We start from the raw sequence: 72,089 nt of genomic DNA, 5'->3' as shown, positions 1-72,089 counted from the left end.
TTTAACATCAGCAAAATGAAAAGAACATTTAATATGTATATCACAAGGATTCTTATTTCCCATTTATGTGCAAATACTTAACATCGAATGACACAATAGCTACCTGTATAAAATAATCATTTCAGAATATGGACTGTTAGTAATACTGTGAGTCAGTTATTTTAAGTGCAAATATATTTTATAACATTTCTGTATTCACATCTTTTATAAAAGATTAGAATGCCATTAGATAATTATGATATTGAAGTTGCATCTAATGAAATCAGTTTTATGAGGAACTTTTTGGAAACACCAACAAAAAAATTATGGCATATTTTCACGAGTCTGTGTTCTTTACTCTATGACTACAACTCCAAATGATGACATAGATGTGTGAAACAGTCATTACACACCAAATGCAAAAGGGAGAATGTTTTAATCATCTCAAAAGACAATGTGTTTAATCTGAAGTGGGTGGTGACTTGCTTGTGAAGGAGAGACTTATATTTTTATTCATCTGATCATCACATCACATGTGATTAGTGCCACTCTTGCCAGATAGGGTGGTTCACAAAGTGGTGGGGATGATTTAGAAGATCAAGACATTACGGTCTTCGTATTCTGTATATTACAGGGATGTCCACATTATAGAGCAACCATGTGTGAGAAGAGCAAGGCTGAATGGCATCCCATAATGATTGTGAAGCACAGCCAATCTTACTATTAGGTTGGGGGTGGGCAAAGTGGCACCTTCAGGAGCTGTGGTACTTGGAATGATCCTTGATGATGCCCAATGACTCCCAAGTAACTATAACATATTAAGAGCTGATGTTTTACAAGAAAAGCAGATATTACAAGTTTTATGAGTTTTTGCCTGTGTTCTTATGGCTCAACCATTTTGATTTTTCTTTGTTTATACTTTAACATTAAACAAAATATTTACTATTGGACATGTTCATGCAATAGCGCCTGATGTCACAGTAGTGGCATCCACTCAGCCATTATCCTGAAGCTTCCGATTATTCTGATAGTTCTGAAACTAGTTAGATACTCATAGAAATAATGGAAGACTGCATCCTGTGTGAGTGTTAAAATACAATTGAACTCTGTCAATGGAATGGAATAGGCCCCCATCTTATCTTTTGCAACAGGCCACAGAGTGTCTTAGGCCAGGCATACTGTGAGGCAGTGCGAACCCCATTGGGGTTCAGACATGTTCTAACTTGCCCATCATATGTGCAACCATGGGGTTTGATTTCTTTATACTGCAATTCTACATGGAGATAAGTGCCATTGAATGTCATTGGCATCTGCCAAGGTAATTGTGTATAAGGTTGCAGCTTTACAGAACCTTATTACCTCCCCAGTCCTGCTAGCATGAACTTTGCAAGGTGGGAGAGAGAGAGGGGAATGCCATTTCCTCAGTTTTTGTCCCTAGGGCTGGTCTGGTTTATTTTATACATTCCTTTGCAGTGAAAGCAATGGAAGGATTTATTAGTCTCAGTGGATAGCTGGCATATCTGGAGTCCAGGAAGGCAGTAGTCACTGTGGATTCACATACTTCTGTGGTACCTCTTGTCACTAGGAGGGCTGTGAGCTGGTATCTCCCAATGTCAAAAAAGTAATGGTTGCAAGAGGTGTGTGGACACTCTTCCAAGAATAAACTTCTCTGTCTGTCCTCAGAACTGAGAGAACAGACAAATCCTCTGGCCTTTGGAGAACAGCTTTCATGCATTTGCAGCTACATGTAGTTTTGATGACATACATAGTGTTCAAAAGCAAATATTATATTTGGATAATATTTATCAGTTGTCTCTCAGTCTGAAGGCATCCTAGGACAATGTACAAAATTATAAATTGACAAGAAAAAATATATAATTCTGAAAGTTAGGACAGTATATTACACTCTAAAAAAGAAGGGAATAAGAAAAAATCAGAGAAGTGTTTTAGTTGAACACCCATTCAAACTGTAATATAAGCTTATCTCTGTCTGTCTGTCTGTCTGTCTGTCTATCTATCACCTATCTTTATCATCTCTCTCTCTCTCTCTGGATGGTGGATATCAGGGCATTCCAGGGCTGCACCCTAGACTGAGGAGTCAGGAGAACATCTTAGAAAAAGTCAAGGGCAAACAACATCCAAGTTAGCAAGAAAACTGCATAAACATGTTCATGAGATCACCAGGAATTGAACCCTTCTTGAAGGAAACATTGCTTTATATTACATATATTTCCCATATAAATTCAGGGGAGTTCTTAAATCATTCTTCCCCTAGGCTGGTGTCTTCCAGGTGTGTTACAACTACCATGTTGACTGGGAATTCTGGGAGCTGCGCTTCAAAATATCTGACGGGTATCCAGTTCTGGAAAGTTGCTCTAAGCAAATGCAAACCAAACACTACAGCTTTGCCTCAGTGCAAATTTTCTTCTTTTAATTTAAGCCACTTTCCAACGAGTGCATAGAAACATGTGCTTTTTCTTCATTGAGGGACTTCTTTTTTTCCATCATGTTCTTTGAGCATTTTTAATCTTTTTTCCAGCATTGCTGTCCATTCATTTCTGAGTCTGGAAGAAAGGCACTTGGTTAGCATAGACATTGCTTAACCAGCAGGAGCCTTGCTTTGGCTAGATTGTTTCTAAATCTCTGCTAAAACCTTTCTAGTCCTGTATTTTTCCATGCAATTCTTGCTTCTCCCAATAGGGTATGATCACCTTAGATAGAATATAAGGGTTGGGCATTATATATCTGAGCTGGTTTGGTGAAGTGGTTAAGGGACCAGGCTAGAAACTGGGAGACCATGAGTTCTAGTCCCACCTTAGGCACGAAGCCAGCTGGGTGACCTTGGGCCAGTCACTCTCTCTCAGCCCTAGGAAGCAGGCAATGGCAAACCACCTCTGAAATCTTGCCAAGAAAACTGCAGGGATTTGTCCAGGTAGTTGCCAGAAGCTAAAAACTGATGGGGGAAAGGAAGGAAGGAAGGAAGGAAGGAAGGAAGGAAGGAAGGAAGGAAGGAAGGAAGGAAGGAAGGAAGGAAGGCAGGCAGGCAGGCAGGCAGGCAGGCAGGCAGGCAGGCAGGCAGGCAGGCAGGCAGGCAGGCAAGCCTGCTAATAATAATCGTTTAATTGCTATAATTCCAAAGTAAATAAATATGAGAAGAATGTTGTGGCCCTGTCAGGACAGCCAGTCAGTTGGACATTTCACAGACTTTAAATTACTTTAAAGTCTTTGAAGACTTTAAGGACTTAAAATTATCCATTTCTTTCTCCATTGCCTTTGGTAGCCTTGTATTCCCTCCTTCCCCACAGGAGCCTTAGGATACAATTTCCTTAGGCCTTATAGTTGACCTATCCTTTGTCAAAGCCTGAGATGTCCTCCAGTTGTTTTCCCTGCTGGCAATTGTGGCTCCAACACTTCTGAAAGACTCTAGAAGGCTGCTCCAGTTAAATGGAAGTTACACAGCTGCCTCTTCCTAGGAAAAGAGAGGCATTTCAGGCAGCAGATGCTGGGAGACAATAAAGAGAACCTCTTGGTTTTTCTTTGTTAACTGTCCAGATCTTCCTCTCCACTGGAGAACACTGCTGTGCCTGAAACGTCCTGCCACATTGCCAGCTTCTGGGGAATGGGGTGCCATCTTTTCTTTCTCCTGAGTCAGCAAATGTCCTGGGTCAGCCTTGTGTGGTCTCATTCTCATATATCCCCTGTATATATTATTTATGAGGTTAACAAACGAACAAAATCAAAAATAAATTGTCAACTACATACTCACTCACTTGGTTAATGCACTTCTCCGTAGACGGTCTTTCTCAGCTTTGGAATGCTGAGTTTGCTTCTCAATGGTCTTTTCCCAGAAGATTTTCAGCTCACCAGTCTCACAGGCAAGGACTTCATAGCGAAAATATTGACTGTTCATTTTCTGTAAAGGGAAAAGAGAAAAATCTCCCCCATCCCAAATTAGAAGTTAAAAAACTGTTTCATTCTTCCATAATGTCCCTGTTATGGCCTATTGTGCAAGGCACTCATAATTTTCAGACAAATATATTATGTTATTTTTCATTCCTAAAGCTCTTAAGAATTGTGATCAATTGTTCATTTAGTAGAGGCTGTGATTAAAAATACAAAACAAAACAAAACCCTCCATCTTTTGCTTCCATATAACTGAAAGCACAAGAAGGATGTGCCATCAAGTCCTGCCATCATCCAATTACATTTTAACACTTTCTGAGAAGAAACTAGATTACATAATTAGGATTCCATATCATTTGGCCCAATTATAACTAGATGGTAGCAGAGATCTAAATATTCAAAATCTATGATTCTGGAGAATAGTCTTCCATTTTTGTGCCCCAGCAATGGTCAGTTAAGAGAAGAAAGGAGGGAACAACAAGTTAGAAGCTTTCTTTTTTGTTTTTAAAGGAAGTTTAAATTCCCATGAGAAACTGACACTCTGGGACAACCGTAGAGAAATTGAGAATCACAAGTAAATCTTTTCTGGACAAATTAATGGGCAAAAAATGATGCTAATACTTTAGGTCATCTTATTTATAATCAGTCTTCCAAACATTTGCAGTCCTGCAATAAAAATGTGGATTATCTAAAACTGCTGAATGACAGTATATTCAGCTAAACATCTTTTGACAATAGAATTTGGACCAGATGCATTAGCAGTATCTGGAACTCCTACTGTACATTGTTACTTTGATTGGAAAAAACTTTGGATGATTCTAAACCTTCAGAGTTTTATGATGGTAGACATGGTAATTTATGATGGTAGACATGGTAATTTACAAGAAAACTAAAATAAAGAGTTGAAATATGCTGTTTTACAAATCAATGGGGATAGCATGTCAAAGAATGCTAAATATGTATCATTTGATCATAAAATGCATTTCATCAAGCAAAAGATTCTGTGTTGAGTGTATTGCATTGTATTGAGTGTTTTGGCATCATTCTTGCATGTGGGAGGGACATTAGTCTGATGTATGAACCCAGTCAATGAACTGAGATGGTTCTGCTGAATCAGACAGTCAGGTGATGGTCAGATATCAACTTCATTAATAAAGGGTGTTTGAAACTTTTGGTAGGACACTGATAATCTCCTGGTAGAGATGACATCTTAAAAACTGGCCTTGGATTTAATGACTTTCTACTTTTTCCAGTCTTTAATGTTTTAGGTCTTAAGGACAAACTACATGTTACAACAAAAAGGTAGTATACTCCTCTTCCTTGTAATTACTGATAAGATTTATGATCTAAGTTAGGACCACAGCATGTAACAAGGGAAGTTTCAACTTCCCATATGTAAATGTTTAAAAAAGAAAAAGAAAAAGAAAATATTGCCAATTGGAAGTTTATGTTTCCTTTTTTAAATGTTTGCATATGGATATTTACATGAGTGTCTGTGGTGGTCAATATCATGAAGGAAGCAGAACCTGATTCTAATCCAGATCAGGAGTCCGGCATTTCTAAATAAATATAAAGGTAAAAGCTGTACATAGTGGACTTGAGAAAATAAAAACATCTTTAACAAACTACTATCCTGTTATAATTGTCACAAATATTTTTAGGTGATTAGTTTCTTTTTAAATCAGGAATATAATTTTCTTGTTTATTTCTTTATATATTTGATCTATCAAAACCATTTTTATGAAAAAATAGTGCTGGAATAATAAAAGTATTAAACCTAGTTCTATTACACTGTAGTCTGAAGGAGATAAAGAGGCCACTTGGGGACCAACGGTCATGAAATTGGGATCTTAGGAGGCAGATTGTTCTATTAGGAAGTAACTATTACTGAATGCTCATTAGGGTTGTTTTGTATGACAAAATGTATTGATTTTTCAGTTAATCTTTGCTGTATTTAGCTTAATTTCAAATTAGAGAGAAGAAGGTTACCATTTACTCATGACACAGAACTGCAGAATCATGTTCCCTTAAAAAGCTATAATTCCCTTGGAAATGATAAGTCAGTAGGTTGCCTACTGTAATGGTATGTGGGAAAGACCTTGGGAGACTGGGCAAAGAGCCGCTGCCAGGGGAACAGTCAGATAAGAAACAGCATAGCCCACAGCTAGACAGTGGGTGGGGCAAGAGGCTCAGAAAAGACCCTCCCTAGTTTCTTGGATTGTAAAGAAGACAGGGTGGGGGGCAGAACTGTATTTTCAGACTTGCAAGATTGATCAGCCTCATGGGATAAACCAGATAGGAATCACAACCAGATGAGCTAATTCTACTTTATGTAAAGCTATATTGACAGAATCTTGCAAGTCTGAAAGTACATTTCCCTCCTCCCTCCGCCCCCGCCCCCCCGGTCTTCTTTACAGCCCAAGAAACTAGGGAGGTTCTCTTCTGAGCCTCTTGCCCCACCCACTATCTAGCTGTGAGCTATGCTCTCATCTGATTGTTCCCTCGGCAGCATCTCTTAGCCCAGTCTCCCAAGGTCTTTCCCACATACCATTACATCTACTTTTTAATGTTGTTTCCTTTGGCAATCATGTCTAGGCAAATTATATTTTATATATCAGGACAAAAAGAATGCATGGGAGTGTACATCATTATCCCATCTCTCATTCTCTCTCTCTCTCTCTCTCTCTCTCTGTCTCTCCCCCTCCCTGCTGATTAGTTAATGGGTCTGCAACCAAAGTAATAAAGCTGAGAAACTGTCCCGAGGTTTGTTATAAGGAAGCTTGTTTGCTGCACAATTGTTCCCAGCTTATTTGTGTGTATATAGAACAGCCTTCCTCAAAATGAATTGGATTGCAGCTCCCATATTTTCTAGTAAGCATGCAGTTGACAAAATTGGATAGAGTAACTAATACTTTCAAAGTTAGGAATGAAATTCAAAATTATTTTGTTAGGCAAAATCCAAAAGGCATTTTAAAGAGGATTCAGAGAAATTGGAACATGTTCAGAGAAGGGCAATGAGGATGATCAGAGGACTAGAAATTAAGCCCTCTAAAGAGAGACTGACACAGCCTGGGATGCTGTGCCTTGAGAAAAGGCAACTGAAATGGGGGAATATGATAGTGCTCCTCAAGTACCTCAAAGGATGTAACAGAGAAGAAGTATCAAGACCTGTTCTCACTTATACCAGACTCAGGACATGAAACAATGGGTTTAAATTGCAGGAAGGTAGATTCTGATTCAAAGTTAGAAAAAACTACCCTACAATAAGCAGTTCAACAGAGGAACCAGTCATCCAGAGCTGTGATGGTTTTACTTTCAGTGGATACGTTCAAGGGAGGAGAAATGAACACATTCTTGGTCTGGGAAACTTTAATTTTGATTTCCGCAGTGAGCAGGAGGTAAATGCCTTAGATTTCCCCTTCCTATTGAGCACTGGGGATTAAATTCAAAGGACTGAATCATAAAATCATAATGATTTTGACTTCAACCCCCTGTGCTGATCAGGAATCCATTAAAGCACCCCCAACAGAAGGTCTCCAGCCTCAGCTTAAATGCATCCAAGAAAAAGGGAATTCACCATCTCCCTTGGCAATTAGTGTGATTCCTGATCCTTCTTTAGCAATGCTAAGATACATGATATATAGTAAAATGCTGGTATTTCCTAAGAAATATAGAGATGAAATTGTATTTTCTAATCTGTCTATAGCAGATGACTGAACAAGGTTGGCGAGAAAATAAAATGTATCAGCATTTCAGGTGAATGTTGCTTTATTTGCACCCCAGATCGTTCCCATGAATCAAGCACTGCTTGCTTCCTCTCCCTTCACTGTCTTCTAAATTTATTTTCCTACAGCAAAAAAGAAGGCAACTTTTATAGTTCAACCACCCATAGTCTCTCATTCACCCAAATTTCATTAGTTTTATTTTCCCTCTAAAAGCTGGGAACCACTAATCTTCCTATAAATTAAATCACTGCGCTGGAAATTCAAAGATCTGGTATGTCAAGAACAGAAATAAACTCTTTGAAGTGGGCAGTTGTTTTCAAAGCAACTGCTTGTGTGTGTGTCCTGCAGTGTTTTGGCGTTCCCTCTTTGAAGAACAAACCCCTGTGCCATGTTGTAGATTGCCTGTCAGGCTGTGTTTGGTTCTGAAAAGTAAAATGGATTACAGCGAGGCAGGACGCAAGTGCTAGAGATGAAACACTGTAGTCCCAGTCCCTCAACTCCTCTGCGATTGTGGGGACTGGGTCTTTTATTGTGAGTTCCTCTTGAGCATTTCTATATTACTGTGTGTGCATTATCTCTAATCCTTGAAGTCTGAGGGAAGATTTGTTTTTGTATTAGTGACCTGCTTCCTGGGGTTTTGCTGCAAAATTCTGAAGTGCTATTATCAGATTTCTCAGTGGTCACCATGATGAAGCCTAAGGGTACTTCAACTCCAGCACAGTTCTTGCTCCCCAAACTCTCAAAAGCAACGTGAAGACAATCTGTGATTGTCTTCTACTATCTTGAACAGCTGAGAACAAGGAGAGAAAAATGTCCTTCCCTGAGCTACTGCAGGTTTTTCAGGAAAAAAAAAACCCAAACAAAATACCCAAATTAATTGCTACCAATAGTCTTAATGCTTTGCACATCACTGTCCAAGCTTAAGCAACAGGGGAGAGCAACAAAACTTATTAATTTTGTGTCTGTTTGCTTTGCCTGGAGCCGCACAGCAATTTAGCATTTTCTGTACAGGACCTGAACTTCGGAAGGAAGGAAGGAAAGGCAAGAATTCTCTCCAATGGGGAAATGGAGACACTATGTCTGAAAAGAGAACAAAACTTATCCTTGGAGTAGTTTCATCTACACTAGCTGAGCCAAAAATCTTTGTGTGTCCCAAATTGAAGGTTGGTGGATGTGGCAGGATTTCTTTAAATATTTTTAATTTTTAGCAGCTACATGTATAATCAGCCAGATTTCCTCAGAGATGGGACAGGGATGGGGAGTGGAGAAGGGAAAGAAACAAAGCAAAAGAAAGAGAATGAAATTTTGGAAGAAAAATCTGACACATGGTTCAGCATGCCTGGTGGATGTTTCTCGGAAGCCAGTAAAAAGTACAACTATTTGAAGTATTCCAGATCGGTGGGAGAAAATAATCCTTCCCCGATTCCAGCCAGGGATATTTTAATTCATACCAGTATGAGAATTACAGTTATAGGAATTTCCTTTTAAGGACAGAAGGGAGAAGACAGAGCTTTGCTTTCCTTGAACATACAGGTGTGGGCTTGTAGATTTACTTGGAGTGCTGAGTTATCACCACCAATGATCAAGTGATCCTGATCCAATGAAACCAAACTCACATAGGTGCTGCCTTCTAAATAACTTATGCCTCCATTTGTGTGTATTCTGCTGTTAACAGAAGGCAAATCACTTTGGGGAAGAAAGGCAGAATTAATTATAGGAGATCCGGTGCAAGACTGCTGTAGATGAAGACCATGTTTGAGACTGGAATTCCATGGCTGCTTTTTCTTTAAGGTAAAAGTAGCTATTTTGCTGGTGAAATGCAAAATTCCAAATAACATTTGGCAGTCACATGCAGTGGTCACAACACAGATTGGTACCCCCCATGCTTCCTGAAGTATAAATAATAATAATAATAATAATAATAATAATAATAATAATAATAAGAAGAAGAAGAAGAAGAAGAAGAAGAAGAAGAAGAAGAAGAAGAAGAAGAAGAAGAAGAAGAAGAAGAAGAAGAAGAAGAAGAAGAAACCAGAGAGTTGCCTTCACATTCCTTGATTGATATGCTACACAGGCTCTTTCTACATTCATCATTATTGAGCTTAGAAAGCAGATATGATTGCTTTGGTTTTTCTGAACCAATGAGGGCAGATGAAATTCAACTTCATCAAATAGAAGATTCACCCTTCTAAAAGGGAGGAGCATTTGGAAATATTTGGACTATTGAAGGATCCTGAAATAGATTATTTTAGAAGAAGCTGAATATTTTCTAGTACAGAAAAAAACTGGGATAGGGAAGGATCTATCAGAACCTAACGATGGAGGTTATGGGAATGTTGGGAGCTGTTTCATAAGGATGGCATAGAAATTTATCAAAGAACTTCAGGCTGCTATAACTCACTCGTGCAACAGGTCCATAGTTTGACTCTTAGTGTAGTATGCAAATGGTTATAGTCACACATCATGTTAAGCTGTAAGTGGTTTGTCATTTGTTAGTCTGGCAATTGTGCATTAATGTTGTACAAACTTAGCCACTGTGATGATTTAAATCATGATTTACATGTATGATGTGAATCTAGCAAGTAGAACGTTAGTGCTAATTGTAGACAATCAATAGCTTGGTCATATATTATATACTATATTATATACTAATAGAAGAAAAAATCTGTAGCTCAAGGTTGAACTGTGAACATATTATATACTAATTAATTATACTAATTAACTGAACATATTATATACTAATTAATCTCTTGTCAATGTTCATCATCTACATTAGGGGTGCAAAAAAATATGGCTTGGAAGCTGCACACAGCCCAACAGCAAAACATAACCCACCATAGCCCACCCACTCTTGGGTCATCAAAAGTGTGAATGGAGCCAAAAGGTTGTTGTTTTTTGATTGGGGAGTTAAGGGGAAAAATGGACACCTTCAATTAATGCACCAATTTCACTCCTTAAACAGGTCATGGCCCTGCCTACTTTTGTAATACCTGCTTCATAATTGCCCTACCTCAATTATTCCCATAATACAAATGTCTAGTATTACTATCAGTATACTACCAATCTTTCCTGGTATGGATATTAAAATGAACAAATAAATAAATAAATTGTCCAAAACTTGTGAGATTGTTAATTCTTACAAAATGTTGATGTTCTCATTCAATATCTCATGAGACTTCAGAATAAGACTCTAACCTCTTGTGAGATTTGGTGACTTCAAAAGAATTCAGTTTTTTAAAAAAAATAATAATAAAAAGGGAATTTTTGTTTAATTTTGGGATTTTGCAGATGCTATGGGAGAAAGGGATTTTTTTGTGTGATGTGCTGCCCACAGGCACTCTATTACCTACCCTTGGCCTAGGCCATGGTCCTCAAAGTCTTTCAGTGAGAATAGTATGGGTCTATGCAAATGAAAGGATTGGGAACTGCTTTTTTACATGACAAGGGTAATGATGGGGAACAAGTTCAAAAATTAAGAATGTAGCTTTAGCCACTACCCATTGCCTACTTAAATGCTGAATGTCTAAACCTTTGAAGATGTGCAAATAGTAATGTTTTGAAAACTATGCAAACTGTTTCAAGTAGTCTTTCTGTAAATCTCTGGAGTTAGTCCTGACCTGAGCTAGCCTGTTACTGCTGCAGAAGTTCTGACTGAATGAGATTTAATTTAAGCCTGTGGTGACAAGCTTGCTAAAAGACAACAATGAGAAACCTGCTCCCGGGCAATCATTTCTGACACTGGACTGGTTGTAAACAGGCTGAATACATGCATTGGCTGCCAGATGAAAGAAATAATCAGACAAGCTTCAGAAAACATTTTTACTACACAAGATACCATAGGAAAGCTTATTTTTAGATTTAATCATATTAGATTGCACTGATTATTTTTAGATTGAATTTGCAAAGGTAGGCCTCACAGGGATTGGAAAACTACGTTACCAAAGAGGTAAATGGAAATTTGGAAATAGTACTAATGCTGTTATTTGGAAAGCAAGATAGATGAAGCATATTTCAGTAGCTACAAGACAGAGGAAAAGATGAGAACTTAGGAGGTTCCATCTAGCATTTATAGCTAAGTCCAGTTTATAAGCGTTATGGCAGGATAGTTTTGAATTTCCCAGAAGCAGTTGACTCAGGTAATTTCCCCACTAGTCACTTATAGCAGCTTCTAGAGTCACGCAGATAATGTTGATATAAAACTTATATATATATATTGGCATAATGATGGTTGGATAATGCTAGAAGATGCTATATAAGTTATATATATACAGTAATTTAATATACCAGCATATTAAAACTGGCTATTATTTTAAAGACTGATGGGGTGTAGCATGAGTATTTCCAATCCCCATAACTCATATGCATAAAGTACTTCAGTCAGTAATAAGCTGACTGGGCCTAATGGCTAACCAGGACAGATAACTGACTGGGTTCACATGCTGGACTAAGTAGCTGCTTACTTAACTACCATTATTGAACAAATGAAAATTGCCCGGGTTCACAAAATTCTAAACCAAACTAAACCTACCATAGTCTGACTTAGCAAGGTATGTGAATCTAAGACATTATGATGAACCTCAGAATATCCCCAAGCAGCCTTCCTTAGGCTGGTTCTCTCCAGAATTATTGTTGACTATTAATATGGTAAAAGAATGTGCCAGCAGGGAATGATGGGAACTGAAGTACAGCACATTTAGAGATCACAGGTTAGAGAGGAAAAGAATGGAGAGAACATACCTTTATATTGGTCATTTCAAAGTTGTTAATTGTGTGTTGCAGCCTATTAAAGTCTAGAGAAAGTAGGAAGAAAGTACCCAATTTTGGAAGTCATCCCTTAATGTAAAAGTATTATTGTCTAGAATATATGAGCTTCTTTCTAGGGTCAAATGACTGTTTCGTTTTTTTGTACTATAAATCCAAAAGAATTTTGCTGTTTTTAGATGGAGACAATGGCAAATGCCAGGCCACCCCCACTGTTTCTGTTCCCCAATCCTCACAAATCAGTTTGAAGCCAACCAGTAACCATCTTCACTTTTGTTGACCTTGAAACACAGATAACATTCTGGAAGTGCTACAAGCCACCTAGTGTTCACTACCAGCAGACCAATAGGAGAATTCAGGAAAGAAAATCCAATCCAGTATCCTGCTCCACTGGATCTGACATGATAAAAATCTCCCCAATCCCATTCCAGACAAAAGGGAAATAACATAAATTGCTGATACATCCATTTACGTTTCTTGGTACACGTTGTGTGTGTGTGTGTGTGTGTGTGTGTGTTTCTTGTTTCTGTCTCTGTCTCTCTCCATCCATCCAGTTACTACGTATGAGATGACAGTCTGTCAGCAATTTTGTAAACAGCCATTTTTTTCTAACAGGTTGTAGTCATGATTGCTATTACAGCCAGTGGGAGTGCAGGAGTGTGTGAGAGAAGTTCTAAATTCCTACCAACAAACTCCAGGAACTCTAGAATGCTGAGTCCTTTTGGGATGGTGATAGTAGATGCCTCCCTTGAATCCAGGAGCTGGGAGGTGGGGTGTTATGAATGAAGAGGAGATAAACTGTAGTAGCAGAATACTTTTTCCATGGGTTCCCCCATAAAAGATAATGAGGCTGCTACTAGTCAGGCAGAATTTCCTATTCTGCCTATAGGAGGAATTCTTACCTCTTCCACCAATTATGAAACACCAAGACTATTGGTGGAACCATGTATGTATGAAAGATTTTAATAAGTATTTCCCTTTTTTAAACTAGGAAGGCTAAATCTCTAGCTATAAAAAAGGAAGGTGTTGGGAAAGGGGGAATACAAAGAAAAACAAAGCAAGGCAATAATCACATATGTAGAATTCCAAATAACATCAATACAGTCACCTAATTGAATTAGGTATTTACTAGCTGCTTGTATATGATCTTGGGTTTCAGCACACATTCAGAATTTGTTGTGGAGGTCATGTTGTAAAGAGAGCATCTGGGATTCTTGAATACATGTTGATTTCTCTTCTCCTAAGTACTATCCTGAGTTATAATAGAATGTAGGAGTTAGTTGAAAAATAGACTTTTTAGGAAGATTGACTGTTGTTTGCCTAGTCAAGAAAAATGTCCTTCCCTGATGACAAGGGTCTAGCCAGCAAATTTATCCAGTGGCTGAACCCACCTTCTTAATAAACTTTGGTTGAACAATATAGGCGCTAACTAGTTTTTACCAGTTAGAGAAGCAAGGCTTTAAGGGACACTATTGTCTCATGAGAGTCAGTCTGATGAAGTGGTTAAGGCACCAAGCTAGAAACCAGGAGATTGTGAGTTCTAGTCCCACCGTAGGTCCAAAGCCAGGTGAGTGTCTTTGAGCCAGTTGCTTTCTCTCTCAGCCTTAGAAAGGAGGCCATGGCAAACCAATTCAGAAAAACTTGCCAAGAAAACATCAGGGTCTAGTCCAGACAGTTGCCAGGAGTTGAGACTGAACCAAAGGCACCAAAAAAAAAAAAAAAGAAGTGTGATACATAAAATTAGGGGTTTGTTACATTGGTTGAAGATTACCCACCATGTAGAACCATAGTTTGCTGAAGAAAAATATTAGCTTTGCTGCAATTTCAAATATATTGGAGCAGAGCCTGAATGAGCTTCTCAAGCTGCTAACAGATCAGATAGGTTCAGAGCTCATCACCAAGTGATCCAAGGTCCTTGTTGAAGGGCCATTGTTTATGTAACTCATATGAGAACCATGGTTATTTTCTATCCAAAAAGATGTACACCGTTAACCTCCCTGATTCAGGTTTTGCTATGTGGTTCCTCATGCATTCAACAAGCATCTGCAGAAAATTCATGGTCAAAATTCAGGACAGGGCAAGGTGGCCTAAAAACGTATTTGAATAAGGTGTACTTACACTGCTGGATTATAATCATTAGATGAATCACTTGCACTCTAAAGATGGTGATTTATATTAATTTATTAGAGAAGGTTGCCATTTGACTTTAAATCAACTAGTATTCTTTGTAGAAGACAAAAAATATGAATAATGGTGCTTGTAATTTTCCTCATTGGCAGCTTAATCTAACTCTAGGGTTTTCGTGATAAAAAAAAATAATTGGGGGGAAGGATACATGGCATTTTCAGCTCCTTGGAAGAAATGTGGGGTATAAATAAACATTTAAAATAAACAAAAAGGCTGAATTGAATTCATTACAGGGAGAGAGAATTTCTTACTAGAATGACTTGAAACTAGGAGTTGGGTCAAAAGAACAATGTAGAAGATTTCTGAAATTTCTCCAACCCAAAGTGTAAGGAAAAGGAATCTGTTGTGAAGGACAAAAGAGGAGCTATGTTTGAAAATGAGTAAACAAAATCCATTAGTGCATTTTATTCTGGTGGGTGGATGATCTTATTACTTTAATTATTATAACAAAGTGTTTCATATTTGTGCTGGCATGCATGATCAGGAAAGCAGACTTCAAAGACCAATAGATTCTAGTGCTTTAAAAATGCATCACAAAATATTTTGTGCTGCAAAATTTATTAGCACTACATTGTTAAGCTTTCCTGTGGGAGGCATAATTATGATTGATATTGCATCAGAGCACAATGCAAAGCTTCTCCAAAGACACAGTATAGCATTGCAAGCCCCAACATGTGAGGATTTGACATCCTGTCATGGAAAAGGCCCTTCTATGACATAACAGAAGTCTTACACAAGAAAGGAAAGTGCTTCTGACAGCTGCATTGTGCTCAGTGAGGTTCAGCAGTACTGTTATGGTTAATCCTGATATTCAAGTCAGCAGCATCACATTGATAACATCTTGTTGGAAGGTTTGCTCCAATGTTTCTTCACCCCCAGTATTTTTCAAGAGGAACTGACAATTCAGCTTTCTTCCATTCTGTCCTTCAAACAAATAATGGCAAGCAATCGTGGGGGTGATTCTGCAAATATGTTTATGCATGAAATGCTGACTGAAATATTTCATGGCAGACCCACAGTATTAATGGAGCTCCCCATCTTATTTTAGACATGTTCCTGTGGAAGTCAAATGCTGGATTAGATCTTATTTTTTACTTCTCCCTCATGCTTTGGCTATTTTTTGGTTTATCTGCTTTTTAAGTGGCAAATGGGAAATCTGTTTACACACATAAGAAACTGTCATGGCATGCTGGCTACAGAGGCTGAGTTACAGTAAGAAGTCCTGATTTGAATTTTGCCTGTGATATAAATTCAAGGCCAAAACAAGGTGGTACGTCTCTCCTTACTCCCAGTTCTCTGACCAGATGGGCAAAACTTAAACCATCACTGGTGATGGGCCAGTGCCTTGAATTACATGTGAAGACAACAGATTGGTATGGGGGCTTAAATAGGCACTTCCAGCTTTATCCTCCAATATGTTTGCATTGCTCCTGCTTCCCAATATAGGTAGACCTCACTTAGCAACCACAATTGGGACTGGCAACTCAATCGCTAAGCACCATGGTCTCTAAGTGGAAAATCACATGACCACGACAGGCCTATGACCTCACTTCCCATTTAGTCATTAAGCAAATCACCATGGTTTTTAAGTGAAGCATCATGTGACCATAACTTGCAGTTTATTTCCGCATTCTTCATTAACTCTGCTTGTCGCAAGCTGGTTGGGAAGCATGCAAATGGAGATCATGTACCTACAGGACATTGCAACAGTCATAAACGCGAGAAGTGGTCACAAAGCTGATTTTTTTACACCGACATAACTTCAAGCAGTCACTAAACAAGGCAGTTGATAAGCAAGGACTACCTGTATATGTTATTACAACTGGGTTGATCTGCCTGTTCTGAACTCACATTGGGTTGACACTATATGCTAAACCTTAAAATATGGTTTACAAAGCACAATGGCTGGATTCACCAAACTCCCAACCCCAAGCTAAACCAGACATATTCAAACTTAATGGGATGGGTGAGCCTATTCACTAAATATAATCTTCCTTCTTAAACTTGCTCTTTCCTTCTGGGTTTATTCATGTTTTAATAGCAGTTGCCAAGTGGCAAAAGAAAGAGAAACTGGAGACATCTTTAGTTCTAGCCCAAAGGCATCCATTGTGGCTGGATTTTCTGCACAAGCAGGGAAGGGAGGATGTTTTCAAATCACCTCCATCAAATCTAATTGTGGACCTTCTTCCCTTTCAGATTACATATTAATTTTACTGAGGATACTTACATTGACAATTGCTCTTCTCCAACTGTGTTTTTACCATTAGAAAAAAATTCATTGCCTCAGTCAATTCAAAAGTGACATTTCCATGTTTTTTCATATTCTATTGTTTTGCATTTTCCATAATTCAAATAGCTGGCATTTGATTGATGAGTGGTAATTTTTATAAAGATTAGGCAAGAGATCATCTGCAAAATCAGGATTCTGTTCCAATCTTCACATGGACTATTTATATATCAATACTTTAAATGTATTGTCCTAGAAAGGAGTTTGTATTTTTGCTTTCATGAAATATATTCTGCAAATGTACCATTTCCATATCTTCCTATATGTAGCTACATGCTTCCACTGGTGCAGTAGCTCTTTTTATAAGCATGACAACTATCCTCTCTGGTGCTACAACAGTGTCTAAAATTGAACCAATATCAACATTAACTAGTACAAGAAGCTTTCGGTGACTGATGTGTGTTTGTGTGTGTGTATAAGTGTTTAGATATAATAAGCATGGAAGGCTCAAGGACAAACCTATTAGGAAGCACTGACTTTCACTGAAGAAGAAAAAAGTTTGAAGAAGAAAAAAGAGACCTCCAATGCAAGAGTCTCTAAAACGTTTAGATTTAACTAGCATTGTACATTTGATGTCTAGTTCTTAGACAGATTAAGTATATTTTTAAAACCCTGGATTAATTAATCAACTAATAAGGATCACTTTATTCTGTCCCCAGCATCAATGTGGGATCCATACTGTGATGTTAGTTATTAACTGACATTTATGCAACATGTGGTTAATTTTCTTAATTGAGCTCCCCAATTATTGGAAAGACACTTCGATGGAGAAATAGAAGTGTTAATTAATTATGGAAAGTAATTTCAGTAACAATTCTCTATGAAATGTTGCTTTTCAGGAATTCAAGGAAAACAATCTTATTCCTGCGAGGATATGGAAATCAGAAGTACTTTTATGTTCTAGCTGAGATGTTTTGTGGCTGCTAATTACATCTCCTTTTCTCCTTGAGTTTAAGATGATGCATATGACTTTCCCATCTCATTTTTTTATCTTATAATAATCTTGTCAGATACATTAGGCTAAGAGATATGGTTTTTAATTTTTTTAAACACAGAACTTTATTGATGCACTATTTTATTGGTTTTATTTATGATTTATATATTAAACTTTGAAGAGTTTAAGCCATGTTAGTAGCATACAGGTAGTCCCCGGGTTAAGAATGCCCAGTTTACAGATGACCCATAGTTAAGAATGGAGCCTACTGTAGCAAAATTAGAGTTAAAAACACAATGATTTGAGTTAAATGCACAATGATTCGAGTTCATTGCACAATACTCTTTATACAGTATTATACAATAATACTGTTCCGGCTTACATACAAATTCGACTTAAGGACAGACCTTGGGAACGGAACTTGTTCTTAAACTGGAACTACCTGTATTTATTTTAAAGTAAACACAAAATTATATATAAAAATAATAATCACAAAGGTATCATGAAGGGGATTCTGCAGTTAGAAGATCATGTATGTTCTCAGTGCAGTTATAGTGTGTTCATAAATTGCATAATAAGTAATGTGTTACAGTATTTAGGCTGTAGACTAATACAAGCAATTTTCACAAATACGTGAACTAGACTTTGAAATATTAACTAGCTTTAATAACAAATTTGGGATGCCATATTTTTACAAAGATTATAATCAGGAGCCTATGTTCATATGTAAGACTATACATTTTTACTGATTTCAAGGCCAAAAAAAAAAGACTTACAATAAACACACACACATTTCAATTAAAAAAAAAATTCATGCTAACTACAAGAAGCCTGGATCTTTTAAGAAGCTTGTTAGCTGCAATCTGTTTTGGAGCAAGCTTAACTGATCCCAATAAAATTATTTTCCAAGTAAACATAGTTCATTTGTGCTGGAAGATTAAGATAGTACCAAGTGAAGCTCTAATGAAATGCATGAGACTTTGTTCTAGTTCATATGTCTATATCTATCTTCATAATTTGAAGATTGCAACAATGTGAGTGAATAAGTGATTCCAGTTTCACAATAGGTGTTCATCTGTACTGAGCCATAAAATATTGGTTTGTATGTATGAAACAGCTTTTTACAGATGTTTTCTGTGTCCAACCTCCAGGCTAATCACACCATCAGCTACAAATGAATGAGTAATATAGCATGAAGTGCACAGATCACTGGCTCACTCTTCGTTTAAAGAAAGCATGCTTTCAGCTGACCTGGTTATTGATAGACAATTAGAATTAAATAACATCCTAACCTAGAAGGTTCAGAAATCTTTGGTCCATCTATATCAAAATCATGAACTGTTTAAGAAATAAAGTGAAAAACTCCATGTATGTTAATATTGTGTCTCACTTAAGAATGTGGCTCAATTAATATTGCCCAGAAGCATTCAGAAATGTATTGTTCATTGGATGTGGTAAGGGACATAATATTAAAATATCTCATCTGCATCAACAGCGCTAAGTTTTTCAGAATGGTGTTAAGCTGAGCATTTTTCCCTGGCTTTCCCTTATGTTCTTAAATTTATTTACAAGATTCATATCAATGATTTTATTCTAAGGCGGCCAGCAGCATCTCACCTTTGGCTGCCATATATTAATGCCACATGAGGTTCACAGGGCAATCAAAAATGTCTTACTTACTTTTAAGATGGATTCTGTGTGACCCCAACCGATGACAATTATTACAAAAATGGTCCTTGCTTCAGTGCAAGAGGTGTGAGAACAGCAGTGAAATGCATACCTCTGTACTTTTTATTTGAGGTCAGGATGGGGGAGGGCGACATAAATCCTTCATCATCGGAAGGCTATTTTAGCATAGCTAGGAGACCAAACTCATTTCCTGAACATTGCAGCCCCCTGCCTGAGATAACCAGGAAACACAGCCTTCCTGAATCGTGCTGTCCCTCCTACATTATTTGACTCCACAGAGAGAGGAGGGTGACCTTAGCAGAGCCAGGAAATCAAAGGGACAATCTGAACAATGCTCCTCTTGAAAACATTGCAAAGTATCCCGAAGGAAGGAAGGAAGGAAGGAAGGAAGGAAGGAAGGAAGGAAGGAAGGAAGGAAGGAAGGAAGGAAGGAAGGGAGGGAGGGAGGGAGGGAGGGAGGGTAAATAAATACATTCAGAATGAATTTGAACATCTCATTCTGGGTTTTTTTGTTTTGTTTTAATTGCTATCCTAACCTCCAGCTCTGGCATTCCTTGGTAATCTCCTATTCAAGTTTGTATCATACTGACATGAGATTAACCAAGGTCAGCTAGGAGGCTTGTGTACAAAGATTAATTTTGTCTTCTGCTTACACGTGGTGAATATATTATATTGTTTTGTAAGCCACCGTGAGAGCTTTATAAAGCCCAAGATAAGGCAGAAATGCCTAATCATGGAGGAAAATAAATATAATACATTTATGATATCCATAGAGTCCTTTGGAGAATCAAGATTTTTTTTAAAAATCTGACATTTTAATAAACCAAATTAGAAATAAACCTATTTGCTCCAGTTTTATTACTGAAGCTAGATCAACCTTAAAATATCCACGGAATCCATGTATCTTTTTATTTTAGAAATTTATAAGGCTGCTCAATTCTAAAATGGATGGTGAAAACGCATGATTTTTAGAATCATTCCGCATTGTCTTATATACTGAGTACCTATTGCTCTGTCACTGGAATGTCACCAAAACTTACAGCATACATTCATTTTCTCTGACAAATGAAGGTTACTGGTCTCAGGTTATCTCCCTCTATGCCACTGGCAAGATTCAAACCTAGGAAACCCCAGGAACCTCTGTTTCATGGAGCCACCTTAACCCTCTAAACTAGTTTATCATCAACTGAGTTATCAAACTTTAGGCTTCTTAATAACTACCTGGAGTGAAATCTAAAGAAGTACCAATTTACACCTCTGCCAACTTCTGCTCTAATTCTTTTTCAATAGCTTGTCTGAGATGACTAAGGCAGTAGCATTAGTGAGAAAGCAGAGATTATTTAGAATAACCTTGGACCAAAGCTTATGTAGTTAATATATCAAAACATTATGTTTACTTACAAAACTCAATATAGTGCTGAAGTAAATGAACAATTTCATGACCATTTCAACACTTAGTCCTCTAAAAGTTGAACTTTTAGAAGTGCTTGGTTCAGCCATCCAAATAACCTCAGATTTCATAATTGGCTTCTACAAGTGAGATTTCTAACTATCTTCTTGTCTTGACCATGGGAGTTCGATAGACATTATGATGGAAACTACCTTTAAATATGGTGATGAAGATAGTTTGTTTACATTGTAAGCCATGGTTTGCTTAACCATGGATTGTTGAATATATTACCATTATCTGGCTTGGCTCATCATGCTAAGCCAAAAACTCCCAACAACTCTGGGCAGTTTACAAATGATTTAAAACATGAAAACAAGACAAGAAAAACAACAAGAAAAAAATGGGTAGAGATGACAGCATAACAAGCTGGGTGGAAACAAAAGAAAACAGGTTAAAAAGAGGCTTCAGTCATCCCCCCAAAGGCCTGGGTAAAGAGCCAGGTCTTCAGGCCCCTTCAAAAGACCAGTAGGGTGGGGGCCTTTCAGATCTTGGGGTAACTTCATTCCAGAGGACAGGCACTGCAATAGAGAAGGCATGCTTCCAGGATCCCGATAGATGTCATTGCTTAATTGAAGGAACCTGGAGTGCGCCAACCCTGCAGGATCAAATTGGCTGGGCAGATGTTATGGGAGACAGGCGGTTCCTCAAGTAACCAGGCTCTATGCCATGTAGGGCTTTATAGGTGACAACCAGTACCTGGAATCACACCCAGAAGCAAACTTGCAACCAGTGCAGCTCACGAAGCAGAGGTGTTACATGGGAATACTGAAGCATGTCCATCACTGTTCACACTGCTGCATTCTGGACCAAATGAAGCTTCTGGGTGGTCTTCAAGGGCAGCCCCATGTAGAGTTCATTACAATACTCAAGCCATGAGGTGACCAGGACATGAGTGACTGTCTGATCACTCATGAACCACATAAAGATCCCCCCGATCTTTATGTGGTTCATATCAGAAAATATAGTTTCCTGTTGACTTTTATACTACGTTAAAGAGGGACAATAAATCCCAAACATACCCAGTAACATGACAGCAGACCATTATTTGTTTATTTATTTCCTGGATTTATAAGCTACCCATATTAGGAGGAAGAACATTTTACACATTAAAGACAAGATGGTAGTTGCAAGACAGAGTCCTACCTCCTTTGTGTTTACATCAGCATCACATGCAAGTAGAAGGGGTGGGAATACAAGTAGGAGGGGTGGGGCTGTGGTCGCACTGTTGCAATTGCCATCTTGACTTTTTTGATCCCCCCTTGCTACTGAATAAAAACTTTTGCAAACATTTTTTATGCTACTGACTGTGCAGTTTTAATATATTCAGGAGCCATCAGGATATAAGTTTGTAAAATAAATGACTAAATAAGTGCCCTCCTGCATTAGATACAAATTCTGTACATACCAACCCACTGTTCTCATAGTGAGAAACTGACTACCCTTGTATACAGTTTTGAGAGACTTGTTTACTTAGTTATTCCAAACTACCTTTAAAATGCATTGCATTTTCTTCAATTCCATTGTCTGTACTTACGTAGCTATGTAATAGCTTAGAGCCTGACTATCTGAAAGACGACTGCTCCCATTACAAATCTGTGTGACCGTTAAAATCTGTCCTACTTAAAATGCTCTGGCTGTCAGCGGCTTGTTCATCTGGCTTATGGAAAAGGGTCTTGTCCCAAACTGTGCAACGCATTTTGTTTTCTTAACTTGAAAAGAGACCCACCTCCCTTTTGTCGGCTTTTGATTGATTGTAAATTTACATTTGGACTGATGTTAATTTACACCTTTTCATTTTTATTTTATCCTGTATTTTATTGATGGTTTTCTGCCTTCAATGTCCAGTCTGAGGAGAAATGTGGGAAAGAAAGAAAGAAAGAAAGGAAGGAAGGAAGGAAGGAAGGAAGGAAGGAAGGAAGGAAGGAAGGAAGGAAGGAAATGAGAGAGAGAGAGAGAGAGAGAGAGGGAGGGAGAGAGGGAAAGAAAGAAAGAAAGAAAGAAAGAAAGAAAGAAAGAAAGAAAGAAAGAAAGAAAGAAAGAAAGAAAGAAAGAAAGAAAGAAAGAAAGAAAGAAAGACGAAAAATTCAATATGTTTATGAAGTGCAAATGTCAACCATAATCTCAGTTGCCATTAAATTTATCTGCCCTGTCTTCCTCAGCCCAGTTCCCTCCAAATGTGCTGGACAACAGGTGCCTGTCAAAAGAAATGTCAGAAAACCCAATCATAGACTTCCTGTGTCATGTGTAATTGAGCACTTATTAGACTATAAACAAGGGCACATCAAAGCAGAACTAAAAAGCTTCCTACTTACAGTAGTGCTGTGTCCTTGAATGTCACTTTCTCCTGGCATTCTTGCCATTAATTTGATACCTAACAAGCCAAGGCTTGCTTGTGTTATGGTAGCAAATCCCCATGGACCTATATTAAATTTATACCACTGGAATTTTATTTGTTTGTTTGTTTGATTTCTATAGCCAAGTGACTCTTGAGAATTGTTACGGCTTCTTGAGAACTTCATGTTGTACAACATTTCTTAATTCAAAATATTAACATCAATAATACTCTTCTTTTCCATGTACTGCCTAGACCATGCTGGCTAGGGAATTCTGGGAGTTGAAGTCCACACATCTTAAAATGGTGAAGGTTGAGAAACACTGGCCTAGAGACCTACTGCCCTTGTTATCTATCCTTCTATTCTCATAAAGCATCTGAATAAGCTTTCAAGGTTCCTTGGGGGAGGCAGGGGATGACAAAATGGGTGTCATTACCTCACAGTTCAAGCCCTATAACTTTCATGCTAGCATCAGCCATCAGAATGCAAGTGTAAAAGGATGTAGTTTGTGTCTGAATGTTGTCATTTTTGTCATTTCTTTTGTCATTGTGGTTTGTACTGAACACCTATATCTATGACCCAAATAGCTAACAACAGTGATAAAAAAGCAATAAAATAGATAGATATAACAGTTTAACTACACAAGAACAAAACAGAGATAAACCTATTCTGAACAGTAGCTGTGCTGAACTTTATAAAAAATGAGCCATAAATAAAATGCAGGATGTCTAAAAGACATTGTAATAGTTTTTGAAGTAGTTGCCATAATGTGGATGGGGTAGATGGGAGGGAAATATTAGAGCTTTTTCTGGGGACTAAGTCGAAGTGCTATCCTCTGATACCTGTGTCAGCAGAAAACTACTGGCATGACATTTGCTGTCCCCATTCCAATCCTAACCTGCTTCTGTTGCTTTGGTTTTAAGTCATTTCAGTCACACTTCTCTCCTTATAATGGGTAACAGGTTTGATAACATCTTGAGGATCCCCTTGACCACCTCTACTCCTTTAACATCTGCACAGCTAAAGACATCTCACAGGTGAGCTGGGGATAGATGAAGGCAATGCCATGGAAAGATGGCAGAACAAAGATGGTGCCAGGCCCACTTGTGCTGTGGTTAGATGCAAGTTGGGAAAAGCAGTGGGGAAAAAAAATCTGGTAAGCAGGTATGTGGAAGAAGCACATAAAAAGGGTGTTAAAAGACTTTATTGTACTGAACTATCTTAGAATAGCTCCTCTGGCAATACTACTTCTTCTAAATACCTGAGCTTCTGAATGTATGTATAGAGGGAATGCTGCTGTGTTCATGTCCATACTATTTAAACATTTCTTACTGGCATCTTGCAGGCTTCTATGGGAACAAAGTGTTGAATTATCTAGGCTGTTGACTGGGCCCCAGAGGGAATCCTTGCTATCTTGTTATGGAATTGAACATTACTACAGGAGATGAAATGTCAAGGAAAACAGAACTTTGAAACAACCACAGCATATGCGTATAAGAGGTACGTGGAGTCTATAAATGGAATTAGCATGCACCTGGCTTACTGTCACTTCATGTTGGTTCCCAAATATTGTAAGTGCCCATTTAATACTGTTCACATCAACCTCTGTAATATTCACACAATGTCTTGCTACGCAGCATTAACCTTTGTCAGTGCGGATGTTTTGCTTTATGTGCAGCTATCATATTATCTTTTCACATTCAGAATGTGTTCTGATCTTTGCGTGGGTAGATTGGCTGAATTTAAATGACAACGTATTTGCCATTTCTGACAATCAGAGGGAAAGTATGTCAAACGGTCTATCAAATCTGCATATCAAACGCCGGCCCCTTGTTCTGTTGTGCAATTGATACCATTAAAAAATGGGAAAGGAGGCACAAATTATGCACCTTAGAAAAAGTGGCAAATGGAGTTGTCAGAACAAGCAAATCCTGTTTATTACTTTAAATATAACAATTTAAATGTATTAAATACAGTACATATAATGTTATATGCAATGTTACATATTATATGTGATGTATAATATACAGTACCTGTAATATATAATGAATATTTTATATATAATAGTATAGTATTAGTATAATATAATTAATACAATATAATATAAAATAATATTATATAATAACAGTTGCAGTTATTGAATCCTACTACTGTATAGGCAAGCAATATCTCTTGCCTAAGATGATGAAAATGCCCCAAATTCTGCTTCCTGACCATACTTAGAGAAGGGAGTTCCCTTCTTTTTTTTTAGGAGGAAAGTGACCTGCCCTATTGCTTTTGTTGCAAAATCAAGCAGCTTCCACCAAAAACTCTAGCTACTTCAAACCTCCCCAAAAAGCAGGAATAAAGAGGAATGCCTTTGTTGTTCTAATTTCTCAGCTCTCTCTTCTTCATCTTGTCTTTCCTCAATTTCAACAAGTAAAATCAATCCAAAGTCAAATGTAATTTGGGTATGTCCTGTAGATCAAATGGGGTGTGGTCAGCAGGGCTCATATTTACTGAAGATTCTGGGCATATGGGACAGTTTGCATGGAAAACTCTCCATATTTTAAGTATTTATTTAGAGTCAAGAGGTCACACTATACAGCTTAGTCTTTCTTTCTCTGAAACCTGTTCCTAATTTACACTTCCCACAGATGCAAAATAGATGCATGTTGTGGGAACAACAGCTGAAAGAAACTGACATATTTCTTGGCCGTACTACGTGGTCATATGATTCCTGCTCAAAACCAATTCTTAGTTGCTCAGTACAGTACTCTATACTACTCTGTCTTCATCCACTTTCTTTTTTTCTTTGTTCTTTTTTTTTCAAGGAAAGATGAGCGATTGCCAACTTTCCAGGTTCAAGGATTTTCTAGATACTCCTCAGTGAAATTTCCAGTGAAGTACAGCTTCAAAAATGTACTTGTGATCTTGGCTGATAATATAGACCTGAAGGTCAATAGAATAAATGGTATCTTATTCATCCTGTAAAATCTGCTGGCAGTTTTGGACCCTATTATTTAGGAAGCATTTGCTCATAGGTTGTAGCCAGTCTTAAGTGGATTATTTGAGGAAATCTCAAATGACCATATGATTGCTCACCTTTTCCCAGAATATATTTTGTACCATTTCTTTTTTCTGCCTTATCTATATATGATGATATTGTTCAAAATTAAGCAGAAAATTAGAATGTATACGTGCTGTCACTTTGCTGAGAGGATGCTATTTTGATAAGTAACCTCTTTTGTTTTATTCTCATGTGATCCAAGTGATTCAATTGCAAATTAAAAACAAAAGATGTTTAAATCTTTAGGCCTGGTGTATAGAACATGTAAAAACATATATAACTTGTGCAGAGGCCTTCAAGTAGGATTGGTACCATTGATGGGGTGGAATAGACCCTTTAAGTCTTTTTCATTGCCCTATTTCTAGTCTCGGTCAGGGACTCCCTTTGGCAGCAACAGACCTTTCTTCACATTGGAAATATGCAATACAAGAATCACTGTTTTTGATGAACCTGTTAGTGGGATACATATTTAAACCTCATCACCATGCACGCCACAATGGAACTAATCCAGCTACGATCCCTGCTTTTGTTTTAAATTAAATACACCAGGTTGAAGTTGTGGCTAATGTTCCATCTCTGGCCTTGAGGTGCAACTGAAATCAAATCTGAGAACATCAAACAAACATTGCATTATTTTCTTTTGGGGGATCCTAGTTTTCAGCATTTGAATTTAAGTAGAAATTGGATGATTTATTTGGGATAGTGATATTTTAATCTTATGTATCATATATTTTTCTCTGTGGCAAGCTAATATGATTCAGTCTTAATCCTACAGTTAGAAGTACTAATATTCAAACCAAATAATAATTTATGTTATTTAATCCACAGAGTATTTCTAAAAGTTAAATTAATCTGTTGGTGAAACCTATACAGGAAACACAGTCTTCCTGTTTTAAATGTTGAACATAAATTATTTTGTAAATTTATAACTCCCCTAATTTTCAGCCTTAACCAATTCAAAACAAACTGCCTTGCTATTCATGAGGGTACAAAATTAGGGCTATAAAAGTATTTGTCAGCAATACAAAAATAAGAACAATATGTAGAAACAAACACCCACACCACCCCCTTTTAAGCTTCTTAAATACTACTCTGAAAATCTTGGCTTTGCTTTCTATAAATGCTGCTAGTTTCATGAGATTTATACTAATTATTTCACTCCTGCATTCAGTTACAAATCTTATCTTGGACTCTTTGGTTGCTATTGAATTATAGAAGCACACATCTGTTTTTAATATTGTTTTACAGAGAATGTTGAAGGTCAAACATCGACAAACTGGACAATTTTTTTTAGCTGGTTGGAAGATGTATTTTTTATAATGGAGATATAGGAGTTACTGTATACAGTCACCTGGTATTTATTGCAACAATAACCTTACATTTTAGATAAACAGATGGAATTACATACAGATAAGAAACTAGTAGTTTATAAAGAAAATGTTTTGTGAATTTGTATAATGGCATATAGTATTCATTGCATGACCATTGAGGATGACAAGGACTGAATTCCAAAAGTATATGAACATATTAGAGGCAGCAGAATGGATACTATTGGTGAAACTGATCCTCCTCCTCACTGCAAGATACATACTTGGCACACGTTTGTTCCAAAGGACTGGGGGATTCTCCAGAGCATTTTTAGAACATATGCAGAGAAAGAAGAAAGAGGAACCCTTTTGCATAATTAGGAGTCTGCTGACATGACATAGGATGTTCCTCAATGTCCTCTTGATAGTTTTCTTCTGATATTCATTCTAGATATATGATGGCACCACTGCACTTGGGTCTTGAACTGATAAATGGTCTACAGCTGTCATTTTTTTCCTTGCCGGTTTTCTGAAAATCTCTGGTAGCACTACAGATTCAAGTATTCATTGCAATCTCAGTGTATGAAGTGCGGCCATCTGACATTTTCTTTGGTTGACAAAAATCCATAGATAGAAAAATGCCCATATTTTTTAGAAGATTAAAAGCACATCAGAATAATTTGAAAGGGTACAATTAGAAGGATAAGTACAAAGTTTTCCATTATTCTAGATTCTCCTCTCCCCCATGCAGACATTCTAGAAGTGGGGGCCTTGTCCATGGTCACACCACCCCCATTTTTAAACATTCTCTTCAGCAAAGTGTGAAAAATCAACATTATTGATTTTTTATCCTAGGTAAAGACAGGTTATTCTCTCAGTCTTTAAAATATATTCATAAGTTAATTTGAAATGCATTGACATGTGGCTATTGCTTTTATTGTTTGTGTGATTGCATCATTTAAATAACGTGTTTATTTTTTCACACATTTTAATTACTTAAGTGTTAATGCATTTTACTCCACACTGGGAAAAACTGGGTGTGGAAGGTGGCATACCAAGGTTAACTTGTTAAAGCAAATCATAAGAAACCAAGGAAGTTCCCTGCATGATCTGGAGCAACACAAGAAGAGACAAGCAAACCACTGAAATGGGAGGCATCATTAAGAGGACCTCTCGTGCTAACCATAGCTCCAGTCATATGAAGGCTGGGGTTCTGGCAACGTAAGCAATGCAGATCTTTCACACAGGAATAATATCACCCTAGTATTGTACACCAGTTAGCAGCATAAATATTCCATTTGAGATCCACTGAACTTTCTCAAATTCTTCAAGGGAACCCTCATGGAGACTGTATGATAGGAACTTTTCCTCCCCTGTATCAAATAGGTTTTTTTCTTTTCTTTTCTGGAGCTAATACTGGGGGGTGAGGAGAGATACTGTAGGAAGGAAGGAAGGAAGGACCCATTGATGTTAATTTAAAACACACTCATGTACAAAATGGATCCATGTTCTAATTATATTACTATTTACTGTATCTAGTTTGGCATGAATGTCTTTACACTAATTCAGAAATTTGCTATAGTTGTATTTTTCTGTGACAGCACTAAAAAATCACAATAATATACAGCTGCAATGTCACAGTTGTGTTGTCTTAATGTTACAATAAAATATCACAGTTAAAGCTGTAGTATTGTGTTTTGTAGCATTCTGCTGTTGTAATTTTTGGAGGATTACTAATAGAAGTATTTATGAGTTGGCAGAATCAAGAACATTACAACAAAGTTAAAAGAATTCTTTTCATCAGATTTCATCATAATGACAAATGATACTGAACAGATACTAAAGACAGGCCTTCCTTGGTATCAGTGATTAGACCTACAGTTATTTACAACATATCTCTCAATCTTTCCAGAACGGCACTTAATTTCACTGAGAAAGTACATTTGTGCCTTTGCTTCAACTTAATAACTTTGGATTAATGAGATCTCTTTAATATTTTCTCCACCATTATAAAGTTCAGTCAGCATAAGATATTAATAAGCTTTCTCTTTAAATCAGTGTATGCTAATTTAGGAGCTGATGGATGTAGTTGAAACCCTGTACTGTGCTTGCTTGGAGATGAAAAGAGATATGGCATGCAACGGACTTTTACTAGCAACTTTTTGTTGTAAACAAGGGGATACCGAGCCTAAGAAGCCTTTGTTAAAATGTCTTTGATGTGAACTGCCCTTGGAACAAAGACAGATGCGAAATGGCACATATAAGAACACCATCTTTACTAAATAGCTGAAGTTTTAACTATTGTACAGATGCACAAATATCCACATTTGCTAACAATACTACACAGGAAATATCAGTTACTGATAGATCTTTTGTTATTGTTATCTCTAAGCAAGGGTGTAAATTAACAGAACTTCATCAGATGAATGAAAACTTAGATATGCAATATTTTGAATTATAGAGGTCCTTATTTGGTGTGCTATTATCATATCTATTTTCTGGAACGATGTGGCATGTTTTCCCCGTTTATTTAGATTTATATCTTGTCTTTCTTCCAGGAGCTCAAGTCAGTGTACATCGTACTCCTTTCACCCATTTTTTTCCCTAACAGCTATTCCCTGGGGTAGGTTGGTCTGAAAGAGACTAAGTCACTCAGTGAGCTTCCATGACTGATGGTAGATCTAAATCTGAGTTTCTTTAGCCATAGTCTGGCATCTTAACTTCTACATGTAAGGGAGCATCTAGGTTAGCATTAATCTTATTTATTTTGGTCATCTTCCCTATTTTAGAATATACACTTGTCTCTTATGGTCGATTATGCTTGGCTTTCTTTTTCCATGACAAAAATGGAATTTGTATCTTAACACAGTGTATATTATCCATCCACTGTAAATGTGACAAATTTTTTTTAGATTTTTTTTATCCGCCTTTATTATTTTTATAAATAACTCAAGGCGGCGATCATACCTAATACTCCTTCCTTCTCCTATTTTCCCCACAACAACAACAACCCTGTGAGGTGGGTTGGGCTGAGAGAGAATGACTGGCCCAAAGTCAGCCACCTGGCTTTCATGCCTAAGGCAGGACTAGAACTCACAACCTCCTGCTTTCTAGCCTGGTGCCTTAACCACTAGACCAAACTGGCTCTAAATTTAGCTCCTGTTAAAATAAATACCAAGCAATGTTTGTAAGACGATGTTGAATGGGAATAAAAAAAGTTCTAATAAGAGCACCTTGTGAGTTTTTGTCTAGGCCAGCTGTGTGTGCATTAAATGTGCTTACTTCAGTTATCCATGTTACAAATTTGAACAGGCATAATGTGGGAATTGTGGAAACTGCAGTTCTGTGATGTGAATGAAGAATTTTACCTAGAACTGTGAGAACTTTCACTGGTTTTCAGTATCCAGGATTCTTGAGGGCCCAGCAGGAATCTTGTATTACAATGCAATGATATAAAAGGTCACACCAAAACTTTCTTTTTGCATGTTATTTATTAATGTGCCCATAGACATAGACATATTAGTAATCTGGACAATGGGGAAATATAGAAAAGAATGGTAAAATGTTAATTACTAATGCCAGATTTTGGGGGGTGGGGATTCTATAGGCTAAACGTGAAGGAAGAGGGATCAGAAAGAATGGTCCATATGCTACATATTTTTAATTTGGATTCAAAATCTTAAGTGTGGTGGTGTAGTTGAAGGGAAACACTGGGGAAACCAATGTTAGTTACTGGGCATTTTCTCTTCACAAAAGAAATTGCGGATTTGTGCACCTGTCAAGGCAGACTTGGGAACTGGCTGACCTTTTACAAAGTTATCAGACAGAGAGAGAGAGAGAGAGAGAGAGAGAAGAATTAATTAGGAGGAATAACTTTTAGAAACAAGGTGGAGGATAGCTTCTTTTAAAATTGGGGAAAGAAAATCAAACATTTATGCAAGATCAAAGTGGAGTCCTTAGGGTTCTCTGAGCTTGGTTGTTTTTTTGCAAAGGGTTCATTACCTGGCTAGGTAACATCCTCAGTGCTAGCAAATCAAAGATCAAGCAAGATCAAAGTTGCAGATTTGCATTTTTAAAGCCAAACATTCATACTAATTCAGATTTATTTATTTTTTTACATTTGGAAGGATGTACAAATAAATACAATTTGTATATAAATACAAATAGTCAAAAAGAAAAAGAAAAAAAAAGAAAATGTATTTATATATAAGAAAAAAGGAGAAAAATAAAAATAAATTAAAATGTTATTTAAAAACTTCTTGGGTACAAATTGTACTCTTCTCTCCCATTATGTCCCAAGTGATAATTGCAGTTAATATATTTATGGCCTTTAGGAATTGTCTTTGATTTCTGTTTCATCTTTCCCCGCTCCCTCCCCCACCCCCCCGGTGAAACTGTCCTCTAAGTATCTAAATTTGCCTTCTGCTATTGTCGCCCAGCCCAAGAACAACAATGAGACAGTCCAGTCCAGTCCAGTATAGTTCCTTTATTAGCGAGACAGAATCTCGCCAGACTAAACCTATGCTAAAGCAACTAGTGGATATACCCTGTGAGACTCTAGGAAGGGGCCAGCCTCATCCTCTTCGTCTTCCCACACTCTCGTTGCGGGCTGAGGAGGTGCTTGCTCTGGAATGCCTCTCCCCCTCCTGACAACCTTGAACTTCCATTCCAGAATCTTCCCCGCTCTTTTAGAGCCACTTTGGTGTAGTGGTTAAGGCACTGGGAAACCAGGAGACCATCAGTTCTAATCCCACCTTAGGGATGGAGCCAGCTGGGTGACCTTGGGCCAGTCACTCTCTCTCAGCCCTAGGAAGCAGGCAATGGCAGACCATTTCCAAAATCTTGCCAAGAAAACTGTAGGTACTTGTCCAGGCAGTTGCCAGGAATCAAAGCTGACTTGAAGGCACCAAATAAACCAGTGTTGTCCAAACTTGGCCACTTTAAGATGAGTGGAGTTCAACTCCCAGAATTCCCCAGCCAGCCATGCTGGCTGGGGAATTCTGGGAGTTGAAGTCCACTCATCTTAAAGTGGCCAAATTTGGACAACACTGAAATAAACAAACAAACAAAAAAAAACACCCTCTTCTTTAGACTGAGAATGATCATGCACTGGAAAGGCAACATGTGTATCATCAGGACTAACAAAATGATCATGAATACTCTTTTGTATATTCACACCAATGCCTAAAGATTACTATTTTTTAACTCAAAGTATTAAGCAGAATGCTAAAATGATTTTTCTTCCTGTTGAAAAGGAAAGTACATTATTTCTTCATTGTATCTACTGCCCTATGTGAATTCTTAGCATTCAGCATTCTTAAGTATAAATTATTATTTGAATCTTGTTATTCTAGGAGTTTCCACTAGTGCAGTCTACACTGGTTGATTATGCCTGAGCTAATAATACTCTTTTCTGTTAATCACACATAACATTTCCACTGGAGTTATATTCAGAAATGGTATATGGAAAGAAAGTCCAGGTCCAAAAATGTTAGTGGAAACTCACAAGAAATGTAAAGCCCTGAAGAAGGCAAGGTTCATGGGGTCATTCCCCAATCTTTACTTAGCCCAGGAATCTACTTTACATACATGTTTTCTTTATTTTCACAGTCTAACTTAATTAAGCTGCATGGAAGTGGGAAAAGAAACAGCCTTCTCAGCATGGGCTGTGGGCTGAGGGACCAATTCTTCTCGTATCTTTTTTGAATTATTTCATAGGCCTGTGAGAAGCAATTATGCTTTACCCCCAAAAGGGCACTTTGCTCCTGGAAGCAATTCTATTCACCTTGCTGAAGTGCAGTTAGTATGGGACTGGCCTTGTTGAGGGAATTCATGTTGTTTCCAGGGCCTCCTCCAGTACGTCTAGTAGATGCTTCTATGCATAGGCTGCATTTTCAGCCTTTGTACAAGCCAAAGGAAGTCCAGGAAGTGACATACAGTATTCTTCCTCACAGTGAAGTGCTACCCACCATGGCTTGAGCCAGCAGGAAAAGAAAAAAAAAGTGTTGACCTAAAATCTGCAACCTAGTGGTGGTTCCCATCCTACAACAGGCAAGATGTCAGCAAATAGTTTGTGGTGGATTCCCTTTGTTTTGATTCCCTCCCCTTTCTTCCACCAAATATTACCAGCCAGAAATCACTGCCCTTAACATGGGTTGGGTCTAGGTCTCAGGAAGGATGTGAGTTCTGATTGGCAGGTTTAACCATCTGTCAAAACTCACTTTGGTTTTGAACGACTTTTTTGTGTAGATGCATTCAAAGGAGCCCACCTATAAGCTAATATCAACTCTACTAAAGTGGTGTTCAGAAAGCAGCCTGAATAACAGCTGAGGGTCGTGGGGTGAATTGTACTATGAAGCAGCAGAGAGATGCTCCTTCTCTCCTCTGCTTCATTGTGCAGCCTTCCCCTCCACTAGTCAGCTACCATTAAGGCTGATCCAGGTCTCCAAGATGGAGACTAGCTTGGAAACCTGTCAGGTTCTGTTGTCTCGGTTGCAGATCTTCCTTCTGTTCCTCTAGGCCAGTGCTCTAGGTTATTCCTTCTGCCCGTTACAGGCACAGGGTGAGAGCTAGATTTGAAAGGCCCGGCTCCAAAGCAGAATGGCCCTGAAACACAGTGTGTCCAGGAGGCAAAAGGAAGAGGACAATGCCATACCAGTCTAACATGACCAATAAGTATTAGCTGATTTCATTTCATAGGGCAGAATACTTGCTCAAGCATGCTAGATTGTATCCATAGCAACATCTGTAATGGGATAAGGGGGGAAAGCACAGTTTGAACATGAGTACAACTAAGGATGACTTAAGTCAGTGTTATGAGGCTGCAGCAAAAAAAAAAAAAAGAAAAAAAAAGTTGCTGGTACACATTTGTGCCACAACTGAGTGTAGAAAGTCTCAAAGTGAAGTAATGGGGGAGTTTCCCTTTGCTCTCTAGAACGATGTGCTTGTGTGCCTTACATATCAGTGCAGGTTTGAAGGGCTGTTTTACTTGAAGCATCATTGAAACAAATTACCACTTCAAAGCTTTGCACATCTCTATTATCTGACAGTTCATTTCATTCCAACCAGTTTCTATGGATATAGCTACTGGCATTTAATACTGACATTCTGGATAATTGTTATCCTAAATTTTAAAAAGTCAAATGCCACAAGGTCTTATATTCCATCTTTCTATCCTACTGCCAGTTTCATGGGCTTTCCCCTTTTCCTTCCTTTTTCCAATCTTAGGACCTATTCAAATGATTAAAATTTTCTCTCTTCACTCTCTGTTTCTGAATAAATTACATAAATAGATTTCACTGAGACCTTAATAAGAGTTATCTGGAGCACTGAAATATCATGTTCATGAACATAGTTTTGATTTTTAAAGTATTCTTAAAAAAACAAAAAAAGACATTGTCTTTCATGAAGCATCATTTGAAGGTCAGTTCAGGCCACTTTTTCCTATGATTTCATCAGCTGGATCAGCTGCATCAAGAATACTGAGAAGAATCCCCTCAGGGACCTATCACAAATGGAAAACAGAGTTGGATATCAACAAATATTTTTCCTAACTGTTTGATGTGAGGCGTGAACATCCCACATGAACTTGAAATAGATAAAATGCATGTGCTCTTAGTTAATGGCCTCATGTCACTTTCTCAATTTATCTCAGTCTTTACGATATAAATCAGTTCCTGTATTTAGCATTCCATATGAGGAAATTAAGCCACTTTGGAACTTCAGTCTGCTGATAATACTGGTGCATGGTCATTAATGAGAACAGATTTCATAAATGAAATGCAACTATGTAAGTACAAGAATAGGAGATACACATATTATATTTAATATAGTATTATATATTGTAGTCGTATTTTTTAAACCCTAATTTATGATGCCAATAGTCCAGTAACAGCTATGAGCTCAGTTTCTGCTTTCCATACCTTCTGCAAAAACTATTTCCTTTTTGCGAAAGGATGAGATGAATGACAGATCTTTCCTGGAGACTGGAATTTCATTTGATAGATTTAATTACTCTCCTAATAGCAATAAGCCCAGGGCTCCTTAAGAACTGTATGTGAGGTATCTCAGTGAAAGATAAGCAATGGTGGACAAGGTTTCTTTAAAGCACTATCAGTCTTCCTCCTGTAATGCATAATTCTAGGAATTCTGCCACAGAGGCACAGCTTTCTCTGCAGATATCAGTGTGAAGAAAGTTCCCTGAGGGTGGACAAACTGAAAAGCACTGATCAGAAGAATCTTTCTGATGACTAATATGTATATATACCAGACTTTGACCCAAGAAACCTCTCATAATAAGGAAGACTATATGTTGTGCTCTGTTAGCTTTTCATGGCCTACTCTTAAATGCCTATCCTGAAAAGAAGTGCACCTTTACACCGAATTTCATAATTTTGAGCAACTTCCACTCTGCCTTTGCCATAAATAATTCTTTGATCATGTCCAAATATTTTAGGAGAAGGAAAATGCCAAACACTTTGAGATGTTTAAGTCTTGCATTGTGACCTTACATAAGCAGCTTTCCAATACAGTATATGTTGAGTGCCAACTCTGACCCATCATTCACATGTTAATTTTAGTCCAGAAATAACATGAGTGACTTAGGCTTTTGTCCCTTATTTTCCTATATGCTCTTTCCTTTGTTTCTTTCTATGATAACCAGAAACTAACAGTAGGACTGTATGTACAGTGGTACCTCTGGTTACGAACTTAATCCGTTCCGTGACTCTGGTTGCAACTCGAGTTGGTTGCAACTCGAGGTAAATTTTCCCATAAGGTTCAATGTAAATACGGTTAATCCGTTCCGCCCTCCGAATTTGGTCGCACCACGAGGCAAATTTCCCCATAAGGTTCAATGTAAATACGGCTAATCCGCCCTCCGAATTTGGTCGCACCCCAAGGTAAATTTCCCCCATAAGGTTCAATGTAAATACGGCTAAACAGTTCTGAAACATATGCATTTTATTTTTAAACCTCAAAAACCTTCCAAACGCCACAAAAACCTTCCAAACGCCACAAAACACACCACAAGCCTCACCGAACGTCTTCTTGCTACCGCGATCTCGCCCACAGGAAGCCGCGACCGCGTGGCAGCACGGAAAATGGCTGCGGATCCGGTTCGTAACTCGAGGCGGAGTTCGCAAGTCGAGGTAAATTTTTGGGGCCGGAGCTGGTCGTATCTTGAAAAATTCATAAGGAGGGGCGTTCGTAACTCGAGGTACCACTGTATTTATTTTACGCATCTAGAGTACTTTTACATATCTGAAAACCTCTCAGGCAATACACAACCATAAAAAAAAAGAAAACAGCAAAGGGATCATATAATGGTATAGAAAATAGGGTCAGATCATGCCAGTGCCATTGATCAGAAAAGATACACTTTCCCCAGGCTAAAATAATTGAAGGTAAAAACAAAGTGGCATAAATTTGTTATGCCAGTTTATAATGCCATCACTAAAACTATGAGCTTAAAGGACCTCTATATCCTAGGTAAGAAAAAAATGACAGTGATTATATTGTGTATGTATACCAGTAAATTAATAGTATGGAAGAACCCATTCTGGGAATCAAATATAAAGCTTACAAGCAGACACCACATCCAACAGCCTAAGTTAGAATGGATATCTTTTCTTCTGCTACCCAGGTTGTCTTGTCCTTCATGGACTTGATGTTCTGTAGGAATAGCTGCATGCATCTAGCATCAGGAACAACTATGTAGCAATAATACATGAAGAGAAAGAAAAGACTAATACTGGATGGCTCCAAATCAGAAGGCTGATCACCTGGTATGCCATTTGTTTAAGCTCTGTGGTAACTTGTGAGGAGTGAAAGAGCAAATTGTTCAAGGAACTGTGAAGTACTTGATAAATATTTCTTTTTGCCATCCCCTCCCACAAAGGGCAGCTACATGGCAAGGGAGTGGGTACTGTATGACGAATGTGAGAAAGCAGAGGCCGAGGTGGCTCCAACACTTCTTATTTAACTGAGCTAAGTAAGCTCAGAGCTGTAGAGCAAACGTCACTGTTTGCTTTAAACAATCCTCACTCAAGTGCTTGCAATTTGCTTTGTGAGGAGAAGGGGCTTGGGCTCTGTAGCAGAGAAACCTTTCCTTTTATCTACACTCCTGAACAGCTGGAGAGAGATAAGAGTGGAGACATTCCAACCTAGTCAGTCTGCTCAAATTCTGCAGACATTTTTTTGAGAGCTGGTGTGGTTTTCCTCACCTTATTTCCTCACCTCTGTCAACATGCATAGCTATCCTTTTTTTTTTTTTTTTTTATGAAATTGAATTGGGATGGGTTCAACCCTGGAGCAGGCTGGTTTTTGCACCAGAGACATGTTTTTTTTATATACTCAGAGGCTATGGTCTACTAAACAGCTGATTTATAATGAGTATCTATTATAGATGTCATGCTGCACCTGCTAGTGGTCAAAGACTATATCCCTGTGTGAAAGGAGATGGAGATAGATGTTCATCCATATTTACCTGGGTATATATCTGTATATTTTAAATGCCATTAGTCTGAACAGAAACAGAAATACTTGAAACCCTATAAAAAGCTTCCAATAAACACATTTTGCATATATAACCCAGAGGATTCCCAAAGAAGGCTGTTGTGTACATCTATTATTTTTTTATACAGACATAGCTGAACACTGGAGTCTAAGGGATGAGTTGCTCTGGCTTTTTCTTGATTGAGCACAGTGTCCATTTGATGAGTAGCATGTGGTAGGCAGGACGTCAATAGCTTCCTGGACACATAACTACATGATTTCTTAAGTTGTATTACTTTAATTTTCATAGTACAACAGGAAATAACCTCTAACTTGATTCAATCAGCTCATCATGAGCTAAACTTAGAAATAAAAATTTACTTGAGCAATGATAGCTATTTACATTCTAATGCTAGATTTAGGAAATTTCCAATCTGGGTCTATTAATGTACGTAAAGCTTCCGCCATTTAGTTTTTATTGAGCAAGCTAGGATCTGTACATGGCAATTCTTCTTATTGTTCATATTTTACCTGGGTAAATTATCTATGCATATGCTTGTAGACCAAAATTTCCTGCTGAATCTGCCACAATTTAACAGAAGCAGACTAATAGCACAATCTTTGCAATTTGCTCTCAAATACTGAATCCTATTGATGAAGCAAGGATGTTTCATTGCATACATTATTTTCTGTGAGTTGGTTACAGATTGGACTAGGATTGCATTTTCCCAGTTACAAAATACATTGTGCATTAAGTGTCCATAAAGGGAGACATCTGAACAGCAGAAATGCAGCCTTGGGGGAAGCTGTGCAGATTATATGCAAAAAATAATAAATGCACGATCATTCTGCCCAAAAATAACCAATGCACAGCTATTGTGTTCTTAAGGAAAAGCTTCAAGGTGAGGGAAGAACTAATTTAATTGGCTCAAAAAATGTAATTTCTACCTCTCCGGCCATGTATTCATAACCCCAGAATATAAATTCCTCAACAGAGGCCTGGATAATTAGGCCCCTGCTGGGGACATTGGAGTCGACATGTCTGCTCCTCTGTAAACAATGACACATGATGGGGAGTTGGAGGAGGGGGACTTGTTTCTACAAAAGTAGGTAGTCTAATCTGGCAAATATCATGAGGGAAGATTATATCAATGGGTCTGGCTGCTATCCAAGGGGAAAAGGATCATATCCTGAGATAAATCTCAAATAAGAAATTCCATGACTGATCAACTGCAGATAAGGAGGTTTTTGGTTTAAATTGGGCAAAACAATTTATGCATCTCATTGGCCTGTCTCTGCCTGACAATTTTAAGAAAACTGAAACAATCAGAAAAAAAAGGTCAGGATTTATTTCAAATCACAATTAAATAAGGACTTTTATTTTATATACCGTTCCACTGTATGCAGAGAGAACTCATTTTACTTCCCCTTTTCTCTACTTGGGGAAGGGCCCGTTTATAGTAATAAACACTGAATTTCGCAAGGTGATGCTAACAGACCACTCAGTACACAACAGAAACACCAAAATTAAATGTCGGCTGCCCAAAGTCTCTGTCATTTCATGGGAGAGGGGAAGAGAGGGAACAAGGATACAAATCAAATGAACCCTAGAGAGTAAGAGAGAATATTAAAAAGGAATAATTTGAATTTAATGGCAGTCTTTATATTACTGGCTTGAACTAATGACTCTCTTAGATTATTCCAGCCTTGTTCTTCAATAAAGATCTCATAATTTGAATCCATACAAAATAATCGCATTGTGTCGTCTTTAAAAGTAAGGAACTTAACACCATTAAGTCTTCATTGAGCCTTACTTCCCTTCATTATCATTCCTTCTACCCATGCTGTAGAGCAGTATTGCTCAATCTCAGCAATTTTCAACCAGCTGGGGAATTCTGGGAGCTTAAGTCCACATATCTGAAAGTTGTTGAGATTCAGAAATGCTGCTCTGGTGGACCAGGCTAAAGGCTCACATCTCCCCTCTCTGCCATGACTAACTAGATGCCTAGTAAAAGACATGAATACCTCCTGCTTGTATTTAGAGGAAATTCAGAGAATATCTGGACCTAGCAAAACTAATTTTTTTTTGCAAAGCAAACAAAAAAACAACCCAAACCATTTGTTTTATCTGAATGCACTGCTGGAAAGTACATAAAGAATAAGCAGAAATCAATCACCATTGCGGGGACATTTTCCTGTTGTTTTTAACCTCAGTCATTCCTTTTGCTTTCTCAGTAAGATACCTCTGTGCATTTGTAATGTACGCATGCCTCTTATGAAACAGACCAAGATATGTGTTCAGGGACAAAAATTGTTCTCAAGATTCAGTACATATATTTGATATGTGCATTTCAGTATCAAAGCAACTGTTGAACACCATGGCAACTAACCATACACTTCTTGGATCCTATGTATCCTTGTCTTGCTGCTGAAGTAATTTCTTATATTTAAACATTACCTTACATGCAGTAAAAATCACTCGACTTATTTCCAGGCTGATACATTTTGCATGACTGTATCCATTTAGGCAGCTTTGTGAATCTTTCTGCAAAATCACGTAGTTTCTTTTTTACTCCTTGCGTGTTCCCCCCCCCAACCCGAGTCTTCTACCTCTTAAATCAAATCTAGACTGGGGTTTTTTTTTTTGTTGATTTCTTTTAACAGAAACCTGAACTTGGTTACTTCAGTCACGTATGCTAGTTAAATTCACAGTGCTAGCTGAAGATTCTACGGGCCCACTCATTTTTGTCCAAATGCACCACACGGACTGCAAGGTTGATGGACACAGTTGCAAAAAATTCTGTTTGGGGGTGGGGGGAGGAAAAGAACAGTGTAGAATTCCAGGAAGAAACAGATACATGTAGGAAACATGATTACTGCTAGGGCCAAAGAAACAAAGCAAATATAAAATCCTTCCAAGCGTTCAACTTGGAAGCATTCTTTCTTTTTAAAAAGACATACTTGATGAACTGAATGTATGACATACTAATCTATGTCAACTTTTGACATTTCTCATTATGTAATACAGGCTGAGACTATTGAATGGAACCATATAAATATCTAATAACTATCAAATTAACTTACATCAAAGATTTCTGACCTACAAAGAAATCAATGCAATAAGTGAGCTTATTATGTGCAGTTACCATGTTTTCACAACATCCCTGATTCTGTTAGCAGCTCTCCTCCTGTGCTGGCAACACATAACCTCTGGTACCTTCAATCAATTAGGAGAGACTTGTTTTTACAAAAATGGGTCGGAGAGTGTCACTTTTTTCTGTTAGAAAATGTATTTGTTAACAAAGCTGAGGTGGCCTCATTGAGGTCAGGTCCATCAGGTACTGAACCCCCATTCCTTTCTTCCCCAGCTAATTCCCAAAGTCATTGTAAGTGATAAAAGTTCCCAGCGAGGCCTCATTTTTGCAGGGCCTCTAGAGATCTGTGTCTTGGAAGACACAATTAAAACTCCAGTAAGTTGTTCAGGCTTCATGGTTGACAGGGATAAATTAGTCTGTCCTCTGGATTAATCTGCTTAGGATGTAGACAAGAAAACCAAACCCAGTAAACATGTTGTGTGAATGCAACCAACCCATATGGCTGTTTGGAATGGAATGGATTGAAACAAATTTCAAAAACATAATGAGATTTTACCCCAGCTTCAGAGACTTGAGGCATTTGCATTTTATGAATTCTGATATAAACATAACAGGTCCACAACAACCTAAATGTTGATTTTCAAGCCTTTATATTTGCCAATTATACCAGTGCAATTTTTGATTCCAAAGATGTATTAAAGTACATTTAAAATGTATGGTTGGAAAAAAAAATTAGTAATGTAAAAATTATATTAAATGCACACTTCCATGTAGATATTTTGAAAAGAAACAATTCACAGATTAAAGCATAGAATGGAACTTATTTATCAATGAACACATATAAAAGTGACCTGAATCAGAAAAAGACCAATTAATCCATTCCTAATGATGTAACAGTAATAACTGATAGAACAGACTTCTTTTAAGTCTGAGAAACATTATGAAGTTGAAAAAGAGGAACCTCTAATAAATTGAAGTTGTCAGTGTATTTAGCTTGAATATACACACAAACACACACAAATAAATACACACAGAGGCAGACACACAGACACAATTTTAAAATATTTTAATGTCATAGAATACATAAGTTTTCTTCCACTGGAAGAGTCAATACTGCAACAGATAAAGTATTATACTGCTTAAATCTGATTCAAACAGAAGTAGTATTTGTGCAATATTATACTTAGTGACTTGTGACAGTGATTTGTGCAATATTATACTTAGTCTTGATTAACAAGAATAACAACTTAACCTTGGTTTAACACAGAGCTAATATATGAACAGCCACTGGTGTTTTTAGTATATAATTGGATGATTTTAAGATTTTACTTTTTCTTAATGCAGATTCGTTTACAACTAGGTACAGAAGCATTCTCAATACGGTGCTCTTGAAATGTCTTGGACTGCAACTCTGTACCTCCTAGCTAATATGGCAGCTGAAATTCAACTATCCAGAGGGCAGCAGATATGGAAAGGTTGAATGATAATGTCTGGTATAAATACTTACAAGCAAAACAGCTGCTTCTTTTATTCCTGATATTATATAGTAAACACTATTAAAATGAGGAAATTCAGGGTGATTTTACCATAGAAATATAACTGGAATTTTAAGAAAAGAGATAAAAATCCTAAAGCAATCCTGTTAAACAGGTAAATAAATAGTGGAAAAGCAACAGTCTTTGTTTCTAGCCTTCTCACATTGTGCAGATCCCTGCATGATTTCCAGTCCAAATAAGTGAGTGCTTCACAGTTGATAGAAGAGCTTTGTGCAAAACAATGTGAAAAGGCAGCCTAGTAGGAGAATAAGAAAGCATATTGTTTGCTGTAATCTTGGACAATTTGAGGTTAAATAGAAGAACTCCTCTTCTTCATTTATAGCTGAGAAAAAAAAAGGGGGGGGAGAGTTAGTTAACAAGGGAATCTGCATGCAAATTCTTTCAACAATACTTAGTAATTTCCTCCAAGCTCCTCTGGAAGTACTTAACTAAAATAGTAAGTGAAGTAGTGCAGAAGCCAACTGCTGATGTATTCTCAGAGGAGAGGTGCAAATGGGACCCATCCAGGGCCTTTGAAACCAACTAATGGTAACTTATCAGCATTAATCACACCACAATCAAAAGTAAATACAAATCACTAGTTAAAGCATTGCTAATAAAATGGATTGTACTTCTTGGCCCTTTTGTCCCAGGTAAGGAAAACAGAAAACAAAATGAGATTAACACTTATAATTTAAATATGTTGACAAGACTCCATCAAATATTGTAGTGGAACTCATCAGCAATTATACACATTCCTCACATGATTACTGGAGGATTTAGATTAAGAAAAGTGGCGCTAGACAAATGGCTTACAAAAAATTCTATATAATGAGAACATTTTTGCTTACATTTAAAAATGGCAACATACGTTGACTAGACATTCCTACAGATTGTTTCATATAAGAGATGATTTGAGATAGCCAGTTTGGTGCAGTGGGGTAAGGCACCAGGCTAGAAACCAGGAGACCGGGAGTTCTAGTTTGGGCTTAGGCATGAAGCCAGCTGGGTGATCGTGGGGCAATCATTCTCTCTCAGCCCAAGGAAGCAGGCAGTGACAAAACACTTCTGAAATCGTGCCAAGCAAACTGCAGGGACTGGTCCAGGCAGTCACCAGGAATCAACACTGATGTAAAGATAGGAAGGAAGGGAGGGAGGGAGGGAAATATGATTTGGGAGGTTTATTGCTTGACCTAATATCTGCCTGAATTGACCATCTGACTGCTAATACAAAATTAAATGATCACATTATATAAAATAGCATTAGGTCAAGTGTGGTAAGTATGAGATGAAAACACTTATGTAAAGTCTATATAAAGAATATATTTCTGCTAATGCAAAGTATTCCAAATCCATTAAAAAGCCTTTGATAAATCTAGCTGCCATCTAAATTCCAATCACCATATAGGTGCAAACTAGTACAATAAGATATATAAAGTGAAATATTTTGTGCAACTGTGCCATAATTATGATTAATAATTTACAACTTTCAAGGCTGCCTAAAGAAAGCCAGTGATTTGCAAAGGTTATGCACTTATTGCAGTATAGAAAATACAGTAAATAAACCCTCTTTTATTCTTAGCAACATAATCCTATCTATGGGATTATCAACTCCACCCTGTCCCTCCCAGCATGCAAGACTTCTGTGCTGTAACAGCTGCAGCAGAGACAGAAAAATGAAGAAGTTCTCTTGCTTCTGCTTCATCTACTGAATGGCTGCTTGTAATAATGTTTGTAAAGGTAGATTAGGAAAAAAAAATGGCTGCTTTTTAAGCCACAATTGCCAAGGAATATCTGGAAATACAGTTCTGTCACCCCAATTCTGTAGAGAAAGTTAATTCTTCCTAAGGGCTTTTTGCAGACAACCAGTGTGGTGTAGTGGTTAAGGCACCAGGCTAGAAACCAGGAGACTGTGAGTTCTAGTCCTGCCTTAGGCACGAAGCCAGCTAGGAAGCAGGCAATGGAAAGCAACTTTTGGAATTTTGCCAAGAAAACTGCAGGAATTTGTTCAGGAAATCACCAAAATTGACTTGAGGGTACCAACAAAAAAAAAAAAAAAAAGGCTTTTTCTACTCCTTCCCCACCCCCCTCCTGCCCTGGGCTGATGCATGTTTGGGAATGCACAGTAAAAATAGAAAAATCACAAAATTAGTGCACCTTTTACATATAAAAAGGTAGACAAGAGTACAGCTAGTTCCTTTTCAAACCTAATTGTTCAATGTACAATGAAAAGACAATAAGCTATTTGAATAAGAGAGATATATTGTATAAGCCACCTTTAAAAAACAATGGGTATTCAAAACCTGAAGGGACCATTATGATAATCTAATCTGAATTACAGATTCCAAGACATAATTCTCTCCCAGCCTGTTGTTTCCTGAAACTGCTTTCTACATTTTGGAAATAGAAGTCAGAAGATAAAGTATGCATGTAGACAAGAAACCTTGGATAGCTTCTCTCAAGTACTCATCTAAAGTATGTATGTGTGTGGGGGGAGGGGGGTTAAGGCCATTGGGATGAGTGGCTCTAAAATTCTCAATCCTAGGCCACCAACTATGAATCATAGTCCACAACATCTGAAAGGTGCTTTCTTGCCCACGCCTGATCTAGAAGGCCTGGCTATTCTAAAACTGGAGAGGAGAAAAAAAATCTCTGATAGAGACAAATGCTATGACATTTGAGAAAGCATTTCAGATGAAGTGGATATAGGACAAAGCACGACATCAACAAACTCTCAGCAACCATATTTGGACTTTAACTCAGTGAAGAAATTTAACATTTCAGAGTAGCCCCTAATCATTCATGTAATAGTTCCTTTAGTATTTCGTAATGAAAAGTACGAGTCTGACATTTAAATAACCTAAACTACACTGCAGAGTAATTTATGCCATTATAAATGTGTTCATGTTTCAGATATCATAAGAGTATTGATTCTTTTTTGCATCAACAACTGTAGGCATATTTTCCCCCAGTGATGCTTCTTCTCCTTACCACAGTTTTGTCTTTGTTCAGATAAACAGTGAAGAATGCCATAACCACATCGACATAGCTGACAACCTTTCCATATCCATTCTCCATGCACGAATGGGCCACAGTTGCTGCCAATGACAAATCAGAAGATTCAACATTATTTCCATGTTTAATTGACAAACCAAAATCACCAAAATGTATACCTTCTTTACCTTTTCCGTTCATCGTGCTCACAGTATCTGCCAATAAAGTGTTTGGGACATGCACAGAAACTGCCCAGGATACAGGTTCCTCCATTTTCACAGCAGTGCCGGTTCAGGGTTCGACCTGAAAATGAATAGTCCATAGTTGACAAAGAAACTGACTTCTTTGAACCTTCTTTCTCACTTGCTTTGCGAAGTCTCCCTAGCTGCCAAAGGCCTGGTTTTATTGGCCTTAAGGGGACAATAAAATTAGCTGCCTGTTAAGAGTGTTTGTTCAGTTAAGCCCAGATTGTTTAGATAAGGATTAAAAGCAAACTGCTAGGGATTATTGCATGGCCAAACACTACCCCATGACTTCTACTACAGAAGCTTGCGTGTCAAACTGCATATTTCACTCTAGCAGAAGATGATCATACTCACTCTTCAAAGTAGCAGTATTGATATTTACCCAAAGAAAGAAAACCAGAATTTTATCATCGTCTCTTGCTAAATGTGCAAAGATTATCACATTATTTTAGCTAAACTATACACAGTGTTTTCAAATAAAATTAAATATATATTCATGCACTAACTATAATAAATCTCTTATCCCGCAACCTACCCATCTCTCCTAATTTGCTTGGCAGAAAGGGTTATTTCAAATGTGACTGTAGAGCTGATGAGTATTTTTTTAAGGTCAGTCCTGGATACAGGGGGATCAACATTTCCCAGATGTAACTGCAATTGGGTCTTACTTTTTTGTCACAGCTCATTACAGATATGGTGCCAGAAAAGTACAATAATTTGTCACCCCATTAGATTTCCAAGTGAAGAAACGTATGAACTGGCCACGGTTATAATCCTAAGCATAACATGATATCAGAAGATCTCAGGGACCCTAAACATATAGAGAATAAACTGCTTACAGAGTAGCTTCTGTGTATTAAAAAAAATACACCACTGACTCAGTAGAATCTAATTTAGTGTACATAGGATTGCAGCTTATAGCACAAGCCTTAGCAATATTATTTACACAGGTTTCATAAGATTTTGGCCAACTCCCAATTAAATGTAAAGACAATTACACAGGATTATAATTGAACTGCATAAATTCTACTAATCAAAAGACAGCACAGAATCCTATTTTGTTGGGAGCTCGGCAGTATATAAATTGTGTAATTTAAAAAATCTCATTCTGCCTTGCCTATTGTTTAGGGTAAGTAAGAAGCTGTGACAACAGATTTCCCAATGGACACACTCACAATTGTTCATGTGTATCATTTTTATTGCATCTTTTCTGCAAAGAGCAAAAGATACCTTTTATCCTTACAGCATTCCTGGGAGGTGGACAAAGGTAAAACAGGATGCTTATTCCAAAAGCATCATGTCTGCAAGCTTATGCCTAGAATTAAGAGTCTTACAAAATGATTATGTATAGGATTGTGCTAATAAATTTCATGGCAGAGCAAGGATTTAAACCCAGGCCTCTCTCTGCTAAGTTCATGTTAATACTATGTCAGCTGATAGCGTTACAGGCATTTGGTAGGAGAAATCAGTTGTTGTTATAATAAATTCAGATACCAAGATTTAGGCAGCACGTAAGCATAAAGAAAGTAACTTACTCTGTGTTAGGCCAGTGAAAGGTACAATTGGCTTAGAGTTCATCTGCTTTTTGTACTCAGAGCTCTGATTCATAACATTGAAGACTTTTAATGTGGTGGCTTGCTCTTTTGCGCTGTGCTTTTGAATGATGGCATCCATATTTCCTTCAGTGTCATGAGTGTCATCTTGTTTTCTAAGGCCTGGTGGGATGCAAAGAAAGAAGAGTGTAAGGGAGTGCACTATTTTACAGAGAGTAAAATTGGAACCGAGTAATGGGAAAATTCCTCACCTTCTCCAAAATTAATATTCTGCAAAACCAGAGTTATTGTTAAAATAAACCTGGAGAGGCAAAGCACAGACAGACATGAGTTCAGTATGGAAAAAGGTGGATGCAAGAAAAAGGTCATTCAGTCTACTCAAAAAACAACGACTACTACAGAATTCAGTAAGTTTTACTACTGGATAATTCTATTTAGGAAGGCAGACTTAATCACAGACAAACGAGTGAGCAATGCAATGCTAAACACACTTAGGACAAAGTAAAGTAAAGCCAAACTGAATTGTCTGAGACTTCCTTCTAAGCAGACCAACACAATCCTAGGGTATGGATGAGCCACTACAGCATGAAACTTTATTATTCACAGCTATAAGATCCCAGCTAAATAGTTCTATTCTTGTTCTTATTGTCACTGAGATAATTGCTTCAAAATCACATTTGTAGCCTTGTTAACAAAGCAAAGCACTATATTATAAAAAAGGGCAATAGTCCCAATGTTCTGGAAATTATATTTTACTTTCACTGGAACCAAAATGTGCAAAATGTTATATATCTTGCTTCTACGTGGATTACGATTTTATCTTTGGGTATGTAAAGATAGAAGGTGCATGACGGAATGCGACTTGATTGTCGAGTATAACAATCCAAGCTTACCTGGTATTTTGCCTCCAATACATTTTCTTACGATTCTTCTCTTTCAAGCTCACTTCAGTTCTAATGCTGTTTCCAAGTAAGGTGTGGTTCAGACTCCAAATAGGAGCAGCTGCTTCACACAGATAGATAAAGAAATGGCAGAGGACTAATAAAAAAAGGAAGAAACTTTTCCAGCTATGTCTCGTTTCCTCCAGGAGCACATGGCTTCTAGAAGCTCTTCTGTGGGCAGATTTCCAGAGAGGCATAGTCCATTCTAAAGTTGGTTAGTTCCTACTCCTCCCCTCACATCCATAAACACATCTTGCTGGGGGAGGAGCAATCTTTCACAAGCCCAGCAGGAGGTAGAGCTGAACGCTCCCAAGGCGTCCTCTAGCATTCGTCTTCAACTAGTAGGTTGGTATTGATAAATTGCCCTATTTTACAATCTGAAAGAGGAATGGGCCACTAGCTGTGCCAATAGCATTTCATTCTTGCTCGCTTTGAGTTTTTAAGAGAGGGCGATGACGATCAGTGCGAAGGAGGATAAAAGGATTCTGCACTTTTAATTGTGGAATATTAGACGGAATTCTAGGCAGGGTGCAGTTTGCCACGCAAAGAAGGGGGAAATGGTCTTTTCTGTGTCTTTGTAAAAGATTCTTTGCAACTGGTTATCATAGAGATGCAGAAACTTATGCCAGAAACAGATTCCAGATATGAGAATAAAATATGGCCTTCTGTTGGTCATAAATCTGAAAAAGGTGACATGCTTCTCATAAAAGAAAAAAAGTGGCTTACAAATGATTATTTAGCCATCTGTTTTTATCTTAATAAAAAGCAGTTTGGCTTGTGGCTTGTCTTTTAAAAGAAGCTGCATAATGGAGCATAAAATACAGTTATGCCTCTATACTTTTTCTCCACTTAAGTAAGGTACCGCAGAAATTGAACTGATCCTGCTCTACAGCAGAAAAGCTCAGAGAACTGCCTGGCTCCTGGATTGAAAGAATATTTGAAGAGGGCTGTTGAATGCCTGACTTAGCTTTCCCACTGATATGAATTGCATTGCACCCTCAGCTTTTCATTTTGCTTGGTGTAGGAAAACATTTAATAGATTTATTTATACACTCCCCCATGCAAAGAGAATCCTTGGCAAATCTATGTCTTCTCTTCCTCAGAAGAACTTTATGGTACATTGATGTGTGCATGCCCACAGAGCTCTTTTATGTGTCACCCAAAGGGGTTTTCAGCTAGGTTGAAGTGCTATCCAGAAAACTATATGGACATGAAATTTACTATCCTTCCTCTATTGTTTCAAATCACTGAGCCTCTTGACATCTTGAGATTGCCTTTGGACTATTCCAGAATAAGGGAGAAACAGCTAAAGAAGACTTCAGGAAGAAAATGTGCAGAGGACTGGACTAGGACTGGAGAGACTGAAGTTCAAGTTGCCCCTCAGCCATGGCCAATTTTGGACCAATCAATCAAGAACAACCTCATGAGATTCCTATGTAGGCCATCTTGAGTTCCTGGAGAAAGTGTATGATCAAAATTTAACACATGTCATGGAAAAACAGCAGAGCATGTTGTTTTTACAGGTGTGGAAGTGCTCTAAGGCTTTATTCTACTTGTGATTGAAAAATCAAGCTGCCATTTAAGATACAGATACAAACTTTGTCCAATCTCATGTATTTCAGTAGCTTTACAGTTCAGCTTCATGTATCCTTAGTTTATCTCAGGAAAACTGGGAGTGGGAACAAAGAGACTGGGCATCTTTTCAATAGGAACGACTTTCCTGTAGTAAGGTTCTCTCTGATGAATCATACTTGATGCATCTCTACATGGCATAGCGCTTCCCCCAAATTCCTAAAATAATCACCATCTGAAAGATTCTATTCTGGTTAAGTCCCCTAAAGAGAACCCAGAAGAGCTAATAGTTAGACCCACTGAACTGAGGGATAAAGAACTCCATGGGAACAACTCACATATATGAGTATAGCAGTGATTTAGAGACGGAACACATGGAAATGATTCGCCCAGAGTGTACAGTTATGTTCTTCCAAGTCTTCTTTATTCAAAGAAAATAACCAGATATTCTCCGCATCAACACAATTCAGGCTGTGATACGCCTACAAAAAACAACAACAACAAAAGGAATAAAATGCATTATTAATTAACACAGGGAAAAAACCCTACAAGTTACAGAAAGATACATTCCAACATAGCTAATATTTTAAATGCCTGAAAAAAGAAATATGCTTGGTTGGTTTTAAAATAGTAAGGTAAGTGTTAGGTACAGCCAGTTTGGGGAGTGGGGGCAGTTGTAACGGTGAAAACACCACAATAGATTTTTACTGTATGAATGCAAATTGGATACTGCAACAAAGATACAGATCCCATTAGTTCAGATATTTTACAAAATGACACATTTGTTTTTGTAATTTGGTAATGCAAAACATGTAAATATTTATTCAGTTCTTTGAGGATCTCAGGTTTTGGTTGTTGTGATAAGATAAACTTAAATCCATTTTAGTTTTGTTTAATAAGCCATTCTAGCCTCAGTTCTCTGCCCTCTGAAATAAAAATAAGATTGAATCACTTTATATTGAATTTGGGAGAATTGGATAAGATAATTGGCACAATTTCATTGTTAAAGAAGGAATCATGTCAGCTTTTTGCAACAAAACAATGAAATCTTGTAATACTTTGAAGGTTAATGAATATGACATATGATATATATTCCCCTGAGCTCCCTCATTTTCCAGAAGAATTTTATGCTCAATTGGTAGCTAAATATGCTTAAAGTGGAATAACAATCACCAGTGAGATTAGATGGCAATGGAATGTATAATGTAGCCTATGGTACTAAGGATGCAATGCTAGAAGCACCAACGTTTTGGAAATAACGACCATTTGAATGCACTGTTCACATTTTCCTGGCTACATGGATCTGCCAATAAATCAGTGAAATCATGAACTAATGAAATGGACTGTAGTACAGTGGGTTCTAGCCGTTTCCTTTACGTGGACCACTGTGGTATCATTGAAAACTCACAAGGAGCACCATGTAAGCCAGAGGATGGTAATTTGGTGTTCATATGTGCTGATATGACATATAGTACTTGACAGCTCTCCAGGTGGCAATTACAAGACCACAACATTCAAACAAACAAAGAAACAGCATTAAAATGACCAACATGTTTTTAGACTGCCAAATCTTGCAGGATAGATGATGATATAATTATAACCATTTGCTAGATATATATCTGCCTTCACCACGGAGCATTTCCTATATGTTCAGCAGTCATGAACCTTGAGTTTGGCACCACTGCTTACTCCTTAAAAAATATGCAATAAACTTTTTATTTTAGTCTTTGCGGGCTAAAAGACAGCTAGTTTTACATTGTTAGAAGTTTTATAGAACAGGTATTTTATGTAATCTGACTCATAAGAAAGCCCACTGAGTCCAAATGAACTTATTTTGAGTTAACTATATATTATCTTAGTAACAAACTTTCTTTATAATGTAGGGATGTAATAATAATAATAAAAAAATTGATAGCACGTTTCTTTAAATAATTACTAATAGATGCTATCTTCCACCATGCCTGTTGACATCTGTTGTAGAATATAATGCTGTAGTATTTCATAAAAGGGAATTTAAGAAAAGAATTATTAATATATACTAATGTACATTATTTGAGAATGAATTCCATTTAAATTGTGGGTCAAATATCTAAAGGATTCATAGGATTGGGAAGCATAATTTATATAAATTAGAAAGATGTTCATGAATAAACATGTTTAGGATTGGTGTACAATTCTTAAATTATATTCTGCTTAAACTTTCATACATCTGTGTAATTGCCTCTCACTAAGATGTGTTGATCATCCTTTCTAACCATTGAGTGATCATTTCAGTGAGAGAGGTGAATGCATTTTATAAGCACAGGAAATCTGAGTTAGGCACAAGAACCTTTCCAATTGGGGTTCTTATCCCATGATAAGGACTATTGCTATTAGACATACTGGCTGAAGCACAATATTGTTGAGGGAGTTTGGCCAGGTCCATGTAGTCCTACTTCTTAATGCCTGAAGATAGCTTCTGTTAGTTTGCTATCTGTCATCTTAAGAAATATAAGAACTGAGCTCTCTTCAGCATCCAAGATATGCATTTGCCCTTCATCATAAACTGAAGAGGCAAAGCAGATGCCAAGCCAGAATACTTATTTGTTTCAGAAAATGTAATCTTTCTTTAAATGCCATTTCTGAGATGGATATATTTCTAATGCAGACCTTGACTCTATGTCAGAAGCAGAGAGAGACAATGTCAGAAATATGAATGAAATGTCACACTTCATGCCATTTGCTTAAGATCAGAAGTCTGTCTTAAGTGAAAGATCTAATGGTTCAGGCAACTGTAAATCAACTGAGAAATCTTTCTCAGCTTCATGCCATGTGTCTTTTTTTGTTTTCACCCACAAGAGGGAGTAGGCAGTGTGGCAACAGATCTACTTTCTTTCCCTGTCCTGGAGGGAGTTTGCCATTAGAAATGCTGAATGGCCTCAGATGTTTGATGTCAAGAAAGGTCCATCAGAAAACAATTCTACAGGCCCCAAAGCTGACAGGCACAGTAATGATATGCCCCTTCCTCATCCTTCACTTTTATCAGTCCTCCAAAACAAGATAAGATTGGAAACTCAACTTAGAACTTACCCTAGAAATGTCATTCTGTTTACAACAGAGGACCATTGCAACATTCAACAAGGCAAAATGTCACTCCCCTTTGTTTTGCAGTAGCTTAAGGGACTTCAGATTGTCTGATGAAAATATTTAAAGGTAGAATTTCTAGTTGTTGAATTAATCTTTGAATACTACTAATGTTCACCTACACTGCAATTATTACCGAAAAGAAATCTTCCATGTCAACTTGTCTGTGCTTTCATCAGATATAGGGAAATTGTGATCCTCCAGGCATAATAATTCCCTCTGGTTTTACCCAGCATAATCAGTGGTGAGGGATTATAGTGTTGCAAAATTTAGGGGACCGCTGTTTCTCCAGTGCTTGTCTACATTGACTTGCTGAGGTCTCTCTCAAGTGCATTTATCAGATATGGAATTGTTGGCCATAGGCAAAACAGCCTATTGAGTTGCGATGTCAGTGTTCTAGTTAAGGTATATCTTGCCCAAGAAAGGCAGCATAGTCCATTTTATTTCTTTTTTAGAAATCAGATTTTTACAATCTGATGCCTTTTGCATGCATTGAGACTACCAGAAATTTAAGATGCATGAGTAATTTCAAGCAGCCACAGAAAATTACTTTAGGGATCATCTCCAAATCACAATACTTGTTAAAAATGAAAATCAGCTGTTCTAAAAACTCTTATGAAACACAATTACTTATTCACACAATTGTTATAAGAAGCAACTTCAAAGATTGTTAACACACCTGCTTCTAGGGGTCAGCTTGAAATAGGCAAACCAACAAAACATATTAAAGCAGAAATTCTACCCAGTTAACTTGTTTTTTCTCTCTAAACTTTGAAACTTTTCTCTCTAAACTTTGGAACGTTGTAGCTTATTTTTCCTCCCAATTAATCCAAGAATCATATTACATTTGTATTTTTAATTAACTGTAAACTACCTTGGAATCTTTTAGATAAAGGGTGAGTATAAAAGTGTTTACAGTAAAGTAATAAACAAAAATGAGCCAACAATCATGGCTTTGAGTATTGCTCGGATGTTCTATGACCATACATTGATAAAAAGTTGTAAAATGCTTGATGTGTTCTCACTGCTCCTGTATTCTCAATAATGCCTTGTAAGCACGAACTACAGATGTGGACATGCTCGGTTCATGAGATAGGAAGAGTCCCCTCTTATTACTGCATTAAAAAGAATGTAAGACAGCTGGTACAAAACCAACATGGTTCAAATGAAGATAAAAATACAGTATAAAACCCAACATATCACAAGGGTTAAAACAATGCATTTCTAAAAGCAACTGATCCAAAAGTAAAAGGTTGTAAATCATAGTTTTGTTCATCCTCTACTTTTAGCTGGATAATAACAGGCTTTTCTCCTAATAGGTTTCTTGGTAGTGAAGAGTTATAACCTGGACGTGAAGCTGTTTTCATAGATTAGGATTTTGGAAGTGAAGCTGCTGGGAATAGGGGATTCTTGAACAGAGATGAGAACCAGGAGAAAGAAATCTTAGCATGAACAAGGGAATTGCAAAACTTGAAATACTTTGGAAAATATTTAGGAAAACCCATTTTCACAAAATAACAGTAACAGTTCAGTGTCATACAATGTTAGATACTGTTGGAGGGGACAAGAGAATGGAAGAATGGAATACTTTTGAAAATGACATGGTGGCCTTTCTGGAAAACCAAATGGAATTTTGTTGAAAATCTCACTAAGCTTTTTCTGTTGTCTCTGACCTGTGACTTAAATCTTGAAGAAGAGCAGCTACTATTAAGTTTAGCTAGCTACTTCACTGATGAAAAAGGATGTGGAACAGATAATTTTGCTGAATTTCAATTTCCATCATTGTGGACTATTAACCATGCAGCTGATGGATCTATGGATTCCAAACCTCTAAAATTACCCAATTTTAGCCAATTTAATTATTAAATTAAATTGATGTATGGGAGGGTATGCAGGGTAGTGACCTTTCTTTGGGCCTCCTATAATTTAAACATTACATTCTCAAATCTCTAACATTTGGATAATACCCAAGCAGAAATAAAGAGCGAATTCAGAAGCTGTTTCTAAAAAAAAAAAAAAAAGCAGTAAGGTTTACTACAGGTAGAATAAATATTTTAAAATTTGGTGTGTTTTTAAGTTCCTTGGTGTTTTTAAATTTGTTTTTTCACCAATGAAATCACATGGTTTTGTAGATTAAATAATTTCAGTGGCTTTAAGCAGAGCCTGAGAATGTTGAATTCCTCAATGGGCTGAATGAAGGGCAAGGAGGAGGCAAGGAAAGGCAAAGGAAGTCAACCTGAAGACAGCAATTTAGTTATTTACCACTCTCAAATCAGGCTGAAGGCTGCAGATAAATGGAATTGTCTTTGTCAGCCTAAGTCTTTTCAGTATGCTGAAAGTTGTAAATTTGAAAACAAGATTAGAGGTGATGTACACAGGAGCAACAAAAGGATTTGGTAAGGATCTATTCAGAGAGAACCAGGTACTTAGAGAAAACTGCTAAAGAACATGTTAAGCTTTACTTGAGAATTATCTCTTAAAATTGCTTTTCCTCTTTCAGGATAGAGGAACTGCCTGAAGGCTAGCACATGTAAGAGAAAGTGATCTGTATCACCTTGATCAAGATTTTAATTGTACTTATTAAATGGTAGGGAGTTTATTTTAATGGCTACACCAGCTAGATTTAGGGAACATAGCCAACCTGAAAAGAAGGGGGATGCTGTTGTCAAAGAAAAATATAGGTTCAAGTATTTGATTAACCAACAATATTTGCAGTTTGATCTTGTGCAAATTTATTATTGAACTGTCTTTAAATAATAGTAGCAATGATTGTGACTGCAGGGTGAAAATGGATTATGATGCATGTTCCATCAGCTTGATGAGATCTACATTGGCAGTGGACACTCAAGATCCTGGTAGCAAATCCTGCCTACCGACTTTCCTTCTGCTGATATTCTCCTGTCACTAATTTAAAGTATTCCCGAAACTACTATTAACCTGATAAGAAAAAAACAGCATAGGGAGAGGATTAAACTCCTCTTCTTCCAGAATTGCAGTATCAATGTGGTTTTTGAAGCAGGACAATCTCATCATTACAACATAATACAAGAGATGTAGCTCATGAACTTCCTGCATTATCTTTGGGTTGGCCTCAGGTCTCAGCTAGTGTGAATCAATGTGAATATCAGAGTGATTTTTAGTACTGTTCCTGCAGAAAATGGTGTTTCTGTTGTTCTGTATCCAACTTGATTGCCTTTCATCACTGGGGAAGGTAATACCCTATCTTAATCTTCCTAAGACTGATATCTTCCAGATGTGTTGAACTACCACTCCCATCATCCTGACTGAGCATGGTGATCACTGATCACCATCTTGGGTACCCAAAGGTAGGAACTGTGGTTTAACATTCCAGGATTGGAAGCTGTAATATGTTAGGACAATGTTTCTCAACCTCAGCAACTGTAAGATGTATAGGCTTCAGCTTCCAGAATTCCCCAGCTAGCATGGGATTCTGGGAGTTGAAATTCACATACCTTACAGTTGCTGAGGTTGAGAAACACTAGGTTAGGGAATAATAACTTCCTGTGAAGCAAGAGGAGTAATAACTGTTATGCTGGCCTTCCAGTCCATAAGGCCATATTTTGCTGCACCTAATCTCCATTTACTTTCTCCAAGCGTAAAAAGAAAAGCAGATATCCTGCTCTATTCAACATAATTGCTTTGTGTTTCCATTTATTTTACGAATCTATTTGATAGATTCATACCTAATCTTTTCTCCAGGAGTTCAAAATGCAGTGGTACCTCGGGCCACGAACGCTTCTGTTCATGACCAATTCGGGTCACGAACAGCACCGTTTGCAAAATTTTGCTTCCGTTCGCGAACTCCGCATCGGGTGACGAACAGGATCCACGGCCATCTTCCCTGCTGACACATGTGGTCGTGCTTCCTGTAGGGAGGGGGACTCTCCCTCCAAACAATAACTGCCTCCCCACCCGCCTTCCTGTCCTCCACGCCTCAAGCAAGGTTAGTGTTCTCTCTTTTCATACTGTACTGTACTGTACTTTGTGTCATATTTTTGTGGTTTTTTAAAAAAAATACATATGGCTCAGAACGGATTAACCGTATTTACATTGAACCCTATGGGAAAATTTGATTCAGGTCGCGACCAAAATCGGTTGGTGACCAAATTCGTAGGGGTCAGAACAGATTAACCGTATTTACATTGAACCTTATGGGAACATTTGATTTGGGTTGCGACCAATTTGGGTCGCGACCAGAGTCGCGGAACGAATTAAGTTCGTGACCTGAGGTACCACTGTTCCTTATACAGGGATTTTGATCGCCCTTCATTTGACCCTCACAATAATAAAAAGAACAGTATCCTGTGAGAAAGGTTGGGCTGAGAAAAAGTGACAGTGAGTTTCCATGGCTAACGGTAGACTTGAACCTGGGTCTACCTCATCTTAATTCAAAAACTTAAGCACAACACTATGCTGGCTCTGATTTTATCTAGGGCCCAGTCTTCAGATATTGGGTTTTGTTTTTTCCAGTTTCTGCAGTCCCTCCAACTCCCAAGGCCAAAGCTTTCATGTTCTAAAGCAAAGTACTTCGATATGTTGTAAGAAACAACCAAGACAAGATATAAAACCGCTTCCAGATTCCACTACCGTCCCCCCTCCACGTACTTCTATCTTAAAGGGGGAAGTTTATAAAGTTACCCACAAATGATCAACATAACACCAACAGGCATAAATTCACCAGGATTTCCACATTGTTCAGCAAAGCCCTACAGCCCAAGCAGTCCTTGGGGGGAGAGAGAAATCCCTTTAAAAAACAACTTTAAAATTTATCCAGGAGGAGGAAAGTAAGGGGCATTTTTGTAGGAAAACAGTTGGTTTTCTTGTGGCTGTATGCAGAGTGACAGAATCAAAGGGTTTATTAGAAACATTTTGCTGCCTCCTTCCACCCACGTCAGACTGCATAGTACTTAGGGCCAGCTAATCCCTCTCTCTTTCTTTCTTTGACATTTAAAATTTGCTGTAGAGGTGGCACCCTCGCTATGTATAATGCAGTGATTCTCAGCCTTGGCAACTTTAAGATGTGGGAACTTCACCTCCCAGAATTCCCCAGCCAGCTGCGGAATTCTGGGAGGTGAAGTTCACACAACTTAAAGTTGCCAAGGTTGAGAAACACTGAAATAATGATAGTGCCAGACCTGCAGACTACAGGTAGTCCTTGCTTAATGGCCACTTGTTCGGTGACTCAAGTTACAACAGCACTGATCAACTGGTAGTTACAACCAGTCCTTGAAGTTATGGCCACTGCAGCACCCTGTGGTCACATGATCAAAATTTGGGCACTTGGTAGCCTGCCCATATTTATGACTGCAGCGTGTGCTTCAACTCCCCCCACCTGCCTATTTCCCCCTATCTCTGCCATTTTGGCTGCCCCGTACTCCATCACCCCTGCTGCCTCAGTCAGGCATGCCTAGTCAGCAGCGGGAGGAAGAAGATGGCAAAGGTCAGCTGGGAGTGGCGGGAGATGGGAGAGGTAGGCAGTGGTGGCGGAGTGCAGGGTGGCCAAAAGAACGGAGATGGGGGGGAGATAGGTGGGGGAAGTGGAGGTGAGCATGGCAGGGCAGGAAAAGTGTGAGGTCCTTGCTGAACGACTGCAGTTGGGATGTTGGAACTGCCATAGCTAAGTTGGTGTGTGATGTTTTGCCTAACAACTGCTACACTTAGCAATGGAAATTCCGGTCCCAATTAGGGTCATTAAGTGAGGACTACCTGTATTCTTTTCTACAGCACCCAGTGTAATCTGCACGCCGTCTTTTGTTCTTAAGAATCACAAACCAGTGGAAGCAGTACCTTTAATGATCTGGTGGCTCGCATGGCTAGGAACACACACATGTGTACACACTCCCAGCCACAACAGAATCCAGATTCCAAGCTCTTTGAGATTATTTCTGCCTCTTGCTTCAGCTTCAGCTTCCTACCACAAGCCCATAAATAAACAAATGTATTAAACATAGAAGATTGCTTTCATCAGGAGAGATCAACATGTTTGTTGTGTTTGTGTTAATTTTGCTGTGCTCTGCCAAAAAAAAAAAAAAAATTACTAAACAGTATTTGGGATTCTGCAGCTGTCCTTTTTTTCCTGCTGAGGGTCATAACATTCTTGACTGTCCCCCTTTCTCTTAGCTTTTAAAAATGCTATTAACTTTTAACAAGCAAATACTCTTCTGGTGCATATAGAGAGCCTACTTAACCCCACATGGCTGTGTGTAACCCTTTTTCCCTCTATTACTAACTGTAGGTACCTGATCATGACCTATCAGCTTTTAAAATAAGACAACGTGTCTCCACTGTCCTATTACTCTGTAAAGTGAGGACTTATGTTTCCTCTGTAAATTCTGAGACAGAATAGGAAGAGAAACAGAAAACAAGTAATGTGAATTGTTCAGGTTTCTTGGGATATCTTTGAAGACATTCCATTCTGGAAAATAAAAGCATTTTGAACTTGCTTTGGAAGTTAAAACAAAAGAAATGAGGACAAACAAGAGAAGCTGAAAGCTGTTGTAAGATAATAGGTGATTTTTAAAAAAATATCAGTTATGAAATGGGAGTGTCATCTGTCTCTTTCACAGTAGGTTTCTATGAATTAAAATATAGTTTCTGTTTTTGTTGCAAAATTGCTTTTCTAACATGATTTTTCCTTTTTTTAAAGAAAAATAAACCCCAGAAATGTCATTACCTATCATTTTCAGTTAGGTGTTTATGTTATTTGTGTAAGTTTGCTTATTTAATGAAAATGTCAAAAAATAAATTAAAGCTCCCATTTCTTACTGTAGAGGCTAGAAAGACAAGACAACAATATTCAGCATGCATATGAAATATAACCTTGTTGTTACTGAAAGTCATATTGTCAAGCAGACTCCTAAAATATGAGATTTTATGCTGAAGCCTTTCTCTCTAAACTTCGAATGTTGTACTCACACAATCTATTTCCTAATGAATCATCATGTTTGCCCACCACTCTGTTGTTCTATTCCTACTTCATTTTGGAGATTGGGTACTGCCCACATGTTAGTCCAGATTAGCATATCCCAACTGACACCCTCTAGATCTGCTTTTGGCCATGCTGGCTGGAAATTCTGAGAACTGCAGTCCAGATGCATTCAGAAGACAGTAAGCTGAGTCGGGCTGGCCTAAATTATATACACCAGCCATAGGAGCACTAGAATTCCCCAACTGTTCTATTTAGGGTCATGATTTATTCAGTAGCAGAAGTAGAAAATATCTCACCAAAGATCCCAATCTCCCTCTTTGTGGTATTTTATGCTGAGTTGGACCAGATGACCTTTCAAACAGAGGATGCTCAAAGTAGACTACCGCCCCTTATAGTTTGTCTAAGAGACAACAAGCTTTTCTGAAGTAGAGGATGTGACTGTCTTGGTCTGATGCTAGATTTCAGCACTTTCCCCTGACACATGTCTCTGCTTATGCCTTCCCTTGTAATACTCCCACCTCCACCTCCTGAGTAGAAGGTGGCCCCTTTTCCTTAGGCAGAAGGAAGAAGGACGTTAAAAAAAAATACACATTGGGGAAGGTAAAAGGATGAAGAGGTGGATCTTTAAGAAAGAGGTGGATCTTCATCTTTCTTTAAGAAGTTGGTGCTATGGATAGAATAGAAAGAATATGGCAGGAGTCTCATTCAGCCTAGAAATTCTTTACCTCTGTTTTAAGCAAGCAAATTTAAAGGAAACACATACTTAAAGGAAGAGGTGCAGAATCTGAATCCATTCACAGCTCCCGAGATATCCAAGAGTTGTGCATATCAACCCAGGTTGGCGTTATCATTTTTATTCAGCTTTTCTGTATTGACCCAGAAAATAATTGTATCTTATCATGTGGCATTCTCTGCATTTCTTTTTATTATCATCATTAAATCCATTTAATGATTGCCCCTCTGTTATGCTTCACCCTAGAAATATATTTTCATCATACAAGGTTTTATTCCTAAAGTACAAGAGAATGCAGTATGTTTTTCTTTATAATATTTTATTTGTTTTCATTTATAATACTAAAAGCCTTTGTATACGTATATACTCAGGTACTTCTGTAAACTAGTGAAAAGACAACCTTAATTTATTATTGGTACTTTACCCAATTAAAAAAGTAAAAAAAGTACATCCTTATATGCCATCTTCTATAGAGTACTGCATAGAATGCAAACATAATGGGGACTAAAATAAGCTTGTTGTCTATCATAGCCTCATCATAGCTTTGTCACATTTTCAAAATATAAGGCATTGTACTGGATTACTCCAGATATTGCCTTGCCAGAATTGAATCTGCCTGCTCTTGCCTGCCTGAGAACATTTCAGGAAAGCCTCTTAAGGGTCCCCCCTCTCTCTGAAATGAGGGGGACATGGATGAGATGGCAGGGCTTCTTAGTGGTAGCCTCCACATTTTGGAACTCTTTACTCCCAGAGGTCCATAAAGCTCTGTCCCTCATGGCTTTGAGAAGATCTTTAAATACAGGCTTTCAACCCTAGCTAAGTTTCATTGGTGTCTATCTTTCAAAGAGGGTTTATTTATTATTGTTGATTTACTGTTGTTTTATAATGTTGATCTATTTTATTGTTGCACAATCATTTTAACTACTTGCAACCCATCCAGAATCTTTTGGGCTGGATGGGCTATAAAAAATGGTAAAATAAACAAATAGATATAAATAAAAGATGTGGGGAGGGGCAAAAAAAAGGGGGGGGCTGCTGTTGTGGTCATAGTATCTTGAGTATTCAAGTCCAGTGCTATAAGCAAGTACTTGCAGCCCTTAATTGCTCAACTTTCCTGATCCTGTGGTTGCTGTCAGAGTTTGGAATCAACTTTGTGTCAACCATTTTCTGCAGAGGAAAAACTGCTAGGCTGTAAGTTCAGCTTCCCACTTAATAATATAAATATTTCATGCAAGATCTCCTGCTGAGAAGATCCAGCCCTTGACAGATCATCAGTGGCTTCCAAGTGTAGGTCAAATTATTTCGCAGAAGCAGACAACAGACTGCTTAAGGCAGACAACAGGGAGTTTTAAGAATACAATTTTAACATGCTATTTTCACAGGCCAATGCCGTTCACATGGATGGAAGGATGAAAATGGTGTCTGTGTCCACTCAGCCACCAATCTGAAGGATCCAATTCAATTATAAAGTGAATTTGGTCTCTTTAGCCTACAAGCTTAGTTTATTCACTTCCCACATTTCAGTTATTGCTTCTGGCATAGGTAGTCTATATTTCCATCCCCTTCAATTATGTATTTCAGCCCTGAATTGTAGGTATACCCCAGAAGCCATAGGGAAAAGTCAACATAGAGACTGACATTAAAAGCCAAGACCCCTAAGGTTCTGTAAATCCTTCTCTGCCTGCATGTGTAAATGTTTCTCCTTCCTCTTCCTCCCCCCCTCCCCCACCACCACCAAGTGAAGTTATTGCAGGAACAAGCATGCAGGGACAGCCAGAAGCAGCTTCTGAAGTTGTTCTGTCAGCATGGAAAAAGATGGAACTACCACTCCTTGATGCCCTGAAACTCCTCTTTGGAAGGACTGCACAGCAGTCCTGTACAAGCCTTGACTGGTGACATCTTGAAAAGCTGCTGAGTTTTTAAAAATATATAATTACAGTGGTACCTCGGGATATGAACTTAATGTATTCCGTGACTCTGGGCACATCCCGAGTTGGTCGTAACCCGACGCAAATTTCCCCATAGGGTTCAATGTAAATCCGGTTAATCCGTTCCGCCCTCCGAATTTTGTCGCACCCGAAGCAAATTTTCCCATAAGGTTCAATGTAATTACCGTTAATCCGTTCTGGCATCCGCGGACCACATGTCGGGCGGGAGAACGGCCAGGCGCGGCACGGCGCGGCGGGAGAACGGCCAGGCGCGGCACGGTGCGGCGGGAAAACGGCTGCGGACCACGTGTCAAGGCGGAAAAATGACCGTACCCCGAGGCGGAGTTTGCACATTGAGATAAATTTTTGCGGCCGGAGCTGGTTGTAACCCGAAAAGTTCATTAGTAGAGGCGTTCGTATCCCAAGGTACCACTGTAGTAGTAGGTAGAATTAAATTTGAAATTTCACAACAGTAATATCTACCGATATCTTTTCCCAGGAACTTCCCTTTATAATGCTATTCACAAAGAAGATTCCACAAAAGTCTTTCCTAATGTTAATTAAAATATCTGGCTTACTGGTCACCTTTACTATTTTCTGTCCAGGTTAGACCAGAAAGGATCTGATGAATAGCCTCTTGGTTGCCTCCTCGTCCTTCTGTTGCCACTGGGGGAAGTCAGAGAGAAGGCTTTCAGTGGTGATTTCCTTGCCCTCAACTCTGCCTCCCCATCTTGATTTTTTTTAAAAAATAGTGTTATTTCACTAATTCATAGGAAAAGACAAAAATGAGAGCTGTCAAGAATTAAAGCTTTTCCTCTTAAGGGGACAAACTGATATGGGCACAATTAAGAAATTACTACTCAGTACTACTTCTCTTGCTAGTACCAAACAGCCACCACACTTTGATGCCTCCCCCCAATTACTTGTAAAAAATACAGGTAAATAACAAAAACACCAGATTACTGCAAATTGATAATATGTGGATTTTGTGCAGGTATACACACACACACACACACACACACACACACACCCTAAGTATGAATATTCTATAGCAAATCAACTGTGGAAGGAGCAAGTATTGCATTCTTAACATGAAATATTCTGAGTTATATTTGCAAACCAAGTAAATTTGAGACAATGTGCATATGATAGTGAATAAGAATCCCAGTTACTGTAATTCATGTCATACGATTTATAAAAGTCATTCTCTTTGTTTGCACATAAAACCTGCTTGAATCTGTAGATTGGTTTGTATGGGTCCACAAAATTGGCCCTTCTAGCTGTTGCGTTGAGATACCACAGTGTTAAATGCACTACACTTTGGAGTAAGAAAACTCACTGGGGCCGAAGACATAAGCATAGATTGCTCAGTTAATGTCAAAACAAGTATTAGCAAAATCCCCATGGAGGAACCAAATTACATCTGATCTGGATCACTGTGGACTTAACCCCCAGTTTTTATCTGTGCTGGGTTGATATAAAGCCTGGAGCAAGATCAAGCAGAGAATTGTACAGGAAGTCCTCAAGTTACGATCAATTGTTCAACGACCATTCAAAGTTATGATGGCACTGAACGAGTGGTACTTACGACTGGTCCATGAGGTTCCAGCCACTGCAGCACCCCCACAGTCACGTGATCACAATTTGGGTGCTTGGCAACCGGCTTGGATTTGTGATGGTTGCGGCATCCTGTGGTCACATGATTGCCATTTGCAACCTTCCTTGCCAGCTTCCTACAAGCAAAGTCAATGGGGAAGCCGGCAGGGAAGGTCACAAGTCACTCTCACCACTTTTTTTCCTGAGGAGCCCCACTACAGAGTACAAGATCCCAGTCCATAGCACTCCTTAGAGCCTGCCCGCGGCCCTCACCAGCTTACTTGCAATCCCTGCTGGCTTGCCTGCAGCCCTTGCCAGCCCACTCATGCTCTCTAGCACCCATTCGCAGCATTTCCCCATATTTTATTCTCACTAAATATGTTTATCATATTCTTGCATACTCACATACAAAGGCACTAGCATGCTTTGATGGCACTGGTGGGGTGATTTAATCATATTCCCTACTGAAAGTGTTTACATGTATGTTCAGAAACCAACATTGAGACATTGGGTGTGTATTTCTGAAATGCCCTGTCTACCATTCTTAGAAGGTTGAGCTAATCTCCTCTCTGACCATAAATTATTCAGACTGGTCCCAGCAGGCAATTATGCCCTTCCTATTAATTATTGAGTATTATGAATACCCAGAAAACTGCCCAGGTATTGTGCTGAGGCAAAAGCTGTTAGAAGCCATTGGATCTGAACATAATCTAGGTATGCTTAATTTCTATACAAAAGGGATTTTTATGCTGGAAGTTTTGTATTTTAATTCTGGTTTTTAGGTCTATGAATATACATAGGGGATTCTTGTAATTGTGGCCATCGCAGTGTCCCTGCAGTCACATGATCACAATTTGGGCTCTTGGCAACTGGCTTGCAGTTACAACGTTGCAGCATCCCAGGGTCACGTGATTGCCATTTGAGACCTTCATTGCCGGCTTCTGACAAGCAAAGTCAGTGGGGAAACTGGCAGAAAGTTGCAAATAGCAATCACATGGCCTTGGGATGCTACAACAGCTGGGATCCACCTAACAATGGCAACTGGGACTGCCTAAACTGCTGTTGTAAGTCAGCACAATCACATGACGTCACACCTTATGACCACATTGCTTAGCGATGGAGTTCCTGGGCCAACTGGTAAGCGAGGACTACCTGTATATATACACAGACACACACACAAATGCAAAAAACACTTAGCATATATAAGAATATACTTAATGTGTCTTATTTGCCTTCTGCTTTGATTGCATCCAGAATCTTCTGATTATGCATCTGTTTTGATAGTACTTGCATTATTTCATCACTAAAAAGTAGGGAAAGGATTCTTAAAAACAAAAAAAGGAAGAATTTTATTAAAACCTCCTTTATTACATGCAGAAATCGCAGCTGATAAATCAGTTTTTAAAAGATACATGCTCTCTTGAACAGTGAATGTTGCCGCTAGTGAGTTGAGTTTTATTAGATAGTATTATCAATATAAATACTGTTGCCAATTAATCTTCTGTATAAGTAACTGCTAGTCATCTCACCATGATGTTATTCAGTTACAAAACAGGTAGTCCTTGCCTAATAACCACAATTGGGACTGGAAACAGTTGCTGAGTGAAGCGGTTGTTAAGTGAAACACCCACGTGACTGCTTCGTTCAACGACTGCAATCCAGGTATTCCTGGTTTCAGTCATTAAGCGATCTCCCAGGTTGTTAAGTGGACTGAGCGAAAGAGATGTCTGCTGAAGGATTTCAGCTCCATGCAGAGCTGAAATCCTCCAGCAGACAGCTCTTTCGTTCTGTCCTCTTTTCCTTCCTCTCTTTCAGTGGTGAACGGAGCACCTGAAGATTTGAGGTCCCTGGCTTTGCATCGCTGAAGTGGGAGGGGAGACCTCACAGCAGTGCGAAGGCAGGGACCTCAAATCCTTAAAATCTGAGCTCCGAAACTGCCTATCGGCGCATTCCCTCTGCTTGCAACCTACCCGTACATACATGACATTGGAAAGGGAATTCGTTTAGGACCAAATAAGTAAAAACTAACATGAGCACGTGGAAACAACGGTCACAACTTCTCAAACACATCCTTCTTGAACAAGCTGTAAGTTGGCACCCTCTCCCACTGTGCACAGCGGGCTTTTTCACTCAAAATTCTGGGATGGCCACTAGGAACCTGAAGAAGTGCTGAGCCATTGCTTAAAAGTTCCAGTACTTCTGGAGGAAGGGATAGGAAAAAGATCACATTATGAGATGTTTAAAAACCTCTTAGGGAACAAACAAACCCCCCCCACACACACACACACATACACATGCACGCACACAGAGCAGCAGGATTTTGATTTTGTAAGGGACACGCTATCCCCTCCCTGGCCAGCAAAACAGCAGAAGTAGATTAAAGCAAACACTCAGAGCTCCCCCATCAATGGTATTTCTCTTTTTTCCTGTCTCGAAGCCCTGCTGACTCCTGTCGCTCTGGCTGGTATTCCACCCGGTGTCATCTTTTCCTGTGAGTACCAGCTGAAGAGCCTAACAATCCTTTAGGGCTTCCTGCTGCTTCCCCCATTAACTTGATTAGTGAACTTTACTTTGATACAGAAAAACTCATCTTCCTTTATACCTCTTCTTCTTCTTTTTAAATTAAATTGCAGTGAAGTCAAGTTATCTATCCAGAGGAAAGGAAAAAGCAAGGAGACTGCCTGGCAAAATAGGTACTTGTCTATGGCAGTCTGTCCCAGTGACTGCATTCAGACATCTTTACTAAACTGTAGTTTGTTGAACCATGGTTTCTTGAATAGGTCACAGATTCAGACAAATCATGATCAATGAGCATACAACAACTTACTCAAAATCAGACAAACACATGATGGCTTAGTGTGATGTGTGATCCTAGTCAGTATGTGCTTTTTTTTCTTTTTCCAAATAATGTTACTGTATATTACTTTATAGTTATATTAAACAGAACTGGTGAGTGTCAGCAAAGGCTGAAGAGAAAACATTCAAGAGTTCAGCCTGTGATCGGTGGAAGATGGTGGCAAGCTGTATTTTTGTAATTGACCCCCCCCCATCAATCACTTCCTCAGGGCAGGAAACGAGTTGAATGCCATCCTACTCAGTGTCTGTAGGAAATTGGTTAGTTTTAGGAACAGTCCAGAGGTTTAGAATTTCCTTGTGTTTGAGTAAACCCTTCAATACTCAACAGAGGCTGGCAAGATAAAAAGGTTTGTTGTTTTTCTGTGCATCCAGCTTTATTTATTTTGGATCATGACCTATCTTATCTTATCTTATCTTATCTTATCTTATCTTATCTTATCTTATCTTATCTTATCTTATCTTATGCAGGACAGAACATGGCTTTATGTCAATCATAACATTGTTCAGTGACAGTGTTCTTATTACTAGTTTAATTTTATTCAATAGAGGAAGAAGGGCAATTTTTCTGGATGACCATTATTTAAGGAGGTATTTGATCTTGTAAAGTAGCACATTGATTCAAAACTCTGAAAGATGAAGTCCATAAACCAAACAAGAGCAGGAAATGTGCAACAAAGAACAACCCAAATGATTTGGGAGTGGAGCAGAAGATCCCTTTTGAGGAAAAACTGCAGTGTTTAGGTTTAGGGCAGTGTTGTCCAAACTTGGCCACTTTAAGGTGAGTGGACTTCAACACGCTGGCTGGGGAATTCTGGGAGTTGAAGTCCACTCACCTTAAAGTGGCCAAGTTTGGACAACACTGGTTTAGGGTTTGGCTTTTTGGCTTACAAAGAAGGAAAACAGTGGGGATGTGATTGAGACAAATATGATTGTACAGTATGATGTATGAGAACAGTGGATGGAGTTTTTCTTCTCATAATTTAGGTTCAAGTCGCCCACTGAAAGTAAATGGGGAGCTCACATGGGCATATTCAGTACCAATAATAAGAAATGCTTCTCTACTGAGTGTTAATCATGCTGTAGAATTAACTGCCATCAGATGTGATTATCAATCAAACTGGACAACTTCATGGCACTATCAAGACTGTAAATCTTGATGGCTGTATACTAGGTTCTGGGGAACAACATTGGAAGAGGACCCCTGTCTCTTCTCTTACTTGTGAGCTTCCTAGATGCATCAATTTGGTATTGTGAGATACAGAAATTCTGGATTAGGTAGCTAGGCCTTTTGTCTGATCTAATAAGACTCTTCTTATAATCCTATGATAGGAACTAATAGATCTGCTAAACCAGTTCAGTTTTTCTGGTGACAGTATTACAAGGGTTCTTCTTTTGATATAGTGCAGCCTAATTGTACATGTTAGTACAAATTCCAACAGAAACAAACCTCTAAAGTGAATGTGGCAGCTGCCTGACAGGAAAAAAGCTCAGACTAGATCTTTTCTTGCACATTAAAAAAGAACAAACTTGTCTGTTTAGAGAAAGATATTTTTGTACAAAATTTTCTTTAGGCAGAAAAATGGATTCTGGGACATCCCTTTGTGTTTTTATCTTGATTTTGGAAAAGAGATATGTGCAAAGTTACAAGCTTTCTTTCTTCCAAAATGCGCTGACATCAATTTTTCAGAATTTTATGTATATCTGTCTCTTTTTGATGTTGAGCTGAGCTGGCACTATTTCAGACTGTTTGAAATCAATATTTTTAGAACCATAGGAAGTTTTTAAAATTTATTTTAAATAGTGAAATGCAAAGACCAATAGCACCATCAGGGAACAAATACTGTATATATGGTTATACAGTAAAGAAGAAAAACCTAGATATATTATGGTGAGTCTTAGAAGTATAGAAAGTGTGAAGTTACCAAATGAGAGTCATTGAAGAAGCAGAGGAATCCTTTATTCGTTTTCAGTGTTGTTAATCTTCTTAAGGCCAGTAACAAAGGATAAATGCAGTTGTGTCATTAACAAAGCATGAAGTTCAAAGAGATTCTGCATTTGAAAGGGCCAAGTCCACCCCCTTGACCCCCCCCTCCTCTAACTTTACTGCATCCTCTTCCTTTTCTAGATGCTTTCCTGCTCAAGCTATTCAGAATATAATCATTTTGCTCAAATCAGAAAATGAATTGCAGTGTGCATAAACCTCTGGATTTTTGTCAAAAGTATGTAAGACCACTAGATGTCTGCTCAATGGGTCGGAGCCTTCCCAGCACCTACTGGCCAATTAAGACTGCTGCAGGTACATCCTACCCCCCCGCCCTCCACCCCCAATCTCTGGGCTCGCCCCTCTGTGAATACTTTCTCTGAAGCTGCATGAGATACTGGACACCTAGGTTTCTGTAGGGCCATCAGTCCACATAATGCCTAACCAGCATTTTCCAGGTCTTACTTGGGCTCACTGTAAATACAGGTATATTGGTCCTTTGAAAGTGTGTCTGTCTTGTGATGCACAGAAGGTCAATTTAAACCAGGGAAGAGATATGTGTTGCTAGCTTTTTCAGTACCGGATGCATTCCAGGGTTCTTGCTGCTTCTGCACCAAGGGATCTTGTATGGCTGTACTTTTTACTATTTTTGTTCTTTTTATTATCCCTGAGGACTTGTACAAAAGTGCTACAGTGACTGGGCAATGCTCCCAGGACCTGTCTCTTGCAGCTGCAGTTTTGTACATCTGTGCATGGTTATATATGTTTCCCCGGTGATGGGAGAAGGCACCCTTTTACCCACTCCCTTTCAGCACTGGCAGCACTAGGTTCCATGGAGATGATGGTTAACTATTATGTGTGGACCAATCCCAATTGTGCAAGTCCAGAAATCCATTCTAGTCAGGCATTCTCCATGGGTGTCCAGTGGCTACTTCTGGGTACTACCAGTCATGATCTTGGTCAGTTGTGTGTGCACTGCCATTCCCTTGTAGCACTATTCAGGGACAGAGCTCAGCTACTGATTGTTCTCTCCTCTTTCACCCATTTCCCCTTCTTGTGCCTTTTATTTGTCACTGCTATAAGTTTGCATTTGTGGCAAATATATACCAGGTTGTTTTCAGACAGGAAGACAAATATGTCAGATGCACCACAGGACAAAATTATAGGCAATTGCCACAAGACTGTCAACCAGTTTCATTACTTCATTCCAGTATTAGGAGACATTTTGCCATTTTAATTAGAAGTTAAGTATAGCCTATTCAATTTATACTTTAGAACCATTTAGCCAAATTCAAAGCCTTGAATCTCAGCTGAACATGTAGCCCTGTTTTAGTACTGTCATGCTATCTCTTAATTTTTTTCTCCAAATCTTTCTTAAAAAGATACTTAAACAACTTAAGTTATTTCTCAATTATTGATCACTTCAACTATAAACTTTAAAAAATCACCATTCACCTCAGTAAGAAAGCATTAATGACAAAACAAACAGAAAGTTTAAGAATTTGTACTATATCTAAGTACAAATAATATATTAGTTATATCAGCTAAATATTTATCTAGTTTTTCCCTTTAGTTGTAAACCTGATAGCAGCAATTTTTTGGTTATTCTGAATGGCATTCTGAATGTGTTTCAAATGGAAGAGAAGGGTATATGCTGCAGAGAAATGGCTAATCATTTAATTTCTCTGTGTGGAATGTAAGTTACAATATCTGAAACCTAATAAAGGAGTTACATGTTACATTAGCCATTTATATCATTGGATTCAGTCATACCTTTAAAAAATGACAGTTTTATTAGTTTTGCTTTATAGACTATTGCTAAACTTGTGTCTTTAATAATTTATGAAATAAAGTACATCTAGAATTTAATGCATTTTATATAGCGTATATATGTCCATATAAGACTCATCCTCATTTCCCAAAACCAAAAGCCTGAATTTTTACAGTTCTTTTTCATATTAAAAAAACAAAAACCTTTATCTTGGCTCATTTTTCTTTTGTATTTTTTCTTTAGCTTTACTGTCCCCTAATTAAATTGTATTAGTCTGAAATCAAGTAAAATTGAACTTATTTTTCCCAATGAAATCCATTTTTGTATTGAGCTATCTTTTTTATATAATGAATGCTGAGAAAATGAATATATTGATAATTCTCCTTATCTACAGTGGCCAAATACCCCATTTTGCAGAATACAGTACTCAGTCTGAAGATAGCTCTGCTTGAAGAATTGTTAGCAAATTCCTTCCTTGAACTGTCAGAGAATTTTTTAGGACATTGTCAGTTTCACTTTCAAATTAAAAGTTTCAAGACATTTTCAAAGTCTTCAGATATTGTGTTCTCGTATGTCCATAGAGAGTTCCAATGGTTCTTCCTTTCTTTTCAAGGGAAACATGTTTCATAGAGTTGGAAGGCATTCCTGAGGTCGTCCATGCAGAATCCACTACAGCAGCATTTCTCAACCTGTAACTTTGTGACATATGGACCTGAACTCCCAGAATTCACCAGCCAATATGGCCATTGCTAAAGATTCCGGGAGTCGTATTCCACACATCTCAATGTTGTGAGGTTGGGAAATGCTGCTCTAGAATATCTCTGACAGATGACCTACCAGCCTGTTTGAAAACTTCTAGTAAAGGAGAATTCACCACTTCTTGTGACAGCCTGTTCCACTGGCTGACAGCCTGTATCATCAGGAATGTCTTCCTAATGACTAGTCTGAACATCCTTCCTTGTAGTTTTAAGTGACTGGTTCTCTCAGGCAATAGAGAATAGATCTACTTCCTCTTCTGAAAAAGGACAATCATTCAGATATTTGAGGATTGCTATTTATCTCTGCTCAGTTATCTCTTCTGTAAGCTGAACATACTCAGATCCTTTAATGTTCCTCATA

At 38.1% G+C, this 72,089-nt stretch overlaps 2 protein-coding genes across 4 annotated transcripts in view; both read right to left on the bottom strand.

Annotated features, from left to right (window-relative positions):
- Positions 1-19,581, bottom strand: part of LOC148213804 (protein FAM240B-like) — a 21,663-nt gene extending 2,082 nt beyond the window's left edge. The window contains exons 1-3 of one of the 2 annotated variants that reach the window (XM_088130127.1): positions 19,457-19,581; positions 3,750-3,892; positions 1-2,543 (exon numbers count right to left, since the gene is read on the bottom strand). The exon at positions 1-2,543 is cut by the window's left edge and continues 2,082 nt beyond it. In XM_088130127.1, coding sequence (XP_087986253.1) covers positions 2,459-2,543; positions 3,750-3,889 — 225 coding nt within the window. In that variant the 5' untranslated portion in view covers positions 3,890-3,892; positions 19,457-19,581 and the 3' untranslated portion in view covers positions 1-2,458. Of the gene's footprint in view, positions 2,544-3,749; positions 3,916-19,456 lie in introns of both variants that reach the window. The other variant, XM_088130126.1, reaches the window with a different exon arrangement.
- A 22,667-nt stretch (positions 19,582-42,248) lies between these two features.
- Positions 42,249-48,637, bottom strand: CRIPTO (cripto, EGF-CFC family member). Of its 2 annotated transcripts, XM_007429494.4 has the most exons (6): positions 48,414-48,637; positions 47,772-47,821; positions 47,503-47,682; positions 45,911-46,025; positions 45,720-45,826; positions 42,249-43,071 (listed from the first exon to the last, which is right to left on the bottom strand). In XM_007429494.4, exons 1-6 carry the CDS (start codon positions 48,434-48,436, stop codon positions 42,938-42,940), a joined length of 609 nt encoding a protein of 202 aa, XP_007429556.1. In that variant the 5' UTR covers positions 48,437-48,637; the 3' UTR covers positions 42,249-42,937. The 2 variants fall into 2 exon arrangements, with proteins under 2 accessions (XP_007429556.1, XP_015743786.1); XM_015888300.3 differs by lacking the exon at positions 47,772-47,821.
- Between the last annotated feature and the right edge of the window lie 23,452 nt (positions 48,638-72,089).

The sequence above is a fragment of the Python bivittatus genome, unplaced genomic scaffold, assembly GCF_059951505.1.
Source record: "Python bivittatus isolate LINGU-HERP-01145 unplaced genomic scaffold, Pbiv_v1 ctg000850_np1212, whole genome shotgun sequence".
Lineage (NCBI taxonomy): Eukaryota > Metazoa > Chordata > Lepidosauria > Squamata > Pythonidae > Python > Python bivittatus.
This window is presented reverse-complemented; position numbering and strand designations above follow the sequence as displayed.

Excerpts from the sequence above, each read along its gene's own strand:
- CRIPTO (XM_007429494.4), bottom strand. The coding sequence starts at position 48,436 with ATGTATTGGAGGCAAAATACCAG. Across the intron at positions 47,822-48,413 it reads TATTGGAGGCAAAATACCAG|GTTTATTTTAACAATAACTC; the intron begins GTAAGCTTGGAT and ends TTGCCTCTCCAG. Across the intron at positions 43,072-45,719 it reads TGAACAAAGACAAAACTGTG|CTATAAATGAAGAAGAGGAG; the intron begins GTAAGGAGAAGA and ends TTTTTTTCTCAG.